The following is a 72,089-nucleotide window of genomic DNA, read 5'->3' on the forward strand; positions in this document are numbered from 1 at the left end:
AACTTCCTGGCTGGAGGCAGTGTATAGGAAATTCAAATCTGAAAATAGGCAGTTTCCTGCTTTATTTGTCCATATTGCGAGGTCGCAAGTTGTATCTCAGTTTTGCAGGAGCTGTCTGGTCTGGAAACAATGTATTTTCAGCCGACGTTGCAATGTTCACGTTTTCAGATGACAAATGTTCTTTTGGTGCAGATGGCAAATGTTCGTTGGGTGTGGATGACAAATGTTCAGGGTTCAAAAGAGCAGTTTCAAGAGGAGAGTCAGAATTTGGTGAATCAGTGATCAGTTCTGCATCGCTGAAAGGTATGAACCTGGGGACTTGTTCCGTTTCAGAGGCACCGATTCCTTTCTTTACCCAGTTGTCGTAAGGAAGTGGCAAAGGCACACGTTTGACATGTGTCGTATGGATCCAGTTCTTCCTTCCGGCCACACGAATAGCAGTTCTCGTTGCTAGTAGGACTTGGAAAGGGCCAATGAATCTGGGCTGAAGATTTTTCGTTCTTGCAAAATTTCTAATGACCACCTGATCACCCGGTTTCAGCTGATGGCCTGGACTCTCCGGTGGCTTTGGCAATGCATCGAAAACCTGTTGGTGAATAAGACTCAATTTAGCAGTCAAGTCGAAAAGGTAATCAATTAACATTGGGTATTCCAGCTGCTTGAATTCTTTTGGTCTAGGTACCCCCCAAACATTTGCAGGACGACCAAAAACTATTTCATAAGGACTAAGCCCTACTCTAGAATGTACAGTTGCTCTTGTTGATAGCAAAGCCAAAGGCAATGCGTCTGGCCAGGACAAACCCGTGGATGCTTGTATCTTAGCAAGTTTCAGTTTAAGGGTGCCATTGTAACCCTCGACTAAACCCGCGGACTGGGGATGATTCGCACTATGAAACTTCTGTCTAATCCCTAGGCCGGCACACACACTCTGCATAACTTTCCCTACAAACTCACTTCCATTATCTGACCATACAATCCGTGGCATTCCGTATCTGGGGAAGTATTCTTTAAGAAGAATTTTGGCAGTGGATAAGGCAGTATTGTCCTTTAGCGGGTATGCTTCGATCCATCTGGAGAAAGCACAAACTACCACTAGGACGTACTTTAGATTATTACAACGATCCATGTGAATGAAGTCTAGCTGGATCACTTCAAAGGGGCAGGAAGGAGGAGCGAAGTGACCTGCAGGTGTGGGGATTCCCTTGCCAGGATTATGCATCAAGCATACCATACAATTTCTCACCACTCTCTCTGCACACTTACTAATCCCATCATTCTTCCAGACCGGAGCCAACATCTTACAAATCCCTTTTGAGCTGATGTGCGCTGTTCCATGTGCCATTGTCACTACTGCAAGCACATACGCATCAGGCAACATCCAACGCTGTTGTTCCGACAAGTCAATCCAACACCCACTCGAGTCCAATTTACCCGTGCTCTCTCTCCATGCAAGTTTTTCCTCCTCAGTCGCCTCTTTCTGAATTTCTTTCACGCTTTCTACTGTGTCTTCACACATTCCAGACTCAGAAATCCATCTTGCAGATGTTGCAACATACATTCTACTCATCATATTTCTAGCTGTCTGTTTTGCAGTCTCATCGGCAAAAGCATTCCCACGACCAACATCATCCGTTATTGCTTTATGAGCACTGCATTTCACAATCGCAACTTCAGTCGGCAAGGTTAGAGATTCCAACAAGTCATTAACTAGCTGGCCATGTTGAATCTTAGTCCCATGGGACGTAATGAAACCTCTCTCTTTCCACAAACGGCCAAAACTATGGGCCACGCCGAACGCGTACTGACTATCTGTGAACACATTCACTCTCTTTCCCTTAGCTAAAACGCACGCTCTTGTTAGCGCGATCAATTCTGCAGCCTGGGCAGAATTCTGACTCACTCTTGCAGTCTCCACAATCGTACTCAAGGTCGTTACTGCATAAGCAGCAGTCACATCACCATTCTCCAATTTGAAGCAAGACCCATCAACATACAGCGTGCCATCTGGATCTGACAACGGAGTGTCTTTTAGATCAATTCGTCCTTTTGTTTCTTCCTCAGTTTTGAAATAACAGTCGTGTGGTTCGGAATCACTCGACTCTTGGCTAGTCGGCAACAATGTTGCTGGATTCAACACATTGCATCTTTTGATCTGAATATGACTAGCTAACAGTGTCAGTTCATAACCTGATAATCTAGCACTGGTAAGGTGTTGCGTCTTGGTTCGGTTCATGAGTGTATCCACCGCATGAGGAACCATAACCACTAGCATGTTGTTCATTACTAAACCAGCAGATTGTCGAATGGAAGCTGCAGCTGCGGCTGTAGCTCTCAAGCAACTAGGCAACGCTCTAGCTACTGGATCTAATGTTGATGAAAAATACGCACAAGGGCGTTGTTTATCACCAAATTTCTGCGTCAACACACTCAATGCACAACCTTCTCTCTCGTGGACATAGAGCGTGAATGGCTTACTGTAGTCGGGTGTACCCAATACAGGTGCTGAACACAGTGCATTTCGCAATTCAGAAAAACTCTGTTGACATTCTGCAGACCATGGTACCGGACTCGGAACACCTTTCCCAGTCAAGGCTACCAATGGTTTTGCTAAAAGAGAAAAATTTGGGATCCATTGCCTACAATATGAGGTAATACCTAAAAAGGCACGTACTTCTCTCTGCGTGCTAGGAACATTCATCTGCGTAATTGCTTTTATTCTTTCTGGGGTCAACTTCCTTCCCTCCTTTGACAAGAGATGACCTAAGTAGGTCACTTCTTGGCAGCAGTATTGCATTTTTGAAGGTGACACCTTGTGATTCAAATTTGACAAATGATGCAATAAAGAAATCGTAGCTGTTTTGCAAGTTTCCTTGTCATCAGCAGCCACTAGAAGATCATCAACATATTGTATTAAAGCAGAACCAGGAGGAAGTACGAAGGAATCTAACTGGCTTTTTAATGCTTGACTGTAAATGGATGGGCTTTCACAATAGCCTTGTGGAGCGCGTTTAAACCTGAAGCTTCGTCCTCCTAGAGAGAAACCGAAGATATCTCTGCTTTCTTCGGCTATCGGAATGCTGAAAAAGGCATTTTTCAAGTCGACAACCGAAAACCATGCTGCTGTGGCAGGAATCAACGTTAACAATGCAGTAATGTCTGGAACCACAGGAAACTGTGGAATCACAATTTTATTAACCTCTCTGAGATCAATTACAAACCTATATACTGGAGGTTTTGTAGGGTCAGTTCGTTTCAAAATAGGCAGTACAGGACTATTACAGACATTACCTCTAGTTTCTTCTATAACGTCTTTCTCAATCAGATCATGCACTATCAGTAGGAGCGCACGCTCACCTTCACTAGAGATTCTGTATTGTGGAATTCGTGGAAGTTTGACATTTGCTTTCAAAGTTACTACATAGGGTGGAATTTCCAACAGACCTACATCATTAGGACCAGTCGCCCAAAGAGTATCAGGGAGTGAACGCAGCTCTGGTGGGAGCGCATCCATCGACAAGTACATCGGAGAGATTATTCTTTTACCCAACGTAAGCTGTACTCCTGCTGGAGAACAGTACAATGTCGCGTACAGGCGTTTTAACAAGTCTAAACCAAGCAGATTTTCGTTACAACCTGTCGTCAAAATCAGGGGTGCTTTCAAGTGGCAGGGTCCAACAGAAATAGACAAAGGACCAGAAACAGGGTTATGAACAGGGGCGCCCGAAAAACCTACTGAAACGTTTGTTGAGCCAGACAAAGGTGCGCCAGGGAGTTTCGCATGTATGATAGAACTTTTTGCTGCACCAGTATCCAACAGAAACGGTTCGACTATACCTGATGTTGCTACTGCGACATAAGGCCCACTCTGATCTACTGGAACTGATACTACTCCCTCTCTTTGTCCATGGCTGTCCTAGTACTCACTTTGCTGAACTTCCTCACTAGCTTCATAATAGTCTTCAACATGATATTGTGGAGACCTATTCTGTTGGGCAGATTGTCCATTTCGCTGGTCGAAATAATTAGAAGGGCGATCACTCGTCTGCGGAGGCATAGCACCTCGTCCTCGACCTCTAGAGTTTTGCATGGAACTACCACGACCTCTCTGAGCTGCCGCAGCATTATTTTGTGCCCGAACTGGACACTCATTTTTGTAATGACCTTCCACTTTGCAATAAGCACATTGATTCCATTGGTATTGTGGTCTTTGAAAATTATATTCCGTTCTTTGATATGACCCTTGCTGCATATTAGTCTGATTAGTGCGAGGCGGATAAGCTTGCTGTAAAAGTACTTTAGTTTTTAAATCTTTCGTCTTTTTATCTGATTTTTCCTTCTCTTCTTTATCCCTATTTTCATAGTACTGGGCAGTCGCAAGTATTTGCGCAGTCGTAGAGATAGCCCACGCACTTTCAGAATTCTTTAATTTACCACTAAGTTCTGGCAACAGATTGTGCACAAATTTATCAACAAATAATCTCTGGCCTTCTTCTGTGCTCATATCCTGACCACTATGATCCACGAAAGTCTCCTCGAATCTTGTGAAAAAGTCGGAGACGCTTTCGTCTTTCTTTTGTTTGCACGCGGACAATTTGTCCCAGTTAACGCGCAATGCTGGCATCAAAGTTTTCATTAAATCGATTATCCTACCAGGCAAATTACCAATTAAGGGTTCAGGTTTAGAACCACCTATTTGTTGACCATCCGCTGCAATTATAGCTGCCCAGTCACCACCTAGGGCAACTGGATGATTCTCTTTACGAATTTTAGCCCAAATTGGTTGCGGTACTACATTACCAAATAGCAGATCTATGTCAGCTAGATTCAATACACAAGCGTCAACTGTTTGAGCCAACTCTTTGTAGTACCCTGCAGGATTTTTACGCGGATCTGGCAAGGCCTGTTTCACTGCTAATACTTCAGCTCGCTTCCATGGAATATGTATCCATACTCTCTGGAATTGGGCTGGAGCGGCTGCAATACCAAGGTTTACATTAGCTTGCACAGCTTCACGCCAAATTGTTGGAACCTCTCTCATTGGGTATTGACGATTTTGTTTCGTACTGCGTTTCTCTAACTCTCTCGGTGAACGAAGGGATGAGTCGGTCCTATAACTTAGAACCAGTTCCATTGCTTCTTTTATATTTTGACCGACTATCATACCTGCAGCAAACTCTTTCTGAACATTAATTAATTCTCCTAGATTTGATTCAGGGTCATCCTCTTCCAATTCCTCACGTAGAAGGAAACACATTTCATCGAACACATATCGTTGTGTCGGTTCATTCCATTGCATAAATGTATCTAATACATCTTGTACATTATATCTTCCAACTTTCGAAACCCATCTAAGAGCAGTGGAATCTAATATTCCTCTTTCTTCAGTACTGGGAAGCTGACTACGCCTCTGTACAGAGTCAGAGGTAGGAGTCTTAATCAGAGTTTTATAGAAGGGAGATAGAATATTGGAGACAGAATCAGTGATTCTCCGACGAACAGAAAGCGGAGTCATAATATTAGCAGAAGCAGTAAATAGAGTAGCAGTTGGAACAGATAGATTAGGAACAGTAGGAGTAGCAGGAAAAATAGCTTGTGAAGTAGCAGGTGTGAGCGACACAGGCATAGGTAAAGAAGCCGGCAACCCTGGAAGAGGGGTTGTCGAAGGAACATTAATATTGACCACAGGAGGTACAGGAACTTGATTCAGGGGAGCGGGAACAGGGACACCGTGTTGTCCAGCAACCGGTAATTGAACATTCGGTATAGGTGGAGCCGTAGCACCCTGTGCATACGGTGGGGGTGATCGTAACAAGTAAGACAACAGGGGATCCTTTTCAGGGTCCTCTACTATCTTAGCCGTACTCGATGGTAAAGCAGGATAGCACTTGTCTATCGCTAAATTACGTTCTCTATTGGCCACCTCCATCGCTTTCTCAGACTCGTTGAGTTGCAGCTGCCTAGCAGACTGTTCTAAAGTCAACTCTTGCTCTTTCTGTTCTTTCTTCAACTTTTTAATTTCTCTCTGTTTAGATTCTTTTCGCCAATAACGGAAAGAATCAAACATTGCCGGCCGGGCTTTCTTCTTAAACAACCTTCTTTCTAGATTATCGAGAACGTCAGGTTCAAAACTACCATGTAGTGGCCAACTAAGGACACCATCTTTCTCTGTGAAGCGGATCCATACCTCGTTATAAGAGATAGGGCCCACACCAAATTTGCAATATAGATCATAAAGGGGAGTTCCAATCGGAGGAACCAAACACGAGTCCTCCAACTGGGAATCACTGTTGCAACTAAAACAAGACAACATACAATTTTTCCGACTTACCATTTTATAATCCGGAACACAAAACAAACAAGACACAAACAGAAAAGATGCGCACTCGAACCAAGAACTTAGGCCTACCAGAACTGATAAACGTATCGATACCTGAACTGAACAGAATAATTATCGTAACCAGAATAACCAGTGATAATCTTACAGAACTGAACTGAACTGAGAACTAAAAGGATTATCCAAACAGGAGCAACCCTCACAAAATACTTAACTGAGGTACTGAAGACGTCACCAAGGAGAAACCCGTCACGTCTCGCCGTACTAAGGACTGCACCTCGGGTCCAAGACAGGGCGACGGTCAAGGCAACGGACCACTGCAGCCGTCTGAACGGGAACCCTCGCGGAAGAGAACGTCGGGGCCACTTTTGCGATATGCCGGGATCGATGAAGTGGGGCGCCTCCCTCTGAAATCTTCACACGAAGCTCCTCGAACTCTTCAGGCTTTTGGACCGGTACCGAATGCAGTCGCCCCACGTGGGGCGCCAATTGGAGTTCTGGACTTTTTGGTTCCGTCCAGAGGTGTCAGGGAAAACACCCGAAGACCCCGGAGTTCAACCTGTCTCGGTGCACAAACAAACAGAAACACGGGCTTCTCGATGGTGGCGTCAAAGACCAAAGGTTTATTACTGCAGGGACACAGAAGTCACAGAAACTGCACACGGGCAGTGTCTAGGAGCCTGTTCAATTTGTACAAAGAGGGTTGTTCCTTATGTACTAAATATTCTGCTCGGGGCAAATTCTTTACATGTTACCACAGTTCTAAACATTCGTGTCTTAAACAATAAATATTTGGCGTTGCACAGGAATCGTCAACAGTATCTGATGTCAAAACATTACGAATGAGGGGTTCCCACTAGTCCATCATAATCCCATGTCAATTCTTCATTCAAGACCCGGACCGCCTCATCGTAAATTTCGTTACCTCCCCCTAATAAAGGCCCAGAAGGAAAGGAGCAGAGCCAGGTGTGGAAGATAGAAAGACAGGATAAGAGATGTTTGTGGGTCGTAAATGGGCACGGTTACCAGCTTCGGCCGCCTAATCATGATCAGGCCAACGAACACAAGAACCAGTATAGCAGGACTGGCCTCAGGCTGGGGAGGCAGCTCTTGCCGAGTCATGCTGCCACAGCGTTGCTGGCCTAAGGTGCACGTGTCACTCGCAAGGTGAATCGCCGGCTGAAGCCTACGTGTCCTTAAATAAAAAGAGGTCATTGCGTGTCCATTGACTATGTGAGGGCAAGGAGTACAAAATGGCTTCCGTGTCTAAGATGGATGCCATGGGTAGAACAGAAATGTGTTTGTAACAGGAGTGCTCTTGCTCGTAGCATAGCGAAAACACCAGGATATACTAAATGGATCATTTGCGGTTCACTGATACCGAAATTATGTATTTACGACAATGTTACAAACACGAGTAAAATCGTCACGGAACCTCAGGGTCCAGGGGGTCGGTAGATAAGGGTTCCTCGGAGGGCAGCGGTGGGGCTGGCCAGTATCTTGAAGTGAAGGTGTTCCATCAGATCTGTGGACTCGTCAGGGAGTGTTCTCAGGCGGAGGCTGGATTTGTGGACGATGGCGATTCCTTCTCCTGGGTGGGTGGGGCGGTCCTTCCTGGAGATCTTGTATCCTTGGGGGATGGCGATGGCGATGTCCGGTCCCGAGGTGGTGTTGGTTCAGGTTTCGGTGAAGAATGCAACATCCGAGGTGGTGCTGTCAAGTAGGTCCCAGATTTCTGTGGCGTGTTTGTGGAGGGATCGGACATTGAGGAGGATGCATTGCAGGGTCTTCGGTTTGGTTGTGTTCTTGTGGGCGGGTTGTGCTGGATCCGTGTTCTTGACGGTGCTGCAGGTGTGCCAGCAGCGGTGACAGCTGAAGGGTCCATGGGTGTCGGCTGGTGATGCTAGCTTGCAGTTGTTGTTGCAGCCTGGGTTGAGTGCGTGGAGTGCTGCTGGGTCGTAGCGTTGGCGGGGCGGAGGTCCAGGGTTCCTGGTGCTGGTCGCGATCGGGCGCAGACGTGCTTGCCTTTGCCGCGTCTTCTGTGCACCAGCGGCGCGCCCGCAGCCCGCGGCCGCAGTAGGGGTCGGGGAGGGCTGGACAGCTGGGAGGCGGGAGCGGGGAGGGGAGCTGGATTGGGCCGGTCGCGCTGGGGGGGAGGGGCCGCGGGGGCAGCAGCGGCGGCGAAAGGTAAAGGGAGGAAAGAAGGGATAAAGAAAAAGGGGAAATAAGCAGAAATAAGGCACAAAAGAGCAGAGATGCAGAAAAGAGCAGAAAGGTGAAAGATAGAAAGGGTAGAAAAACGAGTGAAGGAGCAGAGGGAGAGAAAGGGAAAATGGGCAGAAATAAGGCACAAAAGAGCAGAGGTGCAGAAAGGTGAAAGATAGAAAAGGTAAGAAAAATGAGAGAAAACGAGTGAAGGAGCACAGGGAGAGAAAGGGAAAATGGGCAGAAATAAGGCACAAAAGAGCAGAGATGCAGAAAGGTGCAGAAAGGTGAAAGATAGAAAGAGTAGAAAACCGAGTGAAGGAGCAGAGTGAGAGAAAGGAGACAGAGGTCCACTGGACCACCAGGGATGAGGCGCAGGGAAACCTGCGGGTGGAGGAGGGCCTCGATCACCAACACTCAAGAGTGCAGGGGCAGGGGCACCTCACTTAATGGTGGAGCTGCAAGGGTGGGAGAGCAATTTCACTGACAATGAGTCAGTGGTCTTGCTCGCCTGTCCCCGCAGTGGCCGCCATTAAGTAGGGGTCGGGGAGGGCTGGACAGCTGGGAGGCGGGAGCGGGGAAGGGAGCTGGATTGGGTCGGTCGCGCTGGGGGGGAGGGTCCGCGGGGGCAGCAGCGGCTGGGAAAGGTAAAGGGAGGAAAGAAGGGATAAAGAAAAAGGGAAAATAAGCAGAAATAAGGCACAAAAGAGCAGAGATACAGAAAAGAGCAGAAAGGTGAAAGATAGAAAGGGTAGAAAAACGAGTGAAGGAGCAGAGGGAGAGAAAGGGAAAATGGGCAGAAATAAGGCACAAAAGAGCAGAGGTGCGGAAAGGTGAAAGATAGAAAGGGTAGAAAAATGAGAGAAAACAAGTGAAGGAGCAGAGGGAGAGAAAGGGAAAATGGGCAGAAATAAGGCACAAAAGAGCAGAGATGCAGAAAGGTGCAGAAAGGTGAAAGATAGAAAGAGTAGAAAACCGAGTGAAGGAGCAGAGTGAGGGAAAGGAGACAGAGGTCCACTGGACCACCAGGGATGAGGCGCAGGGAAACCTGCGGGTGGAGGAGGGCCTTGATCACCAACACTCAAGAGTGCAGGGGCAGGGGCACCTCACTTAATGGTGGAGCTGCGAGGGTGGGAGAGCAATTTCACTGACAATGAGTCAGTGGTCTTGCTCGCCTGTCCCCGCAGTGGCCGCCATTAAGTAGGGGTCGGGGAGGGCTGGACAGCTGGGAGGCGGGAGCGGGGAGGGGAGCTGGATTGGGCCCGTCGCGCTGGGGGGGAGGGGCCGCGGGGGCAGCAGCGGCGGGGAAAGGTAAAGGGAGGAAATAAGGGATAAAGAAAAAGGGAAAATAAGCAGAAATAAGGCACAAAAGAGCAGAGATGCAGAAAAGAGCAGAAAGGTGAACGATAGAAAGGGTAGAAAAACAAGTGAAGGAGCAGAGGGAGAGAAAGGGAAAAAGGGCAGAAATAAGGCACAAAAGAGCAGAGGTGCAGAGAGTTGAAAGATAGAAAGGGTAGAAAAACGAGAGAAAACGAGTGAAGGAGCAGAGGGAGAGAAAGGGAAAATGGGCAGAAAGAAGGCACAAACGAGAAGAGATGCAGAAAGGTGCAAAAAGGTGAAAGATAGAAAGAGTAGAAAACCGAGTGAAGGAGCAGAGTGAGAGAAAGGAGACAGAGGTCCACTGGACCACCGGGGATGAGGCGCAGGGAAACCTGCGGGTGGAGAAGGGCCTCGATCACCAACACTCAAGAGTGCAGGGGCAGGGGCACCTCACTTAATGGTGGAGCTGCGAGGGTGGGAGAGCAATTTCACTGACAATGAGTCAGTGGTCTTGCTCGCCTGTCCCCGCAGTGGCCGCCATTAAGTAGGGGTCAGGGAGGGCTGGACAGCTGGGAGGTGGGAGCGGGGAGGGGAGCTGCATTGGGCCGGTCGCGTTGGGGGGAGGGGCAACGGGGGCAGCAGCGGCGGGGAAAGGTAAAGGGAGAAAAGAAGGGATAAAGAAAAAGGGAAAATAAGCAGAAATAAGGCACAAAAGAGCTGAGATGCAGAAAAGAGCAGAAAGGTGAAAGATAGAAAGAGTAGAAAAACGAGTGAAGGAGCAAAGGGAGAGAAAGGGGAAATGGGCAGAAATAAGGCGCAAAAGAGCAGAGGTGCAGAAAGGTGAAAGATAGAAAGAGTAGAAAACCGAGTGAAGGAGCAGAGTGAGAGAAAGGAGACAGAGGTCCACTGGACCACCAGGGATGAGGCGCTGGGAAACCTGCGGGTGGATGAGGGCCTCGTTCACCAACACTCAAGAGTGCAGGGGCAGGGGCACCTCACTTAATGGTGGAGCTGCGAGGGTGGGAGAGCAATTTCACTGACAATGAGTCAGTGGTCTTGCTCGCCTGTCCCCGCAGTGGCCGCCATTAAGTAGGGTCGGGGAGGGCTGGACAACTGGGAGGCGGGAGCGGGGAGGGGAGCTGGATTGGGCCGGTCGTGCTGGGGGGGGAGGGGCCACAGGGGCAGCAGCAGCGGGGAAAGGTAAAGGGAGGAAAGAAGGGATAAAGAAAAAGGGAAAATAAGCAGAAATAAGGCACAAAAGAGCAGAGATGCAGAAAAGAGCAGAAAGGGGAACGATAGAAGGGGTAGAAAAACCAGTGAAGGAGCAGAGGGAGAGAAAGGGAAAATGGGCAGGAATAAGGCACAAAAGAGCAGAGATGCAGAAAAGAGCAGAAAGGTGAAAGATAGAAAGGGTAGAAAAACGAGTGAAGGAGCAAAGGGAGAGAAAGGGGAAATGGGCAGAAATAAGGCACAAAAGAGCAGAGGTGCAGAAAGGTGAAAGATAGAAATGTAGAAAAACGAGAGAAAACGAGTGAAGGAGCAGGGGGAGAGAAAGGGAAAATGGGCAGAAATAAGGCACAAAAGAGCAGAGATGCAGAAAGGTGCAGAAAGGTGAAAGATAGAAAGAGTAGAAAACCGAGTGAAGGAGCAGAGTGAGAGAAAGGAGACAGAGGTCCACTGGACCACCAGGGATGAGGCGCTGGGAAACCTGCGGGTGGAGGAGGGCCTCGTTCACCAACACTCAAGAGTGCAGGGGCAGGGGCACCTCACTTAATGGTGGAGCTGCCAGGGTGGGAGAGCAATTTCACTGACAATGAGTCAGTGGTCTTGCTCGCCTGTCCCCGCAGTGGCCGCCATTAAGTAGGGTCAGGGAGGGCAGGACAGCTGGGAGGCGGGAGCGGGGAGGGGAGCTGGATTGGGCCGGTCGTGCTGGGGGGGAGGGGCCACGGGGGCAGCAGCGGCGGGGAAAGGTAAAGGGAGGAAAGAAGGGATAAAGAAAAAGGGAAAATGAGCAGAAATAAGGCACAAAAGAGCAGCGATACAGAAAAGAGGAGAAAGGTGAAAGATAGAAAGGGTAGAAAAACGAGTGAAGGAGCAGAGGGAGAGAAAGGGAAAATGGGCAGAAATAAGGCACAAAAGAGCAGAGGTGCAGAAAGGTGAAAGATAGAAAGGGTAGAAAAATGAGAGAAAACGAGTGAAGGAGCAGAGGGAGAGAAAGGGAAAATGGGCAGAAAGAAGGCACAAAAGAGAAGAGATGCAGAAAGGTGCAGAAAGGTGAAAGATAGAAAGAGTAGAAAACCGAGTGAAGGAGCAGAGTGAGAGAAAGGAGACAGAGGTCCACTGGACCACCAGGGATGAGGCGCAGGGAAACCTGCGGGTGGAGGAGGGCCTCGATCACCAACACTCAAGAGTGCAGGGGCAGGGGCACCTCACTTAATGGTGGGGCTGCAAGGGTGGGAGAGCAATTTCACTGACAATGAGTCAGTGGTCTTGCTCGCCTGTCCCCGCAGTGGCCGCCATTAAGTAGGGTCGGGGAGGGCTGGACAGCTGGGAGGCGGGAGCGGGGAGGGGGGCTCCATGGGAGTTCGGTGGTGTGGCTGAAGGTGATGGAGTTTCCTGTAGTGAAGAGGGGGTCGAGGGTGTGTCCTGCTGAGTGCGTGGGCTAGGTCACGATCTGGCGGAGTCCAATGTTGTGGAGGTTGTCCAGGAGGCATGTGGTGTTGGGGTCCAGTTGATTGTCAAGGTGGAAGTTGAGGTCTCCCAGCAGGGTGTAGTTGGTGGATGCGATGGCCTGCGGGGAGATAATGTCCGTGATGGAGTTGGCGAAGGGTTCGCGGGGTCCAGGGGGTCGGTAGATGAGGGTTCCTCGGAGGGCATCGGTGGGGCTGGCCAGTATCTTGAAGTGAAGGTGTTCCATCAGATCTGTGGACTCGTCAGGGAGTGTGCTCAGGCGGAGGCTGGATTTGTGGACGATGGCGATTCCTCCTCCTGTGTGGGTGGGGCGGTCCTTCCTGGAGATCTTGTATCCTTGGGGGATGGCGATGGCGATGTCCGGTCCCGAGGTGGTGTTGGTTCAGGTTTCGGTGAAGAATGCAACATCCGAGGTTGTGCTGTCAAGTAGGTCCCAGATTTCTGTGGCGTGTTTGTGGAGGGATCGGACGTTGAGGAGGATGCATTGCAGGGTCTTCGGTTCGGTTGTGTTCTTGTGGGCGGGTTGTGCTGGATCCGTGTTCTTGGCGGTGCTGCAGGTGTGCCAGCAGCGGTGACAGCTGAAGGGTCCATGGGTGTCGGCTGGTGATGCTAGCTTGCAGTTGTTGTTGCAGCCTGGGTTGAGTGCGTGGAGTGCTGCTGGGTCGTAGCGTTGGCGGGGCGGAGGTCCAGGGTTCCTGGTGCTGGTCGCGGACGGGCGCAGACGTGCTTGCCTTTGCCGCGCCTTCTGTGCACCAGCGGCGCGCCCGCAGCCCGCGGCCGCAGTGGCCGCCATTAAGTAGGGGTCGGGGAGGGCTGGACAGCTGGGAGGCGGGAGCGGGGAGGGGAGCTGGATTGGGCCGGTCGTGCTGGGGGGGAGGGGCCGCGGGGGCAGCAGCGGCGGCGAAAGGTAAAGGGAGGAAAGAAGGGATAAAGAAAAAGGGAAAATAAGCAGAAATAAGGCACAAAAGAGCAGAGATGCAGAAAAGAGCAGAAAGGTGAAAGATAGAAAGGGTAGAAAAACGAGTGAAGGAGCAGAGGGAGAGAAAGGGAAAATGGGCAGAAATAAGGCACAAAAGAGCAGAGGTGCAGAAAGGTGAAAGATAGAAAGGGTAGAAAAATGAGAGAAAACGAGTGAAGGAGCAGAGGGAGAGAAAGGGAAAATGGGCAGACATAAGGCACAAAAGAGCAGAGATGCAGAAAGGTGCAGAAAGGCGAAAGATAGAAAGAGTAGAAAACCGAGTGAAGGAGCAGAGTGAGAGAAAGGAGACAGAGGTCCACTGGACCACCAGGGATGAGGCGCAGGGAAACCTGCGAGTGGAGGAGGGCCTCGATCACCAACACTCAAGAGTGCAGGGGCAGGGGCACCTCACTTAATGGTGGAGCTGCGAGGGTGGGAGAGCAATTTCACTGACAATGAGTCAGTGGTCTTGCTCGCCTGTCCCCGCAGTGGCCGCCATTAAGTAGGGGTCGGGGAGGGCTGGACAGCTGGGAGGCGGGAGCGGGGAGGGGAGCTGGATTGGGCCGGTCGCGCTGGGGGGAGGGGCCGCGGGGGTAGCAGCGGCTGGGAAAGGTAAAGGGAGGAAAGAAGGGATAAAGAAAAAGGGAAAATAAGCAGAAATAAGGCACAAAAGAGCAGAGATACAGAAAAGAGCAGAAAGGTGAAAGATAGAAAGGGTAGAAAAACGAGTGAAGGAGCAGAGGGAGAGAAAGGGAAAATGGGCAGAAATAAGGCACAAAAGAGCAGAGGTGCGGAAAGGTGAAAGATAGAAAGGGTAGAAAAATGAGAGAAAACAAGTGAAGGAGCAGAGGGAGAGAAAGGGAAAATGGGCAGGAATAAGGCACAAAAGAGCAGAGATGCAGAAAGGTGCAGAAAGGTGAAAGATAGAAAGAGTAGAAAACCGAGTGAAGGAGCAGAGTGAGAGAAAGGAGACAGAGGTCCACTGGACCACCAGGGATGAGGCGCAGGGAAACCTGCGGGTGGAGAAGGGCCTCGATCACCAACACTCAAGAGTGCAGGGGCAGGGGCACCTCACTTAATGGTGGAGCTGCGAGGGTGGGAGAGCAATTTCACTGACAATGAGTCAGTGGTCTTGCTCGCCTGTCCCCGCAGTGGCCGCCATTAAGTAGGGGTCAGGGAGGGCTGGACAGCTGGGAGGTGGGAGCGGAGAGGGGAGCTGCATTGGGCCGGTCGCGCTGGGGGGGAGGGGCCACGGGGGTAGCAGCGGCAGGGAAAGGTAAAGGGAGGAAAGAAGGGATAAAGAAAAAGGGAAAATAAGCAGAAATAAGGCACAAAAGAGCTGAGATGCAGAAAAGAGCAGAAAGGTGAAAGATAGAAAGGGTAGAAAAACGAGTGAAGGAGCAAAGGGAGAGAAAGGGGAAATGGGCAGAAATAAGGCACAAAAGAGCAGAGGTGCAGAAAGGTGAAAGATAGAAATGTAGAAAAACGAGAGAAAACGAGTGAAGGAGCAGAGGGAGAGAAAGGGAAAATGGGCAGAAATAAGGCACAAAAGAGCAGAGATGCAGAAAGGTGCAGAAAGGTGAAAGATAGAAAGAGTAGAAAACCGAGTGAAGGAGCAGAGTGAGAGAAAGGATACAGAGGTCCACTGGACCACCAGGGATGAGGCGCTGGGAAACCTGCGGGTGGAGGAGGGCCTCGTTCACCAACACTCAAGAGTGCAGGGGCAGGGGCACCTCACTTAATGGTGGAGCTGCGAGGGTTGGAGAGCAATTTCACTGACAATGAGTCAGTGGTCTTGCTCGCCTGTCCCCGCAGTGGCCGCCATTAAGTAGGGTCGGGGAGGGCTGGACAACTGGGAGGCGGGAGCGGGGAGGGGAGCTGGATTGGGCCGGTCGTGCTGGGGGGGAGGGGCCACGGGGGCAGCAGCGGCGGGGAAAGGTAAAGGGAGGAAAGAAGAGATAAAGAAAAAGGGAAAATAAGCAGCAATAAGGCACAAAAGAGCATAGATGCAGAAAAGAGCAGAAAGGGGAAAGATAGAAGAGGTAGAAAAACCACCAGTGAAGGAGCAGAGGGAGAGAAAGGGAAAATGGGCAGAAATAAGGCACAAAAGAGCAGAGATGCAGAAAAGAGCAGAAAGGTGAAAGATAGAAAGGGTAGAAAAACGATTGAAGAAGCAAAGGGAGAGAAAGGGGAAATGGGCAGAAATAAGGCACAAAAGAGCAGAGGTGCAGAAAGGTGAAAGATAGAAATGTAGAAAAACGAGAGAAAACGAGTGAAGGAGCAGAGGGAGAAAAAGGGAAAATGGGCAGAAATAAGGCACAAAAGAGCAGAGATGCAGAAAGGTGCAGAAAGGTGAAAGATAGAAAGAGTAGAAAACCGAGTGAAGGAGCAGAGTGAGAGAAAGGAGACAGAGATCCACTGGACCACCAGGGATGAGGCGCTGGGAAACCTGCGGGTGGAGGAGGGCCTCGTTCACCAACACTCAAGAGTGCAGGGGCAGGGGCACCTCACTTAATGGTGGAGCTGCGAGGGTGGGATAGCAATTTCACTGACAATGAGTCAGTGGTCTTGCTCGCCTGTCCCCGCAGTGGCCGCCATTAAGTAGGGTCAGGGAGGGCTGGACAGCTGGGAGGCGGGAGCGGGGAGGGGAGCTGGATTGGGCCGGTCGTGCTGGGGGAGAGAGGCCATGGGGGCAGCAGCGGCGGGTAAAGGTAAAGGGAGGAAAGAAGGGATAAAGAAAAAGGGAAAATGAGCAGAAATAAGGCACAAAAGAGCAGAGATGCAGAAAAGAGCAAAAGGTGAAAGATAGAAAGGGTAGAAAAACGAGTGAAGGAGCACAGGGAGAGAAAGGGAAAATGGGCAGAAATAAGGCACAAAAGAGCAGAGGTGCAGAAAGGTGAAAGATAGAAAGGGTAGAAAAACGAGAGAAAACGAGTGAAGGAGCAGAGGGAGAGAAAGGGAAAATGGGCAGAAAGAAGGCACAAAAGAGCAGAGATGCAGAAAGGTGCAGAAAGGTGAAAGATAGAAAGAGTAGAAAACCGAGTGAAGGAGCAGAGTGAGAGAAAGGAGACAGAGGTCCACTGGACCACCAGGGATGAGGCGCAGGGAAACCTGCGGGTGGAGGAGGGCCTCGATCACCAACACTCAAGAGTGCACGGGCAGTTGTACTAACTGTAACTTGCGCGCCCGCAATCCACTGCTGACGATGTCACATATTACATCATTCATGACATGGTCAGTGACATCACTGATGACATCACTGATGACATCTCAACTGACATCACTGATGACATCTACCCAGAGTGTTTTAAAGAACAACTAGAGTGCTAACAGTCTTACTTTTGACAAAATGATGGCACACCTGAAGTCATCTTGATTGGAATAAACTGGTAACACTTAAAACATTTAATTTAAAAAGGAACAAAATGAGGGGGTTCATTTTGTCATAGAAATTATGGTTAGTGTTGTAGAAAGAAAAATTAGGGCATGTTTTAAGAGAGAATTCAAATCCTCTTCTATTTAATTTGAAAATTCTGACATGCAGACTGAATATTCACTTTCAATACCAGCAGTAGACTTCCACTTTACTCCCTGGTGAGCACTACCCAAACTCTAAAACACTGCACCAAGCATGACCTCCTACACTACCCAAACACCACTGCACTACCCTAAACCCTAAAACACTACTCCCTACAGTACACAAACACCACTGCTCTTCCCTAAACCCTTAAACACTACCTCAGCACAACCACCTACACTTCCCAAACACCACTGCACTAACCTAAACACTGAAATACTATCCCAGCACGACCCCCTACACTACCCAAACACCTCTGTACTACCCTAAGCCCAAAAACACATCCCCAGCACGACCGCTACACTACCCAAACACCACTGCACTACTCTAAATCCTAAATCTACCTTAAACACGAACCCCTACACTACCCAAAAACCACTGTGCTACCCGAAACACTCCCCTCTACACTGCACAAACTCCACTGCACTATCCTTAACCCTAAAACACTACCCCCAGCACGACCCCCTACACTACACAAACACCACTGTACTACCCTAAACCCTAAAATACTACCTGCTACACTACACAAACACCACTGCACTCCCTTAAACCCTAAAACACTACCCCCAGCATGACCTCCTACACTACACAAAAACCACTGTACTACCCTACCCTAAAACACTTCCCCCAGCACGAACCCGCAAACACAACACAAACACCACTGCACTAGCCTAAACCCTAAACCTACCCCCAGCACGACCCCCTACACTACCCAAACACCACTGCACTACCCTAAACCCTAAATCTACCCCAGTACGAACCCCTACACTACCCAAACACCACTGCACTACCCTAAATCCTAAAACACTGCCCCCAGCATGACCCCCTACACTACATAAACACCACCTCACTGCCCGAAACCCTAAAATACTACCCTTTACACTACACAAACACCACTGCACTACCCTAAACCCTAAAACACTACTCCCAGCATGATGCTCTACACTACACAAACACCACTGCACTACCCTAAACCCTAAAACACTACCCCCAGCACTACCCCCTACACTACACAAACACCATTGCACTACGCTAAACCTTAAATCAACCCCCAGCACGACCCCCTACACTACCTAAACAGCACTGCTTACCCTAATTCCTAAAACATTACCCCAGCACTACCCCCTACACTACCCAAGCACCATTGCACTCCTCTAAACCTTAAATCTACCCCAGCACCACCCGTACACTACCCAAACACCACTGCACTACCCTGAAAGCCTACCCCAGCAGGACCCGCTACACTACACAAACACCACTGCACTACCCTGAAATTCTAAATCTACCCCCAGCACGACCACCTACACTAAACAAACACCATTGCACTACCCTAAACCCTAAAGCACACCCCCCAGCATGACCCCTACAGTACACAAACACCACTGCACTACCCTAAACCCTAAAACACTATCCCCAGCACTACCCCCTACATTACACAAACACCATTGCACTACACTAAACTTTAAATCAACCCCCAGCACGACCCCCTACACTACCTAAACAGCACTGCACTACCCTAATCCCTAAAACACTACCCCCGGCACAACCCCCTACACTCCCCAAACACCTCTGCGATACCCTAAACCCTAAAACACTACCCCCGGCACGACCCGCTACACTACCCAAACACCACTGCGCTACCCTAAACCCTAAAACACTAACCCCCGGCACGACCCCCTACACTACCCAAACACCACTGCACTACCGTAAACCCTATATCTACCCCCGACATGACCCCCTACTCTACACAAACACCACTGCACTACCCTAAACCCTAAATCTGCCGCCAACACAAGCCCCTACACTACACAAACACCACTGCGCTACCCTAAACCCTAAATCTACCCCAACACAACCCCCTACACTACACAGACACCACTATACTACCCTAAACCCTAAAACACTACCGCCAGCACGACCCCTACACTACACAAACACCACTGCACTACCGTAAACCCTAAAACACTACCCCCAGCATGACCCCCTACACTACCCAAATACCACTGCGCTACCCTAATCCCTAAAATACTACCCCAGCACGACCCTCTACACTACACAAATACCACTGCACTGCCCTAAACCCTAAAAGACTACCCCCTACACTACACAAACACCACTGCACTACCCTAAACCCTAAAACATTACACTCAGCATGACGCCCTACACTACACAAACACCACTGCACCACCCTAAACCCTAAAACACTACCCCCAGCACTACCCCCTACACTACACAAACACCATTGCACTACCCTAAACCTTAAATCAACCCCCAGCACGACCCCCTACACTACCTAAATACCACTGCACTACTCTAATCCCTAAAATACTACCCTAGCACACACCCCTACACTATCCAAACACCACTGTGAAACCCCGCACTACCCTAAACCCTAAAACCCTACCCCCAGCACGACCCCATACATTACACAAACACCATTGCACCGCCCTAAACCTTAAATCTACCCCAGCATGACCCCCTACACTACCCAAACACCACTGCAATACCCTAAATCCTAAAACACTACCCCCTACACTACACAAACACCACTGCACTAACCTAAACCCTAAAACACTACCCCCAGCATGGCCCCCTACAATATCCAAATACCACTGCGCTACCCTAATCCCTAAAACACTACCCCAGCATGACCCTCCACACTACACAAATACGACTGCACTACCTAAACCCTAAAACACTACCCGCAGCATGACCCCCTACACTACATAAACACCCCTGCACTGCCACAAACCCTAAAAGACTACCCCCTACACTACAAAAACACCACTGCACTACCATAAACCCTAAAACATTACACCCAGCACGACGCCCTACCCTACACAGACGTCACTGCACTACCCTAAACCCTAAAACACTACTCCCAGCACTACCCCCTACACTACACAAACACCATTGCACTACCCTAAACCTTAAATCAACCCCCAGCACAACCCCCTACACTACCTAAACACCACTGCACTACCCTAATCCCTAAAAACTACCCCCAGCACACCCCCATACACTACCCAAATACCACTGCGATACCCTGCACTACCCTAAACGCTAAAACCCTACCCCCAGCACGACCCCCTACACTACATAAACACCATTGCACCGCCCTAAACCTTAAATCTACCCCAGCATGACCCCCTACACTACCTAAACACCACTGCACTACCCTAAACCCTAAAACACTACCCCTACACTACACAAACACCACTGCACTACCCTAAACCCTAAAACACTACTCCCAGCTCGACCCCCTACACTAACCAAATACCACTGCGCTACCCTAAACCCTAAACCACTACCCCAGCATGACCCCCTACACTACCCAAACACCACTGCGCTTCCCTAAACCCTAAAATACTACCCCAGCCATGACCCCCTACACTACACAAATACCACTGCACTACCCTAAACCCTAAAACACTACCCCAGCACGACCCCCTACATGATGAGGAATGTATTCAGTGCCTTGCTTCGTATCCTCCTTTACAAAGATGTCTGTTTGCAGTTTCACGGTTTCACTTTTAGGATAGATTGTTTCCATGCCTCTAGACTGAGGAAAAGTATTTCACAAACTCATGAAAGTGCCTCAGTCCTTTTTCAAAGGTTTGTCATGGATATTTCTGCAGGCAGTTTGTGCAAATTATTCAGAACATGCTAAGCAGTAGCATAGTTGAACTCTGATAGTCTGTATCCACTTAAACGGTAAGGCAGGTGTAAAAAGGGGTGTGGCCTCGGATCACCTCTCTACCGCAGCTCTGTGGCGCTTACTTGAAGTACCTGGTGGGCTAGTTGGACCCTAGGGAACCTGAAGATTCAAGGGGACTTAATCCCCCAACTTAAATCGCGCCAAGAGTGAAGGAAGGGGGCTGGGCTTGAAGTGACATGTGTACAAACATGCCTTGTGGCGCATTTTAAGTTTGGGAATTCATTCCCCTTCAATCCTGAGGACCCCTGGAGGCCAACTAGCCCACCAGGTACCTTAAGTAAGCGCCAGAGGCCTGCGTTGCAGAGAGGTAGTCCAGGCCATACCCCTTTTTACACCTCTCTGCAACGTAGCTCTGTGACGCCTACTGGAGGTACCTGGTGGGCTAGTTGGATCCCAGGGATCCTCAGGATTGAAAGAGACTTAAAACAGCCACAGGGCGTGTTTGCACACATGTCACCTCAGGCCCCCCTCCTCCCTTCACCACTCCGTGTGGTGTAAGCTGCTTTGGCCTATTGCCAACAGTTTCAACACCACTGTCGAGAGGAACAATTGGCCTAATGACTGCCCTCATGCTGTTCACATTATGCCCCTGAATCCAGCTAGGCCCTCTGCACTTGGGGACCATGGGCCTAAAAGCTCCTTACTACCCGCTCTGCTCCCTTACCACTCCACTCCAGAAACAAGGGACGGAGGAGTGTGTAAGGTGGCGGGGTGCAGTCCCACAGCAGCACAGAAGCACAGAGGCACAAGGAACAGCATCACAATGCTGTAGCATGGTAACAAACACTGTCACTGCAACTGTGGTGTCCGGCCTGGGCATGTCTCATTACTTGGAGATCCTAATTGAAGGCTACTGCCTTCTGTCACTGCAGCAGTTGGTTTGTACACTTAGGCTGAATTCCTTATTCCGGAGCTTTGAGGTTCACAAGAAGGACGTTTTCTCCAACCTCAGCATATTGTACCCCACTTGCATTACCTTGGAATGCACATCTTAGGAATGGTACACCTTAGGATAACCCTTTGACCAACTCCTTAATTATAGAGTAGATTAGGTACCCCTTTGACCCCGGTCCTGAAGAAACGTCATTCATCCATCAGGAGAACATAGGTTTGAAACATGTCAACCTTTTAACCATTTTCACTTCACACCACACATACAGAGCTCAGCAGGTTTAATTTTCCTTGCCAGCCTTGACTCTTGTAGTCTGTTTTTAGCCATAGCATCAGTGTCCACCCATTAAAGTACCTAATGGACACTCATAGCTAATTTTTAACACACCGCCGACACCACTCTACGCACTACATGACTACCCACTGCCACATCACAAAGGGCCTTCTGGTTTACCAACATAGGAGACCTCCTGCAAAGAGCCCCAATGCGGGGCCCGTTGGGCATTGCAGCGCCAACTCAAGGAGGAGCTGCCCTATGATGAAGCATGACACCCCTCAGGGTGTGTGAGGGCCCTTGCTCCTTTTGGAGCTTTCCCCTTCCCTACCCATGTTCCTTCTCAGACTTAATATTCCCTCTTCCCTTCCCCTCATTCAGGAACTGCATACTAGTTTGTTTAAGCTATATGTTGTAGGGCATGTATGCTGGACCTAGATTATACAACCCCTTGTCCCCTGTTGGTATGTAGTCAATGAAAGTGAACCACATGTTGTCACTGTCAGTGAGTTATGTTATTCCTAGTTAACCAGAGAATGAACATTGCAGTGCCTATTTTAAGCTTTCAAAATTCTTTCTGGTTCAGTATGGCATTGGCTTAGTCACCGGTTCATAAAATGTGTAGTCATGGAGAATATGTTTCACGTCTTCACATTTCAGACACACTAGATTCTGAAACTGAGCAGGTGACCACATTCTGTACCACAATTTCAATTTGTGTGGTACTCATTTTACCCATCATTTAATTCAATATTCTTAATTCTGAAATAGACGAAGACTGCATACATTCTGAGCTTTCTGAGAACTTTAGTATCTGAAATTACATTTCAGCTTTTTAGTAAAAATGAAAATATTCTTGTTTTTTTCTGTGGTTGAAGGTTCATGATAATTGGTTTCTGATTTATAAAAAACATTCATGAAACAAATTAATCTAACTATGGATTGTAAAGAGGCAATGCCCCTGAACCCCATTGGGGTCAACCAAAGGCAGAAACATGTTCACCATCTCCATGGATATATTTAATTGAAACCCTGTGTCATCTGATTTTTAACCCTGTCCGAGGAGACCAATGAATAAAGTAGAGCCCACCCTCTGGGGATAGTTTTAACCGCAATATTCTTAGCACTCTGCCCTTCACTGGCCTTGTAATATTGCTCAATTTCAAAACATCTTATCCCACAGCAAGCACCTTGCAATCCAGACGTGAGATGGGAACCCAATGATGAAGTATGTCATCCTCGGGTAAGTGAGGTTTCTCGTCCTTTAAGAAGATCACTTCTGACAGTCAGACATGACACACACTTCACACACATATATAGTTATATACATGGGAATTGCTCATTTTCTTCTTTCTTGCCTCGTTTCCCATTCACCAGAAGTACTTTGTTGTGAGTTTCTAAAAAAAGGATTGTTTTGACAGGTTTGCCTGTGGGTTTAAAGGCTACAAGAGTCATGTTACACAGTTAGGCCTGAAGCCATGTTTTCTGTGTCATCTTAGTTGATGGCACAACATGTGTTGCAGTCCACAGTTGACATTTAACTTTTCCATGCTATTGGTATATTTCCTGCAACATATATTATGATTTTACTGCAGGGTTTAGTAGGTCAATGTGGAGTTTGCCAATTTTATCATGGTTTAGCGGTCAGAGCACATACATTGGTATCTGAAAAGCAGTGCCCCAGTGTGCATAGTTCAAATATCTGCGATTCCAGTCAGCAAAAAACAGGAATGACCACACAAAAGAGGGCACTGTCTCACAATTGGTAAGCACCTTTTCTTGCTCTGAGGAAATTCATCACAACAAAAGATGCGAAATGTTTAGTGCACACTGGATTGTTTCAGATTTTTATTTCCACAAAATATTGTGAGTATCATCTGGATCGAAGAGGTTCCTTGAAATCTTCAAAAGGAAACATGGATAAAGGGAAAGTCTCATGAAACATCCCACTAACTCAGCACATACAATGGATCTGATCTCATGGGAAATTAAGGCACACAACATTAAGCTTTGCTGGTTAAAAAATATTTTTTAGCCAGCATTTCCCATTGACTTTCAATTATGATTTATTTCATATATATGTATGGTCCACCTGTTAAATTTTGGTCTATGCTTTTTTAATGTTCATCGATTAACTTCTATAATACACTCATGTTAAACAAACTGCAATTATAGAAATGCAAATGAGTTGCCAGGATCCAATTTAGTGACACTGATAAACTTGTGTCTGTGATGAGAAGAAAAAAAAGATAAAATGTAGGTTGTTTTACAGAGTGGATTAAGTCATTGAAGGAGTCAAGGCTTAAAAAGATTTTTTCAATAGATGGTGCCAAGCTGAGACACAATATGATTCCACAGGTATCTTGCACTTTGAAACATTTAATCCATAAGACGTGAGGCTTTTCAGTATCAAGAATAACACCTTACAGCAAGGCTCGGGTTCTTCTTCCTAGTTCCTTCATCTCTGTCACAGTTGGGATGCAGGCAACCAGCTGAGTGCGTCGTACACCATAACCCTCTTTCTCACCTCCGGAGGCAGCAGATGATGACAGACGTGGGCCGAGGAGTTGTACAGCCAAGCAGCTGCTGAGGATTTGTTCAAACAGGACCGGGAGCAGGAGCTAGTGAGGCTCATCGAGACATAGATAAGGTTTATTTGTTAACATACCGGAGACATAGGGTACTGATAAAGTACGGGTGCTCCCCGCGGACTGCCCTGTAGAACTCAGCAGATTCAAGCCGAGTAAACAGAACGCAAGCACTTGATCCGCTCAACACGGCTCAATGTGGAGTCTCTGGGGTCTCTGGAGTCACTGGAGTCACTGGAAGTGTCTGCTTGTGGAGGAGCTGCTTTTGTCCCTTCCTGACTCCCCTCCTTGTGCTGTTCTAGATGGAGTCAGAACAATGGTTATCAGGCTGGGAGAAGACAGCTGAATACCCAGCCTTTTTTTTTTCTTTGCAGTTGCACTCGGGTCCACAAGATTTGTTTACCGAGGGGTGTAAGTTCAGGGCTCCTTGTACTACTTGGTTAAGGGTCACTGGGGGAGTCCCATGCTTTAATTGTGGTTAACCTGTTACAGGAATAGCAAAGAATTTATTTGGCAACTTCAATGTGTGAAGTCTTCCTAAAGGCACTGTTGCAGCTCATCCTGACTCCCCAGTACTGGTTCAAAGGGTCAAAATACGTGTTGGTCAAGCAGTAGCTCAGGTGATCTGTGCTGCAGCCCTATGGAAAGATTTGGGAATCCTTCCAGAAAAGGCTGAGATGGCAGCTTTATAGTCTGCCAAGCCAGACCATCCGAGGGGTGCCTCCTGCTGACTTAGATTCAAGTACCAGCTCCATCTCTATGGCTTCTTTTGGGGCAGGCACTTCTACTTCTACCTCTCAAGACCTGTTTGATTTAAAGACAATGATCCCGGTGGTTGAGGCTGGGAAATCCAAGGACTTTAAAAAATATCCTTTCTTTTTCAAAGCTAAGCCCAGACTAACATCTGCTGCAGAGGTGGCAGGGAGTGTTTCGCCTTCAGCTGATCTACCTATGGACAGCAGTAAGGATGGATATTCTAGTGATGGCAGTCACCCTGCTCCTCAACCCCTGGCTTAACTTTTGCCTTCTTCTGGGGGGAGCCCATCTGGACCTTCCGTTTCCATAGAAGTTGGGCTGGCCATTGCAGATAAAAATTGCATCTTTTGTCCCACTGACTTGGCAGTCTGAATTTGGGCCGTAACTGACCCAGGACAACCCCTCTCATGATATTAGACCTTTACTATGCAATGGGATGCCAAGAGTCTCCTCAACTCTGGATGAGATTCGAGAACTTAAAACCTCCCAATCTGCGGAAATTGCTGAAATCCACTCCCACCTCACTAAAATCGAAGAAAACATGGCCCAGGTCCTGGCATGTCTTCTTGAGGCAGAAACTTAGATCTCGCATTTGGAGGATCAAGTTTCAATCATGAATATTAAAGTCAAAAAACAGCAATGGAGTACTAACTACGCGCGCTACATGTTGGCTGGTCGCCCTAGCTGCTAATGCTCTGATTACACTCTGCCATTATTTAGACTTTTAAAAGTGATTTTATAACTATTGCACTGTTGCACTGCTGCTTATTTTGCACGCTTACCTGAACGCTCACCTCCTTCCCTCCTACCCCGGTCCACCACTGGCTTCGCCCGGTTGTTGTGGAGGGTAGGGAGGGCAACCGCGCTACACTTCCTGTCGCGAGGGTGGAGTCAGGGTTAGCGGACCAGACTATTTAATTGCTTGCAGTTTGGGAGACGCAGTGGACGCGCGCTACATGTTGGTTGGTCGCGCTAGCTGCTAATGCTCTGATTACACTCTGCCATTATTTTAGACTTTTAAAAGTGATTTTATAACTATTGCACTGTTGCACTGCTGCTTATTTTACACGCTTACCTGAACGCTCACCTCCTTCCCTCCTACCCCGGTCCACCACGGGCTTCGCCTGATTGTTGTGGAGGGTAGAAAGGGCGACCGCGCTACACTTCCGGTCGCGAGGGTGGAGTCAGGGTTAGCGGACCAGACTATTTATTTCCATGCAGTTTGTGACGCGCAGCTGACGAATGGAGCGGGCGCGCCGCTGGCACGCCGAAGGCCCGCCAAAGGTAAGCCCGTCTGCGCCTATCTGCGCCCGTCCGCGCCTGGCCCGCGACCAGCGCCAGCCACTATGCTGGTTGCCCCTCGACTGCCCAGATATGCTGGTCTAGATCTCAGCTCTTAAATCTGAGACATGGTGCCTGCTCCTCGGCAATACGGTGCTGCCCGTTTAGTTTAGAGGGACAGTCATTTAGCTGTTCACATTGCTCCTTCACCTTAATACCCCCCACGAAATGGACCAACCAGCAAATGAGTCAGGCCAGACAGGCTGGTCACCTTGCAACTTTCAAGGCTGGATTTGTTAATTGTCGATCCCTCCCCCGTCATACCAGTGATATTTGGCTATCACTGTCTATCCATGCCTGGGATATCCTGTTTCTAACAGAGACTTGGATAAAAGATGCATCTAAACCAGACATTTATCTAGCTACCCCCCGGGGCTATCGTTTGGTGGGAATCAACCGAGAGGGCGCTAAAACAGGTGGGGGTTTAGCCGTTATCTTACGGGCTCATTTTAATATGACCACTAGGAAAATCACGAAGTTAGGTCTCATTGAAGCTATGTATTTCACCATCTCAGATACGTCCAGTCATTCTTGCAGGCATTCTGGTGTACAACCCCCCATGTGCTCTATCCACCTCGCTAGCTACACTGCTACACATGACTGCGGGCCTATCACTCAGACACACACACTTCATGGTGCTGGGAGATTTTAATCTCCATATTGATGATATTTCATGCACACGGGCCACCAATTTGCTAGATACTATGCAGGGGCTGAACTTTACTCAACTGGTTCAGGGTCCCACTCACACAGCTGGCCACACCATTGACCTAATCTTTACTAACCTCCCTGGGCTTACTACCCACCCCCCGCTTCCTCTTACATGGTCGGATCATTATCTAATTCCTTTTGAGTTAGCTTTACCTCAATCATCTGGCCCCTCAGTAATAGATAGAGATCTTAGGAGAAAATGGCACAAGGTCACCTGTGCCGCCCTGGATCCTATCCTTTCTAAACATATAGGGCATCCCCCAAACGATGTGAATGCAGACGTACCCAAATTTAACACCTCCCTCTCATCTGCCATTGATCTTATTGCCCCATTGCAATCACTCGCCTCCTCCAGGTTAAGACCGTCGGCACCCTGGCTCTCCTCCGCTCTTCGTGAGGAGAAGAGTCGATGCAAAAAATTGGAACGCATATGGCGACTGGCGTATGACGCTGAGGCAAAAACTACCTACAAAACCGCAATAAAGAATTTCCATAAATTAAAACGGTCCACCATGAGGGATTTCTTTGTGGAACAAATCAAGAGGGCCGATAACTCAGCTAAAACCCTCTTTAATATTATAAAGGATTTTGCTAATCCCCCAGCCTTGGTGTCACAGATTACCCCCAGCCAGGCCTTATGCAACGGCCTGTCTGACTACTTTCATGACAAGATTGCCAAGATAACATCCACATTTACTCAAGATAGGGCTTGGCCCTCGTCTGACTCTAATGTCATGCAGAAGGCGACCCTGACATCTTTTAAAGACCTCACCATTGAGTCTGCCTTGACTCTGTTTGACCAGTGCAAATCTGGGTCCCCTTTGGATCCTGCTCCAGCACAGGTGCTGGGCAAACTTGCTCCCCTGGTGATTAGCCCACTCCTTGCTATCTGGAACACCTCGCTACGCATTGGCCAATTTCCAGCCACATGGAAGCAGGCCATGTTGGTTCCAATTATTAAGAAGGCGGATGCTGACCCATCCCTGTTCAGTAATTACCGTCCGATATCTCTCATTCCTAAACCTGCAAAAATCTTAGAGAAGGTAGTTCAGAAACAATTGGCGGAACATCTTGAAGCTAATCAACTATTGCATGACTCTCAGTCTGGTTTCATACCAGGCTTTAGCACGGAGACGGCACTCCTAGAGGTGTCGGAGTCTATTCGAGAGTGTGTGGATGGGGGCGAGGAGGCCATGTTGGTCCTCCTCGACCTATCCGCAGCTTTCGATACTGTGTCACATGATATACCGTTAGACCGACTGTGCCATATTGGTATTGGGGGTACCCCACTGGCCTGGATTAGATCCTTTCTTACGGGACGTACCCAGAAGGTCCTTCTTCGACCTTTTGAATCAGAAGAAAAACCTCTGCTCTGTGGTGTTCCGCAGGGCTCTGCACTGATCCCACTGTTTTTCAATGTATATCACCGCTGGCAAAAATGGTTAAATCCTGGGGGGTCAGAGTGATCTCTTATGCTGATGATACTCAGCTTGTATTCTCTTTTAGAGATCACTCTGACAACAACTTGGCTAATTTTCGCCACTGCCTCAGCAATATCTCTTCCTGGATGACCTCCAATCATCTTAAACTTAACACTGATAAGACGGAGGTCTTATTTTTTAATCAGAAAACTCCACTGCCAGCCATCCAGTGGTGGCCGACAGAGCTAAATCCCCCTCCGGTCCCAGTCCAAGCAGCCCGAAATTTGGGTTTTCAATTCGATAATTCTCTATCTTGCAAAACCCAAATTAACAATGTAACGGCAGCTTGCTTCAGCAAGCTGCGTATGATTAGGAAAATGTTTCCGTACCTCCCGCTGGACTCCCGCAGGACGATTGTACATGCCCTGATCACCTCACAACTAGATTACTCTAACAGCTTATATGTGGGTGCCCCAGCTTACCAAATCGAGTGCCTGCAGATCGTACAAAATGCGGCGGCTAGACTGATTGGCAATATCCCTTATTGCCACTCGGTGTCATCTTACCTGAGGAAGCTGCATTGGTTGCCAGTAACCTGGCATATCCAGTTTAAGGCATTGACTTTTGCTTTCAGGGCCATCAATGGACTTGGCACAGGCTACTTGAGAAAAAGGCTCAAACTTGTCTATTCCACCAGATCCCTTAGGTCCAACAATCTCCGCCTCCTGGTCACCCCTCGCTTTCGCCGGTCCAGAATGGGGGGTCGAGCGTTTAGGGTTGTAACCGCTAAACTCTGGAACAGCTTTCCAATAGACCTTAGGTTTACTTCTTCGGAATCACTGTTCGGGAGTAGACTGAAAACCTGGCTGTTCGTTAGCCCCTAGTGGCTACCACCCTATAGTTTAGCCTGCTGTCTGCAGCGCCGAGACACCCCCGTCGGGGGTAGCCACGCGCTTTACAAGCTTCAAAATAAATAAATAAACTAGAGGAATTGGAGAATCATTCTAGACGCACCAATCTTTGCATTCTTGGTATTCCGGAAGGCCTTGAGGGCCAGCTAACATTACAATGGGTTGATTCTTTTATTTAAAAAAATGTCCTCCCAGATTACAATGGAGGTTTGACTCTTATGAGAGCCCATCGGGTACCTGCGCATCTTCCTCCCAATGCCAGGTTTCTGCGGACAATCCTGGTTAATTTTGGGGACTTCGGGGTCAAAGAACAAATCCTAGGCAAGGCCATAAAGCAGCGACAGTTCACATCTTCGGAGGTCCCACTTTGTCGTATTTTTCCTAACATGTCTGCCTCCGCAGCCAAAATGCAGAAAGGGTTCATTGTGTTACATCTATTTAAGGAACAGGGGGAATAGGCAATGGTTGCCCAACAGAGCAAATTAAAAGTGCTTGTCAAAGGCAGATACCATGTATTTTGCAATGTCCCAAAGCTCAGGAATTACTACAACACATTTCTTTAAATAAATCCTGATGGCCCCAAGATGGGCTTAGATTTGCAGAATTGTAAATGTCATCAGCTTCTGTTTATTTCCTCCTTGGCTTTTCGCTCTAATGTTTTGTCCTTTTAGATAGTAGATATCTCTTTTAGATAGCCTTTGGGGGCTAACATTGTTCCTTTTTATCCATTCAGTTTTTTTTTCTTTTTCTTTTCACTGAAGGGTAGAGGGGTAGGTAGGCCAGTAGCGTTTGGCACCAAGTCATAGTGCCAGTTAGGGGGGTTGGGCTAGCCTGTCAGGTGTGATCAGGGACAGTGGACTGCTCACCGTGGCTTCAGGGGGAGGGGGTCACAGGTGTAGAAGGGGGAGCATGAGGGTAAAAAGAAATCCATTTGTAAAACTTAGATTTATCCATTTACTATTCATAAATCCATATTTTGTTAGGGCCAGGATGGGGTTGTTGATTGATGCCGTAGTTTTCCAGAACACTTTGGCCTTCTTCGCAATGTTGTTAGGAATATACTTTGATATCTGCTAATGGGTAAAAAGGAAATTTTAAAAATGGTCTTCTTTAATTTTAATGGTCTTAACAATAAAAAGAAAATGCGGGTCATCAAATCGTGGATAAAGACAGAAAATCCAGCTGTCATTTTAAACCAAGAGACTCATATACCGGCGGGGAAACAAGTAGACTTTTTAACATTTAGGTCCTGGGCAGCCTAATGGGGTTTTTTCTCCTTCTCTTCATCTAATCGTTGCACGGCGATCTTCCTGGGTAAAAAACTCCAAGCTGAGGTGGTCAGTTCTGCAAGTGATCAGAGTGGAAGGTGGTACTGGGCTGGGCTACCTGTAATCTGGGTAACAGACTTCTAACTTTTGCCAGCGTCTTTGCCCCAGTAGAGTATAATCCTGTACCATATGAAGAGGTTTTTCAATCTCTAAAACAAATTCCTGGTGAAGTGATTTTAGGGGGAGATTTTAATGTCTTAATGAACCCTAAAATTGATTCCTATGCTATGTCCAAAAAGCTGTTAAAACCAAAAGCTCTTAGAGTCATTCAAAATTATGGAAAGACTCTGGATATATTTGATCCGTGGATGGCAGCATCCCCAACTATGATCGCATATACCTGTTTTTCAGGTACATTTAATACTGCCTCACATATTAATTTCTTCCTCATCTGTGAGATATTGACTTTTAGCCAGCAGAGACTTCTTCCGAACGGATTCTCTGACCGTGCTATGATCATTCTAGAGTTAGAGTCAGATAAATACGTTATGAATTCCAAAAGATGGACTTTAAATAGGCCAGGTAGCAGGCAGCAAGCAATCAGATTAGCACACTGAGATACCCTATAACTGGGCTTCGTTCTGATGATCCAGTTGCCATAGGGTATAGAATGTCACACCATTACAGGAATACCTATGGCAAACAGTCTACTTACAGGAGATCTTTGGAAAAATGTCTCCAGAGATATGAAATGCCGGTACTCTCCGAGGATGATAAAATGAGAATGACGCGTCCTTCCTCTAAAGAGAACTGGGGATTGTGAGAAGTTGGCCTGGTATATGATGCTCACTAGTTCTAGTGATCACCTTGTACCATGCCAAGCAACCCTTATGGTGCAGGTTGTAAAGTCAACCTTATAGACAAGCTATCCTAGGGGTAGCATGGACTAAGCAGTCTTAGGCTAAACTCTGTAAAGGCATGTTAAGCAAGCTGTTTTACCATACACAATCCCTTGAATACCAAATGAAAGGACACCACACAGATATATATTGAAAATATATATAGATTTATTTCTACAAATAACCCTGATACTCTTTATGAGCACAGAAGCAAATGCGTTAAAACAAAACACAGTTTAAATACACAAAAGTTGCACAATTATGGATGAGCCCTAGGGGCCACCTAAACCATATACTAAAATAGTGGTATAAGAACCACCATGGGGAAAGTGAAGTGGCCTAGGGCCTGGGGAATCGCTGGAGCTGTTCGGGACTAGCAGTAAAGAAGTCGGGAAAGGCCCGCGGGACTCGGGTGCGGTGAGGAAAGTGCACACTTTACCAATGCAATGTCAATGGTGCGTAAAAGTTACAAAGTTAGTTATTAAGGAACCTTCCGAGTGACCTAGAAGGATGAAACTTTAGACACAGACACTAGAGGTGTATACCAGTGTGGGAACACCGGTGTTGCTGAGTTACCTCACCCACAGGAAGCGGGTGCACAGGGTCGAAGTAGTGTTGGGTTTCGTCACGCAGGTCGATGGTGCTTGGAGCTGAAGATGCTGCAGGCGGCTCGATGTGAAGAGTTCCGATGGATCCAAGGGTGGATCTGAAGAGGTGAAGACCTGAAAGCAGAGGGGACAATGTTCAAAGTCACTAGCCAGTGACTACCGTGGAACCAGATTGGAACCAGGCGATGTCGGGTGCAAACAGGCGTCAAGGTGTAGCTTCTTTCTGCAGCCACGTGGACACGAGGGGTTGAAGACGTCCAGGAGTCGGTCACGAGCTGTCCCACGCAGGCTTCTCGCTGTTGGCGGTGTCGGCAACTTGATTGGAGCAAACATGCCTTGGCTAATGCAAGCCAAGCAGGAATCGAAAAAGGCTTGTTACTCGGACCAGCAAGGTCAGAGCAGGTGCTCCTCTTTACAGGAGCGAGGGCAAGTCTGGAGCAACCAGACCCGCAGTGTAAGTTGAAGGTTTCGTCGCCAAGATGGCCGCTAGCCATGTGGCAAGTGGCCGGGATGGTGCGTCAAGTGGCACAGTGCAAAAAGGCCCCACGCAGATCGTGGAGATGCTGGGGGGCTGATCTTCAGTGCAAGGGCTGCTCGAGGTTGGGGCTTCTCAAACCCCAAAGCACAGCATCGAGGGTGCCTCTGATGCTGCGCAGTCAGCGTTTCAGGAGTCTTCCAAGAGGTCCGGTCCCACGTCTCTCGGTGCCTCCATGGGTCCCTTCTTTGCAGGGACTGTGGATCAAGCTGTGAGAAGTCTGGGAGTCTGGGTCTTGTCAGGCTCTAGGCTCGGGCTCCGGCGGGAGGCGGCGGCAAAGCAGATGCTGAGTTGCTGGTTGGTGCCTGTATTCACAGGGTGGTCACTCCTTGGCCACAAGGGAGATTCTCTTCCGTCTTCTGTGCAGCAGAATGTCGAAGTCCCGTCTTCTTCTGTATTTCAAGTTGATTCAGGATGATCTGAAGTCTCAGGACACAGCTCCCACTCTTATTCGAATCTGGGGGGCCGGATCACCTATTAGGTCCCTCCTCTGGGTGGAACCAGGAAGGGGGGTGGTTACACCCCCTTTCCTTTGTCCAGTTTCGCGCCAGGACTGGGGCTGGAAGGCCCCAGCACCGGTTTGAACTGGCCTATGCACAGGGACACCTTGTGTGCCCCAGGCATGTCTGATTCTATTCAGCCCTGTCCTACCCAATACGCAAAATCCTGTCTGGAGTGGTGCTAGCACCTCCCCAGGCAGGAAACCCTTTGTCCAAGCTGCCCTCGCTGGAAGGACTCCCAGCAGCAGGAGGTCAGACTTGTGTCTGTGGTGGCAGCATCCATTTTGTGATGCTGAGGCTCTGTTTAACTTTAACCGGGGTTCAGGCTAGGTATATGTTGTGTCCCTCTAGAAGGGTGGAATGCTACCCCCGTCGCCAGAACTGGCGAGGGGGTAGTATTCCAATTCGTATGACACCTTACTCGACATGTTTTGATAAAGCCAAACCCAAGATAGCATTTAACCGCGAGGTTCATAATGCACTTAAGAGTATATGGTATGGCAGTATCATGAAACAGCTAAAGGACATGGTTCCGAAAGCTGCAGACAGGCTCAGCTCATGCCAGAGCACGATCTCACATATTCCCAAGCACTCTGCCTCCAGGATTGATGAGGCCTTCCATAGGAGTGGCTGATAGGGACATATGTGTCCACTTTAGGTTAGGTATAGGCATACTACACCTAAGTAAGGGGTGATTACACCGACTTACCCCAGCTGAGTGATCAGCCAGTTGTGTCAAATATGGTGGCCAGGCCAGGGGTGGCACAATACATGCTGCAGCCCCTGGTAGGCCTTGGAAGCACCTATGCCCTGGGTACCTGGGTACACTGTTACAGGGGCCAATAAGGTGAACCAGTTCCAATGTCGTTATGCACCTAAAGTACATGGGTAACAATTTAGAGAGAGAACAGCAGGCTGTGGGTCTGATTAGCAGGCCCACAGCCACATTAAGTCATAAACCAGTGAAGCAAAAAGCAAAAATTTGGAGTGACCATAGGATAGCAGACCCTACTCTCCTACACAACCCCCCCCAAACGCAGGGACATTAGACTAACCTTGACCAGTTGTGTCTTCATGTTCTAAGTGGAAGTACCTGGAGAGAACATCTGCATTACCATGGTCAGTCCCTGGGCGGTGCTCCACTGTAAAGTCCATCCCCTGTAGGGAAATGGACCACCTGAACAGTTTGGGGTTTTCACCCTTCATCTGATTAAGCCATAAGAGGGGCTTATGGTCGGTCTGAATCTTGAAGTGAGTGCCAAACAAGTATGGTCTCAACTTCTTCAGGGCCCACACCACAGCAAAGGCCTCCCTCTCAATGGCTGACCAACGTTTCTCTCTGGGGGTCAGCCTTCTGCTAATGAAAGCAATGGGCTGGTCTTGACCATCTACATTACGTTGTGAAAGCACAGCTCCCACTCCCAACTCAGAAGCATCTGTTTGGACAATAAACTCTCTTGAGTAGTCAGGACTCTTCAGGATAGGTGCAGAGCACATGGCCTTCTTCAGGTCATCAAACGCCTGTTGACAGTATTCTGTCCACTAGACCTTTTTGGGCATCTTCTTGGATGTCAGATCATTAAGAGGAGTCACAATGGACCCATAGTTCTTAACAAACTTCCTGTAGTACCCAGTCAGGCCCAAGAAAGCTCTGACCTGAGTCTGGGTAGTTGGAGGAGTCCAGTCCTTTATGGTCTGAATCTTACTCTCCAGTGGTTGAACTTGGCCTCCACCCACAAGGTGGCCCAAGTACACAACCTTACTCTGCCCTATCTGGCACTTGGTTGCCTTGATAGAGAGGCCTGCCTTTTGCAGAGCCTCTAGCACTTCCTTCAGGTGGACCAGGTGATCCTCCCAGGTGGAGCTAAAGACAGCAATATCGTCCAGATATGCTGCACAAAAGTCATCCAACCCAGTAAGGACTTGATTCACCAACCTTTGGAAGGTGGCAGGTGCATTTTTCAAACCAAAGGGCATCACCACAAACTGGTAATGCCCACTGGGGGTAGAAAATGCTGTCTTGGCCTTAGACTCCTCAGCTAACCTGATTTGCCAGTAGCCAGCTGTCAAGTCAAATGTGCTCAAATACTTGGCAGAAGCCAATTTGTCTATGAGCTCATCTGCCCTTGGAATTGGGTGTGCATCTGTCCTGGTGACAGCATTGAGTCCTCTGTAATCCACACAGAACCTCATCTCTCTCTTTCCATCTTTGGTGTGAGGTTTGGGGACCAGAACCACTGGGCTAGCCCAGGGGCTCTCTGAGGGCTCAATGACACCTAACTCCAGCATCTTTTGCACCTCAGCCTTGATACAGTCTCTGACATGGTCAGTCTGCCTGTAAATTTTGTTCTTTACAGGAAGACTATCACCAGTGTCCACCACATGGGTACATCAGTTAGTCTGACTGGGTGTCAGAGAGAACATATGTCGATATGACTGCAAAACCTGTCTACAGTCATGTTGCTGATGTTCAGTGAGGCTGCCATCTAAGGCCACACCATCAACTGAGCCATCCTCAGGGTTCTGAGTCAGCAGGTCTGGGAGAGGGTCACTCTCTTCCTCCTGCCCCTCATCTGTAGCCATGAGCAAGCCCATGTCTGCCCTGTCAACATATGCTTTCAGCCTGTTAACATGGAGCACCCTGTGGGGGCTCCTGGGAGTTCCTAGGTCCACCAAGTAGGTAACCTCTCCCTTTTTCTCAATGATTGTATGGGGTCCAGACCATTTGTCTTGGAGTGCTGCTGGGGCCACTGGCTCCAACACCCATACCTTCTGTCCAGGCTGGTACTCAGTCAGGTCAGCCTTTTGGTCATGCCAGGCTTTCTGTAATTCCTGGCTAGCCTCAAGGTTTTTGGATGCCTTCTCCATATACTCACTCAGCCATCCTGGAGCGGAGACCAAGTACATAGTCCACTATGTCTTGCTTGGGCTTTTTGAGAGGTAACTCCCATCCTTCCCTCACCAGACATAGGGGTCCTCTTACAGGATGTCCAAACAACAATTCACAGGGGCTGAAGCCAACACCTTTTTGTGGGACCTCTCTGTAAGCAAACAGAAGGCAGGGCAGAAGGATATCCCATCTTCGCCTGAGCTTCTCAGGTAATCCTTTGATCATGCCCTTTAGGGTCTTGTTGAACCTCTCAACAAGCCCATTGCATTGTGGATGATAGGGAGTGGTGAACTTATAGTTGACACCACATTCCTTCCACATAGCTGTCAAGTATCCTGACATGAAGTTTGCACCTCTATCAGATACTACCTCCTTAGGAAACCCCACTCTGGAGAAAACTCCAAGTAAGGCCCTGGCCACAACAGGAGCTGCTGTGGTCCTAAGTGGAATTGCCTCTGGGTACCTGGTGGCATGGTCCACCACCACCAGTTTGAATCTGTGCCCGGATGCTGTAGGGGGATCCATTGGTCCAACAATGTCAATCCCTACCCTTTCAAAGGGCACCCCCACCACAGGTAATGGTATTAGGGGGGCCTTTGTAGTACCACCTGCTTTGCCACTTGCTTGGCAGGTTACACAGGAGCGACAAAACTCCTTTGTATCTTCTGACATGTGAGGCCAGTGAAAGTGACAGACAAGTCTGTCCCATGTTTTGTTCTGGCCTAGGTGTCCTGCTAAGGGAATATCGTGTGCCAAGGTAAGAAGGAAGCCCCTAAATTGCAGAGGTATGACCAACCTCCTGGTTGTACCAGGCTTAGGGTCTCTACCCTCTGAATAAAGGAACCCATCATCCCAATAAACCTTATGGGTACCTTGAGCATTCCCAGCAGCCTCAGCAGCAGCCTGCTGTCTGAGGGGTTCAAGAGAAGGACAGGATAACTGAGCCTGCCCCAAGTCTGCCCTAGAAGGTCCCCCTGTCCCCAGAAACTCAACCTGATCAGGATCAAGCTCTATAGGGACAGTTCCTTCAGGGGTCTCAGAATCATCTTCCTGTGAAGTCTGATTCTCACTTGTAGGCATTTGGGAAGGCACAGCCTTTACCCTCCTGTTCCTTGACTTGGAAGGTACTTGGTCCATTGTTCCAGGATCCAGGACCTGAGGTTCAGAGAGGTACTTTTTGGCCTGTGACCTGGTCACAGCAAGGACATGTGATGATATCCCTAACATCTCTGCATGAGTCCTGTACTCAACTTCTGACCATAGAGAACTCTCCAGGTCATTGCCCAACAAACATTCTACTGGGAGATCAGCACTAACCACAACTCTTTTTAGGCCAGTTACCCCTCCCCAGGAAAAGTTAACAATTGCCACACTATGTGTAGTAGTGACATTGCTGGCATTGGTCACCAGGTAATTATCACCTGGTATGTACTGTCCAGGGTCCACAAAGCTAGGTGTCACCATAGTGACACTGGCACATGTGTCCCTGTATGCTTGAGCCACTTTTTCATTAATTAAAGGTGTCTGTCTGTACTTGCCCAAATTATTGGGACTGACAGTAGGGGAAAATCAATCTCCCCATCACAAATCAGAACAGCCTGTGTGGGGACTCTGACTAGGTCAGAATCTCCATCAGTTCCCAAGGTGATACCCACTACCCCCTTAGTCTGTGGACCAACACTGCCAACTGTACTAGTGGGTGCAGGTGCCTTAGGGGCTGCAGTGTTGGGGGCTCCACCCTTTTTACAATCACTTGTCCAGTGAGTGGTGTTTTTGCAAAAGCTACACCAGGGTTTTCTTTGACCTTCTTTCTTCTTCTTCTTGGAAGTTTGGGACCCACCCTCAGTATTAGTTTGGGGCCCTGTTGAAGACTTCTGGTCTTTAGCTTTCTGCTCCCCACCCTTCTGGTCTGTTTTCTTTTGGTCACCACCCTGGTTCTGGTTCTTTTGCTTAACTCTGGTTCTAACCCATTTGTCTGCCCTCTTTCCCAATTCTTGGGGAGAGGTTAGATCTGAGTCAACCAAATGTTGATGCAACTGCTCGTTCTGACAGTTATTTAAAATCTGTTCTCTTATAAGCAAATTGTACAATCCTTCATAGTCTGTAACCTTACTTCCCAGCAACCAGCCCTCCAGAGCCTTAGTGGCACATTCAACAAATTCAGACCAGTCTTGAGTCTGTGTCTTCTGGGTGTCTCTGAACATTAACGTGTACTGTTCAGTGGTTAAGCCTAACCCATCAATCAGAGCACTCTTCAGGACCAGGTAGTTTCTAGAATCCCCATCACTAACTGTGAGGAGTCTGTCTCGGCCTCTACCTTCAAAGGAGAGCCACAAGATTGCTGCCCACTGCTCCTGAGGGACCTGCTGTAGTTTGCAAGCTCTCTCAAGTGCAGTCATCCATTTGTGGATATCATCAATTCAATTAAATTCAATTCAGTGATTTATATAGCGCGCTACATACCCAGAGGGTCTCAAGGCGCTTGGAGAAGGGTGGGGGGCTACTTGTCGAATATCCAGGTTTTTTAAGTTGCTTTCTGAAAGCTAGGTGGTTCTGAGTGAGGCGAAGGTGAGTGGGGAGTGAGTTCCATGTTTTAGCCGCCAGGTAGGAGAAGGATCTTCCTCCCATGGTGGTTTTGTTGATGCGAGGTACAGCAGCAAGGGCTAGGTGGGAGGAGCGTAGTTGGCGGGTGGGGGTGTAGAAGGAAAGTCGTGTGTTGAGGCATTCGGGTCCAAGTTCGTAAAGTGCTTTGTGTGCGTGGTTTAAAGGCGGAATGTTATCCTTTTATTGATGGGGAGCCAGTGGAGGTTTTTCAAGTGTCCAGAAATGTGATCTTTACGCGGAATGTCTAGAATGAGTCTGGCTGATGCGTTCTGGATGCGTTGGAGTTTTTTCTGAAGTTTTGCGGTGGTACCGGCGTATAGGGTGTTTCCGTAGTCCAGGCGGCTTGTAACCAGTGCGTGGGTGACCGTTTTTCTAGTTTCAGTGGGGATCCAGCGAAATGTTTTTTTGAGCATGCGAAGAATGTTGAAGCAAGACGATGAAACAGTGTTGACTTGTCTGGTCATCGAGAGTGAAGAGTCCTGAATGATGCCCAGGTTCCGTGCATGGTCTGTTGGGATGGGTGCTTTTCCAAGGGATTCTGGCCACCACGAGTCGTCCCAGGCGGAGGGGGAGGTACCTAAGATAAGGACTTCTGTTTTGTCAGAATTCAGTTTCAGATGGCTGTGCTTAATCCATTCGGCTACTTCTCTCATTCCTTTATGTAGGTTGGTTTTGGCGGCGTTAGGGCCTTTGGTGAGTGAGAGGATCAGTTGAGTGTCATCAGCGTAGGAGATGATGTTGAGGTTGTGTTGGTGTGCGATGGCCGCAAGGGGGCTCATGTATACGTTGAAGAGGGTGGGGCTTAGTGAAGATCCTTGTGGCACGCCGCAAATGACTTCATTGGCTTCTGATATGAATGGTGGGAGGCGGACTCTCTGAGTTCTTCCGGCAAGGAATGAGGTGATCCACTCCAGTGCTTTTCCTTGAATTCCGATGTTACTGAGGCGTTGTAACAGGGTGCTATGACAGACTGTGTCGAAGGCTGCGGAGAGGTCGAGGAGGATGAGGGCGACGGTGTCACCATTGTCCAGTAGAGTTCGAATGTCGTCTGTTGCTGCGATGAGTGCGGTCTCAGTGCTGTGTTTGGCTCGGAAGCCGGACTGTGAGGGGTCAAGGGATTTGTTGGTTTCGAGGAAGGCGGCGAGCTGGTTGTTGACAGCTTTCTCGATGACTTTGGCCGGGAATGGTAGGAGCGATATGGGGCGGTAGTTTTTAAGTTCGGTGGGGTCAGCTGTGGGTTTTTTCAGAAGGGCGCTGAGTTTGGCGTGTTTCCAGCTATCTGGGAAGGTGGCGGAGGTGAGGGAGCAGTTGATGACATCTCGGAGGTGGGGTGCGATGATGGAATCTGCTTTGTTGAAGATGTGGTGAGGGCATGGGTCTGAGGGGGATCCTGAGTGGATGGAGTTCACCAGGCGGATGGTATCATCCGTGGAGATTGGGTTCCAGTTATGAAGGATGTTTAAGGGGGGTGAAGGTGTGGTAGAAGGTTTGGTGGGTTGGTCTCCGGGTTGGTTGTCGAAGTTGTTGTGGATGTCTGCGATTTTGTCGTGGAAGAACGAGGCTAGGGTGTCGCAGAGGTCTTGAGAGGGAGTGATGTCGTTGGAGTTGGCAGTGGGGTTGGTGAATTCTTTGACAATGTTGAATAGTTCCTTGCTGTTGTGGGCGTTTTTGTCAAGTCGGTCTTTGAAAGCGGCTTTCTTGGCAGTTCGGATCAGTTGGTGGTGTATGCGGGTGGCGTTTTTGAAGGCGTCTCTGGTGCTGGTGTTTGGGTCTTTTTTCCAGGTCTTCTCAAGGGAGCGACAGAGTTTTTTGGATTTCTTAAGATCATCGTTGAACCAGGGGGCGTTTTTGTTGCCTTGTTTGCTTTGACGTTTTTTCAGGGGTGCTAGGTTGTCGGCGCTGTTGGTTAGCCATTGAGTGAGGTTGGTGGCTGCCTGGTTGGCGTTCGATGAGTGGGCAGGGGGGTTTTGAAGAAGCGATGAGGAGATCTGGTCGATGGTGATTTTGTTCCAGTTTCTTCGCAGAGTAGGTTGAGGATGGTTGTGGGATGTGGTCTTTTTGTAGGTAAAGTGAACGCAGCTGTGGTCCGTCCAATGGAGAGCTGTGGTGTGACTGAAGGAGATATGTCTGCTGGAGGTGAAGATAGGGTCGAGTGTGTGACCTGCGAGGTGAGTGGGGGTATTAACAAGTTGTTTGAGTCCGAGGTTGGCGAGATTTTCTAGAAGGGCGGTGGTGTTGCTGTCGTTACTTTTTTCCAGATGAAAATTGAGGTCTCCCAATAGGATGTAGTCCTCAGAGGGGAGGGCGTGTGGGGTGATGAAGTCAGTGATGTCTTCACTGAAATGTGCCCGGGGTCCTGGTGGCTTGTAGAGGAGGGTGCCTCTGAGTGTGGTCTTGGGGTCGGTGTGGATCTGGAAGTGAAGGTGTTCGGCGGTAGCGAGGTTGACGTCTGAGCTGGTTGAGATGCGGATGGAATTCTTATGGACGATGGCGATGCCACCTCCTGTTTGCTTGGCGCGGTCTTTCCGGATGATCTTGTAGCCTTTCGGGATGGCAATGGTGATGTCTGAGGCTGAGGAGGCGTTCATCCATGTTTCCGTTAGGAAGGCGACGTCCGGAGAGATGGTGTCAAGAAGATTCCAGAGGTCGATGGCGTGTTTGTGGACCGAGCGGGTGTTGAGCAGGATGTATTTTAGGTGGTTGGTGTCAGGTCTCTGTTTGCTGTTAGCGGATGTGGAGTTGGTCTTGGTGCCGTCAAACTTGCAGGAGTTGCACGTGAAGGGGCCATGGGTGTGTCCGGGGGCGGCTTGAGCGCAGTTGGGGAGTCGGCCGGGGTTGAGGGCTAGGAGGGTGGAGGCGGCGTAAGTAATGCGGGTGGGGTGGGTTGGACGGGAGCAAGGGGGTCTGGCGCTGGGCCCGGTCCAGGCGCGTATGGGCGTAGACGGGCTTACCTTTGGCGCACCTTCGGCGTGGCCGTAGCGCGTGGACGCTGCGCGTTGGGACATCTGCCTTAAATGGTGGATAATGGGCGGAGCGTGGGAGGGGCAGCTGGGAGGCGGTATCGGGGAGGGTAGGCGGGCCAGGGGAGTGCACACCAAATGGAATGGAGGAATGGGAGTGGAACGTGAGATGGGGCAGAGGGCACAGAAGTTCCAGAAACAATAAACAAATAGCGATAATGCAATTGAAAGCAGCAGTAACAAGCAGCATCTTGTGTTCAACAAAAATAACACAAATTAAATTGCAATAACTCGCAGATGCGCAAATCAGAGGGCGAGACTCGGCGCTAGTTATGGTAGAAAGCGCCAGCAATTACAAGCCAAACAATACCACACAGCAGTTCCCAACAGCGCTGGAAGGAGGATCACGCTCGGGGTCTGGAAGCAGGAAGCGTGTAGGAGCGACCGCAATGGACAGGGTCCAGACGGTCCAGACGGTCATCCCCAACTTTGTAGGGGGGCACAATCTTACTCAGGTTTCTATTGTCATAGGACCTGTCTTTATCCTTAGGGATAGTGCTGCCACCAGTGGATTCTAATCCACTCTCTCTAGGCTGCCTTGCTCTAGCAAGTTTCTCTTTGGCCAGGGCAACTTCTAACTCTTGCCTCTGAATCCTAAGTTCAGCCTCTCTCATTTTGGCCTCATGTTCCCTTCTCTGAGGGCTAGTAAACTCCCTTCTGGAGTTGCCATGAGAACCTCTAGAAACATGGGAAGTATTGGATTCACCTGAGTGATTCCTCCTCCTCCTATGCTCTTGGTTAAGTCCATTTGGGGGTCTGAATGGGTTGGACCCACCTTCAGTCCCAAATAAGCTTAAGTTAGCCTGGTTAAGCCTGCTGACTACCACCTGGCTATTTCTACCATCATCAGAATCACTTTCTTCCTCCTCCTCCTCCTCTTCTTCTTCCTCAGGCTGAGTATTCCCAGGGATCTGGTCTTCCTCATCTATCTGGATGACAGGGGCAGGGGCATCAGGGTTATCATCTTCAGTGGGAGAGCCTCCATCTCCAGTCCCTGAGGGGCCTGGTTTGGAGCTTTTTAGAGCTTCAGACTGGTCTAACAGCTCTCTGAGGTGTCCTGCTGTAGGAGTAGGACCTGTTTTGATTCCTCTCATGGAACACAGTTGCCTCAGTTCCTTAAATGGAAAGATAGCAAATTTGGATGGTGCCCTTGGAGGGTCACTCTCAACAGAGGTGGTTCCAGTGGATCCCTCTGCTCCAGACATTGCTCTAGTGTGGTGGATGTGTTGCAATCTACCTACACTTGTGTTTTCCCTCAAAACCTATCTAGTAGTTGTAGTCAGGGTGTGCTACTCCCTATCCTCTACAACAACTAAGTTCAGTAGAACTTAAGTATATCTAGTCTTGTTTTAGTGTACCTATCAGGTACCTGTATGATCTTTCAAATGATATTTTCAAAGATTGTAATGGTAAAACAACAGCAAGCTCAAATCCCAATCCGCTGCTCACCAATGTGAGAAGTTGGCCTGGTATATGATGCTCACTAGTTCTAGTGATCACCTTGTACCATGCCAAGCAACCCTTATGGTGCAGGTTGTAAAGTCAACCTTATAGACAAGCTATCCTAGGGGTAGCATGGACTAAGCAGTCTTAGGCTAAACTCTGTAAAGGCATGTGAAGCAAGCTGTTTTACCATACACAATCCCTTGAATACCAAATGAAAGGACACCACACAGATATATATTGAAAATATATATAGATTTATTTCTAAAAATAACCCTGATACTCTTTATGAGCACAGAAGCAAATGCGGTAAAACAAAACACAGTTTAAATACACAAAAGTTGCACAATTATGGATGAGCCCTAGGGGCCGCCTAAACCATATACTAAAATAGTGGTATAAGAACCACTATGGGGAAAGTGAAGTGGCCTAGGGCCTGGGGAATCGCTGGAGCTGTTCGGGACTAGCAGTGAAGAAGTCGGGAAAGGCCCGCGGGACTCGGGTGCGGTGCGGAAAGTGCACGCTTTACCAATGCAATGTCAATGGTGCGTAAAAGTTACAAAGTTAGTTATTAAGGAACCTTCCGAGTGACCTAGAAGGATGAAACTTTAGACACAGACACTAGAGGTGTATACCAGTGTGGGAACACCGGCGTTGCTGAGTTACCTCACCCACAGGAAGCGGGTGCACAGGGTCGAAGTAGTGTCGGGTTTCGCCACGCAGGTCGATGGTGCTTGGAGCTGAAGATGCTGCAGGCGGCTCGATGTGAAGAGTTCCGGTGGATCCAAGGGTGGATCTGAAGAGGTGAAGACCTGAAAGCAGAGGGGACAATGTTCAAAGTCACTAGCCAGTGACTACCGTGGAACCAGATTGGAACCAGGCGATGTCGGGTGCAAACAGGCGTCGAGGTGTAGCTTCTCTCTGCAGCCACGTGGACACGAGGGGACGAAGACGTCCAGGAGTCGGTCACAAGCTGTCCCACGCAGGCTTCTTGCTGTTGGCAGTGTGGTCAACTTGATTGGAGCAAACAGGCCTTGGCTAATGCAAGCCACGCAGGAATCAAAAAAGGCTTGTTACTCGGACCAGCAAGGTCAGAGCAGGTGCTCCTTTTTACAGGAGCGAGGGCAAGTCTGGAGCAACCAGACCCGCAGTGTAAGTTGAAGGTTTTGTCGGCAAGATGGCCGCTAGCCACGTGGCAAGTGGCCGGGATGGTGCGTCAAGTGGCACAGTGCAAAAGGGCCCCACACAGATCGTGGAGATGCTGGGGGGCTGATCTTCGGTGCAAGAGCTGCTCGAGGTTGGGGCTTCTCAAACCCCTAAGCACAGCGTCAAGGGTGCCTTTGATGCTGCGCAGTCAGCGTTTTGGGGGTCTTCCAAGAGGTCCGGTCCCACGTCTCTCGGTGCCTCCACGGGTCCCTTCTTTGCAGGGACTGTGGATCGTGCTGTGAGAAGTCTGTGAGTCTGGGTCTTGTCAGGCTCTGGGCTCCGGCGGGAGGCGGGAGGCGGCGGCAAAGCAGATGTCGAGTTGCTGGTTGGTGCCTGTATTCACAGGGTGGTCACTCCTTGGCCACAAGGGAGATTCTCTTCCGTCTTCTGTGCAGCAGAATGTCGAAGTCCAGTCTTCTTCTGTATTTCAAGTTGATTCAGGATGATCTGAAGTCTCAGGACACAGCTCCCACTCTTATTCGAATCTGGGGGGCCGGATCACCTACTAGGTCCCTCCTCTGGGTGGAACCAGGAAGGGGGGTGGTTACACCCCCTTTCCTTTGTCCAGTTTCGTGCCAGGACTGGGGCTGGAAGGCCCCAGCACCGGTTTGAACTGGCCTATGCACAGGGACACCTTGTGTGCCCCAGGCATGTCTGATTCTATTCAGCCCTGTCCTACCCAATACACAAAATCCTGTCTGGAGTGGTGCTAGCACCTCCCCAGGCAGAAAACCCTTTGTCCAAGCTTCCCTCGCTGGAAGGACTCCCAGCAGCAGGAGGTCAGACTTGTGTCTGTGGTGGCAGCATCCATTTTGTGATGCTGAGGCTCTGTTTAACTTTAACCGGGGTTCAGGCTAGGTACATGTCGTGTCCCTCTAGAAGGGTGGAATGCCACCCCCGTCGCCAGAACTGGCGAGGGGGTAGTATTCCAATTCGTATGACACCTTACTCGACATGTTTTGATAAAGCCAAACCCAAGATAGCATTTAACCGCGAGGTTCATAATGCACTTAAGAGTATATGGTATGGCAGTATCATGAAACAGCTAAAGGACATGGTTCCGAAAGCTGCAGACAGGCTCAGCTCATGCCAGAGCACTATCTCACATATTCCCAAGCACTCTGCCTCCAGGATTGATGAGGCCTTCCATAGGAGTGGCTGATAGGGACATATGTGTCCACTTTAGGTGAGGTATAGGCATACTACACCTAAGTAAGGGGTGATTACACCGACGTACCCCAGCTGAGTGATCAGCCAGTTGTGTCAAATATGGTGGCCAGGCCAGGGGTGGCACAATACATGCTGCAGCCCCTGGTAGGCCTTGGAAGCACCTATGCCCTGGGTACCTGGGTACACTGTTACAGGGGGCAATAAGATGAACCAGTTCCAATGTCGTTATGCACCTAAAGTACATGGGTAACAATTTAGAGAGAGAACAGCAGGCTGTGGGTCTGATTAGCAGGCCCACAGCCACATTAAGTCATAAACCAGTGAAGCAAAAAGCAAAAATTTGGGGTGACCATAGGATAGCAGACCCTACTCTCCTACAGGGATGTTATCAAAAATCTCCCAAATGGCAAAGCTTGTGGCCCGGATGGTCTTCCGGCTGAATTTTCTTTAACCTTTTTGAATGCCTTTCGTGAATTTGTTTTGCTGATCATGAAATCAATTTTAGAGGGCAGTTTAATACTATCTTCAGGTGCAAAAACAACAGTTGATCGACAGAATGTAGAACAATGTCATACATTCACCCCAGTGCCAAGATGTGGCCCTAAATCCATTGTTTATTTGCTCACCATGCCATTCCAGTTTGAAACCAGCCATATGCAAATCAGTCTTGACCCTGTGCCCCATGGGAACAGTCCAGCCTGAACTGCCAGGCCTGGTCCTCCCTGAACTCGACACAAGCATCCTGGGACCGGTTTTGGGCTTTCTGCCCTCATCAGCCAGGATAGCCTGATTCCAGTGGCATGGAGAGCACGGGACTCACGTCTGAGCATACCCGTCCCACTCGGGGTGACAAATGCAAAAACAACAGTTGATGGACAGAATGCAGAACAATGTCATACATTCACCCAAATACAGAGATCTGGGCCATATCCATTCTTTTTTTTCTCACCATGCCATTCCAGTTTGAACCCAGCCATATGCAAATCAGTCTTGACCCTGTGCCCCATGGGAACAGTCCAGCCGAACTGCCAAGTCATGTCTTCCCTGCACCGGAAACAAGCATCCTAGGACCGGTTTCAGGCTTTCAGCCCTCATCAGCCAGGATAGCTTGAATCCAGTGGCGTAGTGAGCACGGGACCCAGGTCTGGGCATACCCTTCCCACATAGGGCGTACAGCAAAACACACAAGATGATGGACGGAAAGTTGCCCATTGGCAAAACATTCACCCCCAGTCGTAGATCTGACAATTGCTCATGGCAATTGTACAATGCCAAGGTGCTCATTTTCCGTGTCCCATGCCTAATGACTTGGGCCTCTGACCATATAGTTGCGAAAGAGTGAAACCCTTCCCAGTGGGGTAATGCAAAATGATGAGAACATCCGTACAATGTGATGAAGGGCCCCTGAGTCTCTCAGATATTACAGATTTTCATTGGTCGTGGGCTCAAGGGGGCTCTGTAGGACTGGGGCCCCCCGGCACCGTAGGGGCTGCAGGGGCCTTAATTACATCCTTCACCCTCCCTACCTTACATTATGAGCATATAAGAAAAAGATTGATAAAACATTTACAGGTGCACTTCAGCACAAATATATAACTAATTAAAGGAACAGAGTTTATCCTAACGTTATTGAGCTATGCAATGTCTTTGGGCTCCTTCCCTTGTGCCAAGGAGGAAGGTACCATTAAAATTGGTAAAACCACGTTCAACAAAGAAACACAAAAAGGGAGGTGCACTTAGGCTAATGGAACCCCTACAGTCTCCAAACAGTATGGTTCTGTCTAAATAACAGTAGAAAGTGTAATTTGGTAACCAAAAAAAATATGGGCAGAGACCCAAAGATTTTCCAATTTTGCCAAACACCAATGCTGCTTAGTCTTGGTTCCACATAAAAACTTGCCCTTACAGCGCCCGCAGTTCCTGTCTCATTATTTCACTCTTAAAGGTTCTTTTACATCCCTGTTTTCACCCTATTTTCTCTTCTTTCTTCTCTCTCCTTTTTTTGCTTTGCCTTTTCTCATAGTGGCTCAAAGTCAGATGGTGAAAATAAGCCCAGGTCCTCTACTATGAGTGCCTGCCGACACAACCTGCGAAACCTGGCAAAAACAAATCACTGTTTATCACCCGTAATTTCTCAGTATGTGGGTACAGATTGTGCCACAGAAATGAATTGATCAATGACTCTTTTTCATCTTTTGGTTGCTAGCTATCCAATTACCAGGAGAAGCACAGACTAACAGTGAAGGTAGGTCACAAGTCAGCCATGAGAGCCAGATAAGTCTAGGTTTCACGTTTGCACGTTTCTCAAAAGTACAAAGTACAAAGACCACCTGACAAGGATTTTGCACATTTACTGCATAGTTCCAATACTGTTTTACAGTTTTATGTGAGGCAAAAGCTTACTTACATACTTATGCCTACTTTCCCTCCTGGGATATAGGCCATCAACTTGATTTCTCCAACCATCTCTCTACTGGGCTTTTCTTTCAATCTGACTCCAGGTGTAACTCATCTACTGGCGGTCAGCCTCAAGGCCTCAACACCAGGTGTTTCTTGGCCTTTCTCTTTTCCTTTTCCCTTGAGGGTTCCAGGTGAGGGCTTGCCTCGTGGTGTTTGGTGCAGGCTTGCGGAGGTTGTGACCTATCCAGCCCTAGCATCTTTTCATAATTTCATCATAAGTCTTGAGTCTGGAAGTCTCCTGCCATAGGTGGTTGTTGCTATTGGTGTTTGGCCAGCAGATTGGGAGGATTTTACTCAGATAGGTGTAGATGAAGGTTTGGACTTTGTTGGTGGTTGTCACTGTGGTACACCAAGTTTCTGCTCCATACAGAAGTAATGTTTACTTTGGTGTTAAAAAGCCTGATCTTGGTTTGCAGAGTTACGTCCTTGGAGCTTCAGATCCTCTCTAGCTGTATGAAGGCATCCTTTGTTTTTTCAGATTTTTGGCTTGACATCAGTGTCTGTGCCACCCTGCATGTCTATGAAATTGTCCAGGTTGGTGAAGGCCACAGCCTCTTACAGTGCATCGCCTGCAAGAGTGACTTCAGTTGTGCTGGCTGTGTTAGCCTTCAGGATCTTGGTTTTTGCCTATGGATATTGGGACCTAGGCATGCTGATGTGGATGCCACAATGTCAGTCTTCTCTTGCATCTGTAGATGGGTATCTGAGAGTAGGGCCATGTCTTCTGCAAAGTCCAGGTCATCGAGCTCCACCCAAGACGTCCACTGGTTTCCATTTCTTCTCCTTGATGTAGATGTCTTCATGATCCAATCGAATGCCAATAGGAAAAGAAAAGGTGAGAACAGACAACCCTGGCACACTGCCATCCTCACTTTAAAGGCTCTATGGGCTATCTTGCAGGCAATTCCCTTGTAAGGGTTCCTGATGATTCTTGCAAGTGTATCTGGCATACCATAGTGGCGGAGGAGTTTCTAAAGGGTCTCTCTGTCCATGCTGTCAAATGCCTTCTCGTAGTCGATGAAGGTGACATAGAGGGGGGAGTTCCATTCCATCAACTGCTCAAGGATGATGCGCAGTGTTGCAATCTGGTATGTGCAGGATCTACCTTTACGGAAGCCAGCTTGCTATCTTTGTGGAAGCCAGCAGTGACTTAACTGAGTGTTGACTGTTCCTTCATTCTGTTCAGGATGACTCTGTTGAACACTTCGCCTGGGATTGATAAAAGAGTTATCTCTCTGTAGTTTGTGCAGTTACTCAGGTCTCCTTTCTTTGGGATCTTGATCAGATATCCCTCCTTCCAGTCTGATGCACCTTTTCCTCTTTCCAGATCCTTCCAATCATAGGGAAGAGCATGCCTACTGATATTTCAAAGTCTGCCTTCAATCCCTCTGCAGGAATGTTGTCAGGTCTTGCTAACTTCCCATTTCCCAAATGTTTGATGGCTAGGCATATTTCTTCCTTGGTGGGTATGCAGCTGTTGATTGGCGAATCCTTTTCAGCTGGCTGTATGTCTGGTAGAGACTGTGGCATGGGCTGGTACAGCAGTTATTCAAAGTTCTCCACCCATCTTCATTCTTGTCTTTCGTTGCCCATTATTGTCTTTTCAGCTTTATCTTTAACATGTCTTTCTTGCTTGCTGTATCTGCTGAAGACTTTCCTTGTTATTTTGCAGAGTTCTTTCAAGTTTTGATGGCTTGCTGCTTTCTGGGCATCTGAGGAAAGACCATTGATGAATCTTCATGTGTCTGCACAATTTGCTGTTAGCAAATTCTCTACCATCAGTAATCAAATCAAAAATGTTGTGAACAAAAACTGGCACATACTTAATCATGGTGAAATGACTAAAATGGAAATACCGCTGTTTGCTTTAAAAAAAAACAATAATCTACGTGACCTTTTGGTTCATACATATAGAGAAGAGAATCAAATGAATCAAAGGACACTAGACAACTCTATAGCAGTAGGAAATTTTAAGTGTGGAACGTGTAATATATGTCCACAATGTCTGCAAACCTTTGAAATATCTCACAATGGTTTTACGGTAAAATCCAAAACTATGAGCAATTGTAGGACCAAGAACGTCGTATACTTCCTACTATGGCCCTGTGGCCTCGGCTACGTCGGGGAAACAGGTAGGGAGGTACGCGTTAGACTCCAAGAACACAGATCTGCAATTAAAAACAAAAAATTAACTGCACCTCTGGTGACGCACTTCCTTGAGGGTAGACACAGTGAAAATGATTTCAGGTAGTTCATATTTGAGAGAGTGAGAATTGGAAAAAGAGGTGGCAATATGGAATCAAAACGCAAAATGCGTGAGCAATTGTATATCTCCCATCTGAATACTGTCAGGAAGGGACTGAATACGAAAGAAGAATGGGAAAGTATGACTAGGTCCTTGCAATAAATTCACTTAGGAAATGTGTTAGTTACTCTTGAAGTTTAGGGTGGTTCCATATATAAGGTGAAAATTCATGAGTACTTTTTAATCAATGAACAATTGGTCAATGTGGAGGGTAGAAATGTTCCATGTATGTAATATTGGTGTATCCTATACTCAATCAAAATCACACTGTTATGAAAAATCTAACATGAAAGACAAGAAACTGTATCTGTCATAACTAGCTTGTGGTGTAACCATTGCATCTGCATATGGAACCGACTTATACATTTGTGTACATATGCATGTAGAGATATGGGCATAACATTAATGCTGTTGTCCTCTAATAAGTACAGATCATAATTTTAGAAATTTAATTAATGAGATAGAAAAGCCTCTTCAGATGCAGATGTTGTGTGAAGGAACATAATGAAAATAATGAAAATTAAAGGCATACAGATTTATTCGCAAGAATTTAGATATAATCTTTTGTACGCTGTATACTCGTGCTGCCCGCTCTCCTGGAGGGATTACAAGGGAGTTTACAGTGGCTAAGAAAGGTTTGTGATGATGATACGTACATTTATCAAAAGCACTATATGCTTGGTCGTTCTTTATTTTCCGACATGAGTGCCTTTGGCTAACATGATTATCCAAAAGACGCCATATAACATTATAAGGGATAGGCACCAGTATTTAAGATAGGCTTATAGTGAGTAAGGAGATGACTACCTAAACGGTTGTATGTGCTGTTTGGCTAATAATACAGAAGCCCTATATGACACTATCAAATTTGTTTAGATGTGTCATAATAATATAGTATTATGAAGTTTTTACATATAGGAGTAGTGCCTTTAAATGATAATATCCATATGTATGGACTATAATGTTTTCTCTATAAGAATGTTTTTAAAAAAAAAAATAAGTAGGACGTTTCATGTATTAGATATATGTATAAATTGTAATTTATTAATAAAAGTTTGGAGCTTTGAGGGTCTATAAAACTATGTGATATTTACCTGATATGTGTTTACAATGTGTATTTTATGAGGATGTATCTTATTGGATGTATTGTCTTTTATTTTCAGATATTTTATAAATGTGGGACTCGTATATTTGATCCTGAAGAAGGTGTTGGCTTCTAAATGATATACTCACCGAAACGCGTCGATGCACTGTCTGAGTAGTGATACACTAAGTCCGTGAAGCAGCGACTCTAACCGAGATAGCAATACTAGGGATAGAGCGAGACTGCATTGCTTGGATTATTGTATCTTCCTCAGTTGTATAGGAACTATGGGCCAGATGTAGGAAAATCGTATTTACCCATTCATAAATACCGAATTTTACCGATTCGGTATTTATGAATCGGTAAAGATGAAGGAGGGAGATTTAGGAAGATTCGGTAATTGAATTACCGAATCTGTAAAAATCGGTATTTACCGAATCGGTAAATACCGAATCGGTATTTACCGATTTGGTAAATACCGATTTCAGCAAGGGTGCAGGGGGTGTCACTTTGACACCCTCTAGCACCCCAAATACAGGCATGTGTGCCATGTGGCACACAGACATGCCCTAAGGGCATGTCTGTCTGTCACATGGCATAGGTGTGCTTGCACACATGTGCACGCACACCTGGATTTGGTATTTTACCACCCAATTGGATTGGGTGGTAAAATGCAGAATCTGTAAGGCCTTTAGGATTCAGAAGAGTCCCACCTACATCAGGAAGTTACCGAATCGGTAAAAATACCGATTCGGTATTTTACCGATTCGGTAATTTTACCGAATCGGTAAAATAGGGCCCCTACATCACAAATACCCATTTACCGGTCGGTAAATGGCCACCTACATCGGGCCCTATATCTTCCTTTCTTTTGTCTCCCACTTGTTTATATTTGCATTTGTATATTAATGTATGATTTTTTAATGCCAATGTATTGATTAATATGTTTTTATGTACATCTGAATAAACTTGCATATTTTTTATATAATCAGGTTTCTATAGGTTTTTATGTTCCCTCTTCTGCTCCTGTTTTAATTGAAGAAGTATTTATGATTGTATATGTTTTGTTCTTTTATTCGGTCCAAAGGAGAATTTCTGTTTTGACATTTGTCGTTTGGTACCCTACTCCTTTGGGTTTTTGGGGTCCCTCTCTTTTACTATAGATTTCTTACTCTAACAGCAGCAAAACCAACTGAAATGGTGGAACCCTCCTGTGCAACGCATGCTGCCATTTGCACTGATTTCCAATGCTGTTTGCGCTACCCGTGCTAAGATGCAGTGCAGGATGCACATCTTCTGCCCATTGGCGGAATTCCATGGAATCTCACTTAGTTTTTCTGTAACTCCCAGAATTCCTTGGAGTAAAACCACCAATCACCAACTACTAATCCAAAACAGTTGGATCAGCTTTGTGGCTTTCAGGAATTTCTGGCTTTCGCCACAAGGTTTCATAGCTCTCCGTGAGGGAGACTTCTCTCTCCCTAAGGTCGGGATTTATTTTAGTCTTTTGGTTGACGTTTCTATGGCTTAGTATTTTTTACATGATAGGGTAACTAGCCCCATATATAACCCTCCTCCTTTCACATCTCGGCCTGGGACTGGCGATGGCAGAGTTGGTGCCTAGTCAGCTCTAAGGTTTCGAGCACTCCACATGAGCGGCAGTTACATTACACAGTCACATGTATTTGAAAATTTGTGGCCCTGAGTGGCTCCATAAGTCTGGAGTAAGGCAGCGCTGCACAAATCTCTGGGTTACTTTACTCTGCCCTGGAAAGACATTCCATGATTGTTGGATGGGTGTTCCCACACAACTCCCATGGTTTTTGATGCATTATCAAAATTACCATAACTGTTAGCCCTGGGAATGCACCAAAAAGGTACGCATTCTCAGGTGCGATGTAACAAATAAAATATCTTTATTTCTCCTTGTTATTTCCTCTTTTCATGTGTGCTGCTTTCTGCATCGGATGTATGTCATCATAACGCATGCTTTTACTACGCATGCCTTTACAACGTAGGTTTTATAACTCAAGTCGTTACAACGACTTGCGTTGGGGGGGCGCTGGATAGTGCAATAGTTTAATTTACTATTCCAACTCCAGTCCCTGTGGATAGTAGGGAAGGTTTTGTATAGTAAATTAAACTATTCCCTATCCTGCAGCACCCCCCAGCGCAATTCGTTGTAATGACTTTCGTTGTAAAACCTGCGTTGTAAAGGTACTGCGTAGTGAAAGTTGCGTCGTAAAGGATGTTTCCCTTCTGCATCACACGTAGAAAGTGGAATATGAGTTTCAGGATTATTTTTGTGTAGGAAGTTGTCCCATCCTGCACACAACAATACTGCATACAACGCAGGCACTCTTGCACAATGGCGCTCCTGCTTTGGTGCTAGGCTGCCATAAGGGGCCAAGCACTGGGGAAAAGGCGCAAATACATCCTATTGCCTTAAATATCTGTCCGTTCCCTGTCACACAGTGCAGCAAGGTGACTTGCTGCACTGCAGGGGTGATATTCTTATAAATAGGCCACTTAATGAACAAAGATACACCTGATTACAAGATTCTCTTAAAGTGGGTTAGCATGTTGGAAAATGTAATTATTTGAAAATAAACGAAAACAAAAAAAAAGTGGCTAGAATTACAGTGTGAAGAAATATTCTGTGAAATGATGGTTTCGATTGTTACTTCTTCAAATGAACTAACTCCTTTGTCCATGAAAAAAAACTGAAGACTTCATTCCCTAAACCTAGACTCACCGAGTTAAAAAATTAAGTTGTAAAGATCAGAAATGTAATCATGGGAGACAAGCTGTGATAGTTTTTCAATCACTGTGGGGCTGCATCAATTTAAAGTCATGTAACATTAAAGAGAAAAACGTCTGGGAGAGAGCCCCAGTTGTCACTTTAGATTAGATTTGTAGTTGTTATCCGGCTGCACATTTTTTTAGCTTTTTTACATTTAAACAATATAGCCTATTGCATCTATGCAGTGTCTACGCACGGAAATGTAGAGTGCTACTGTTTATCATATTGCCGGGAGATCAGGAGACTGTACAAATTAAACTCTAGTCAAAAAATGCACATTTGCTCCCGAAACCTATTAACATATTAACATGAGCTCGCTTCCTTGGTGTAATGTAATGTACAGTGAGTCAGCCCAGCAAATCTACTATTCAGTGCTACTGCACTTAATTTGAGAACGGGACTGAAATCAATTTGTGGTCTATCTCACTTCACCTACTCTACAATGCAATTGGAAAACCTCATTTAATATGACTAGTTTCTAAATCAATAAAGTTTGCCTCCATCATAGTACCAAGGTCTGTTTAGATGAACGCGATGGCAATCTGATGATATGCTCTCCCTTAAGGATAACACTTGCGATGTTACATGTAACCAATTTCTGAAATACATATTGTGTGCTGTCATGCGTGAGAACCAGCTTTACTTCTTGTCTGGGCTCCTTTTCCCACGCGAGTCTTCATCTGGGACGGCCGCCTCGGAAGAACAGCGCAGTGAGCAGTGGCAGTGGGAGGGGGTGTTCTTGAGGTCCATTCCTCAAAGGGCACTTTCTGGGTGACTCTGAGGGACATATTTAGAAGCCCCTTTCTCCACTGGAACGTCACATTTTATGATGTTCCTGTGGCGATAGGGGATTTGCCTTATTTACAAGACAGCGCTAAGGCACTGAACATGGCTTAATGCTGCCTTGTAAATAAGGTCCCCTTATGCTATGCTTAGCATGAAAGGGGAGGGCAATGGGCGTTACTGTGAGTGTTACACCGCAACACCCATTGATTTTGATGATTCCCCATATTTACAAGGGCAGCGTAGATATGGGGCAGCACCAATATTAAGACCAGGGAAAACCTGGTCTTACCCTGGCGGCAACAAGGAGAAATGTTTAATTTCTCCTGGTTTTTGCTGTTTTCGTGTGTGCTGCGTTGTGCAGCACACATGCAAACCGCAAAACACCAATGATTTTCTATATACAGGAAAGTCCCCCTTCCTGCACATAAACAATCATTTAAAAAAAATGCTGTGTTGCAACTTTTGCATTAAGCAGCACACATAAAAGTTAAAACAATGTGTTTTGAGATTAATGGTGTGCAGTCAGTGGACATTCCTGCACATAAACAATCTTCCCCTCAACTCAGACATGGTGCAAGGGTGCCTGCGTTGGCTCTAGACTGCTAAGCTTAGCGCCAACGCTGGGGGAAATGCAGGGCTGCACCATATTCTTGTAAATATGGTGCAGACATGCTTTTCTGAAGTGGCAGAGTGCGGCGTTAAGCCAGGAAGGCTAACGCCTCACTCCGCCACTTCCCTTGTAAATATGCCCCTGAATTTCCTGCAACTGAAATATTTTTTAGTGCAGCGGTGTAAAGAAGTGCCCTACAATCCCTGCGTTGTAGGGGTAGCTGTGGAAAATTAATATGTTTTGGTAAACATTATCTGCGCCATCTTGCCTTTTCCCCGGATGCCACACTTTTGTTGTGCGCACCCGCCATTTTAGGTGCCTCGATTAGAACCACCCTCTGCACGCCACTGGTCCCCAGCATAGCCCTTCACCCTCGCAAAACCCGCACGCTGACACCCCCCCCCCCCGCTCTCGCATGCCTTGGGTCATAAACCCCTCCCAGCGCAGCTCTGCCTCAGAGCCCCATCCTGTTCCCGGCGCGACACCTCCCTTCATTCCTTTCATGGTCCCAGGCCCTTTGATGCAAAACCCCTTTTCCTGTGCCCGTTTGTCTTCCTCGTTCCCAGGCCGACACCTAGCTCTGCCGATACTGCTTTTCGCCCCTCCCCGTACAGTAGAAAGCCTCCCTCATCAAAGGACCCCCGAGTTGATCAAAGCCCCCACCCTATGAGATCCGATCAAACCCCCACATTCCGTGATTCGGCGGAATGTCCAGCTGCGCGATAATCATCACCTATTGTGACCGGGGTGGGGACTTCAACTGTAAATGTGTGTGGGAACGGGCCTGTAGGGGAGATTCAGAGGATGTCCTTTTATACTTCAAAGCATTACAAGACTGTGTTACTTGCAATAAAATTCAGTTAACTGTGTATAAGAGGCCAGGCCTCAGAGATGCGGTTAGAGCACCTCGTGACGATACTTGCTGTCCGAACTGATGTGTTCTCCTCCGGAGAGAATAAACCTTGTTTCCTGCCTTCCCGTCTCCAGCGCCTGCCTCTTCATTGGTTAATGTTCTATGGGTTCAAGTGGCGACACCGCCGGGCAATACTTAAGGATCTCTTGTTCATCAGTTGTCCGTGACCTTTTTAACAATTGGCGCCCAACGTGGGGCCCATCAGCAAATCGTGGATCCAGTGGGAGAGGTCCTGACGACAGAGTGAACGACTGCAACGATCGGGAAGTGCACCTGTCCGATAGACCCTCGTCTGACAGCCGATCATCCGAACTTCACTGGTTCCGAACAGACCTCTCTCGAGTGATCTACGGTCCTGACTGGGAACCATCAGGAGTGCCGCGAGGATTACGAAGAAAAGAGGACGATCGGGGGCTGGATTCGGAAGACAAGAAACTGTCCGTGCGGTCCGGGTAAGGTCGTGTAAACACGACGAATGGCGAAATAATTATTTGAATTGTTTAGAAAATACTAGTATTACTCTTTTTAATTTATTTGGAGATCCACTGTCCGCAAACGGAGAAACAACAGGCTCTCTCTTTGCAAGCAGTGGAGGATAGGTAATGCAACCGCCGCGCCTATCTTCCTCCCCCACTGATTAATTACTTGAAACTGAACTATTGTTCACAGATTGTCTTCTGGAGATTCTCTGTCTACAAACAGGAAAGGGCCTCCCTCCCCTTTTTGCAGATAGTGAAAGGGTAGGTAACGCAGACCTTTGCGGGCCTACTTATTCTCCCCACTGAATTATTTTGACCGAACATTTACTATTTGATATTGGTCCATGAGGTATTCACTGCCTGCAAACAACGTAGAATAGGAATATTCTGTCTAGTCTTTGCACACAGTGATAAGATAGGCAGTGCTGACTTTTTGTCCCCATTGTACTCCGTCATGTCTGTCTTCTCCCCACTGATTGGTAGCCTGTTTAGCCCGGACCGCCTATTAGAGATGAACCATCCGGCTCCACTGGAAGGCACCCCTAATAAGGACATGTTCATGAAGCATGGATTGATCGCTATAGCCTATAACAAACTGTGGCATAAATATACGAAAAAGGACCGAGAAAGTCAGTGGCCACTGATAGGATCCTTTGATGATGACAAAATAAGCGCGCTAGAAGTAGCCCTTGGTAAAAATAAAACAACACCCACTATGCTCGATAGTTTCGGCATGTGGCGCAAAGAAACTGAACAACGTAAAAAGAAAACCGAGAGTAGGTTGGGAAAAGAGCTGCGAAAAGCAGCCCACCTAGCTGCTCAGAAACTAGAAGGAGAGATAAAGGAGAGAGAGAAAGCCAAACAGAAACTAGAAGGGGAAACGTAAAGCCAGTGTCCGGTTAGAACGTCCTCCACGCTCTACCCTGATTTACCCTCGAAACAACGAGCCAATGATGATCTGCTGTTAGGTCCTCCGATCATCTACATGCCCCCTCCATATGCCCCTTCCCAACCCTTAGCACAGCACCCACCACCCCCAAGTACAAACGAGGGCACCGCCACAGCTTCGGCCCCCATGGCCTCTGTACCGGCCGAACCCCTTGTATTAAATACAGGGGCGGTTTCTCCTTGAGGGCGTCGGGGCTCCGCCCCCTTAACTTTAGCTGGCACTCGTCAAACAAGCAAAGTGTTGTGTTTCACTGTTTTGTGTTCGTGACACAGTGAACACACACAGCCTAAAAATGCAGTTTCTTCTTTTTTTTTTCAGGGTCGGGGGTGCGCACACACTACCTGCGATGATTGATTCTGCAGCGAGGGTGACGATCTCAGAGTGGCAATGTCTACAGCTTTTGCCGGCTGATGATCTCACCGCCCTGGGGCTTGTGATGTCATCAGCTCGGCAAAAGCATGGAGTTGCGGACCAGTCTCCACCCCCTGATGCCGTGGGGATGAAATCAGCCCTGGGCGTTTTCAGTGAAGCCCTGTAATCCCGGGGCTTCACGTCAATCAGAGAATGGAGAATTGGTCACACCGCCCATTCCCAACTCGTCACTGTGACGAGTTGGGAAAGGGTGGGGTTAAGGCTGTAAACAGACTGGAAGCTGAGAAATCGAGTCTGCGCAGACTCGAGATGGCTGCTTCCAGTGTGTCACACGTGGGTTTGTTTCAGAGCAGCCAGAAACCAACTTGTGGTCGGACATAGGCAGGCGAGTTTAGTTGTTTCAGGTATTTGTTTTTATTACTGTTTAAAAAAACAAAACGTTTTTTTCATTGTGGCCTCACACGACCTACCCCTTTTCACACTCTCTTCTTCCTCCCACATTCCAGCGCCTGTTGAAAAATGACGAGTCCCCCCCTTTCCCCCCCTTGCTGTTCACTCGCTCCTTTCCTTTCACACCGGCCCTCCTGCACACATTGCCTGCCAGCTACGTGATAATGTGCAGTGTTTTCTGTAATGGCCCGGCTTTAGCACTAATTACATAGTGCTGTGGGTGCCAGAGGGTGTCCTGGCTAACACACCTATATCATGGGCCATGGAACACCATAGCTGCCAAGGTTTCAGGTTGCTATGAGTGACATTTCTATAATTGTAGTGCGATTATGAGTGACATTTCAACAACTATGAGTGACACTGTATCGCGAGTAAAATTAAGCAAAGAAGACGAGGGTAACAAATATCAGAAATTACACCCATCTGAGCAACGAGAAACTACGAAGTTAACCGCTGCTAAGCACCAGAAATGGAAGGGCACTAGCCTAGTGCCCTTGTAAAGTCAGAGGCACAACACTACTGTTAACTGCTTTAACTAGTTAAAATATCTAAAACACTCCTAAAAACGATTAATAAGCAACAGCTCTGTTACCTATGGTTTTTCACCATTATTTTCGCCATGCAAGCCGTGGAGCAAAGCTCTTTCTATGATGTTGACTGAAGGAGCTAAATCTGTTTGCCTATTTCTGAATTACACATGCAGCACAAACGGTGTAATTCATAAGGATTTGTGCTGTGTTTTTTTACACCAATGCTAAATTACTAAAAGAAATCGTCATGACATAGGGGCAAGTTGAAAAACATTTAGTATATGTTAACAATGTGAAGCGCAATCAGACATTGCAAGAGAGAACGTCATATTGTTGTTATATAAGCAATAAATGATATGCCCATATGTGTGCATATTTTATACCATCAGAGCATCCTATTTTTAGCCTCTTGATACCAATGGCTCGTCAATTATTGAATTGACTGGGTTACTGAAGCCCTTGAGTAAGTGGTTCATTAGATGTAAAAAGCACCCGGTTCTCGGCCGCTTACTATCAGATGTACCTTTTCTAAAAGGAACGTGCGGATTTGTGTGCACAGGGTAATATATTAAAAAGGGGGGGCGCACAGTTGCCATTTACCCAGGTGATTTTTCTTCTGTTTATGCGCAGTTCTTAATCGGGTGGCAAAATAATTGTGTGCCAGTGAAAAAATGTGGGTGCCAAGGTAATTTTACAAACTTATTCTAAATGACACAGTTTTCATTCTTGATGTATTAGGTATATAGCGAGGTCAGGGGAAACAAAAAAAATAAGGCAGCTGTCGATGTCGTTGGTGCGAAAGTGACTGTCACACATTCACTGGCTCGGCGGGCGGCATGCAGTCTCTCAGAGGCTGTTGAAGTCAGTCGGTCTCGAGAGGGTCATTCTGTGCTAGAGGCTGCACTGTGCGCAGTCTGGAAAGAGGCCTGCTTTCCCTGGTATTTAAAGAAAAGCACCACCTGCTCCAAAGTACAAGTGTTGCAAGGCGACAGCAACAATCACAGGGGGCCCTGCCGGGCAGGTAGGAAACTGATCCAGGGTCATACTGCCAGGGCCTCGGTCACCTGTTGGTGGATGGGCCGGTATTATAAGGGCACAAATAGAAGGGGAGCTCAAACCAACTGAACACAGGCAGAAACGACCTGCAAGCTTTCACAAGCCTTAGTACGCGCATTGGGCCCGGGCTTGTTTTTCTGGCAATCAATCGATGGCCGCACTCTCTGACCCACGTGGGACCCACGTGGGACCCAGGTTCAGTCTTGAAGGATGGAGGAGGCCCCTACACTGATTTCAGCTGCGTCACCCATCGTAATTATAGGCAGCTGACAGTCTAGGTCATAGCCGACAGGCTGTGGTATTTCAAATACACACTCTTTGACAACTCAAGGAATCAAAATAAAAAAACATTAATTATAGCTTAGCGTCCTAGAGCCCCGTGCTCCAACTGTCCACCCGCTCGCTACCTCAGTTTAGTTGCACCACATATGCTAGTCTTTCAATAACCGATATAGCAGAAGTTTACTTTAAGACAGATTAATGCTGGCTCTATCTTTTTCAGGCACTTACTTCTTGAAGGCAAGCCGGCGCTGCTCATGCTGCAAAAGGGAATGATCATTCGGCTGGACCCCCTGCGGCCGCGGCGGCCGGCCTGCCAGCATGAGAGAGGCTGTGAGCAGCAGGCAGGCAGCCTGCACTTTCAGATCCCCCGCCGCTTTACAAACTTCCTGTTCCTGGGCCGGACGTGACGGCACTCTACCGCCGCACTTCCGGATTAAAATCCTGGCCCCCCTGGTGACACGGTCGGTGATTGGCTGGCTAATAGCGCTCGGCTCTCAGAGCTGAGCACTGCAGTGTAGTCTGGTTAACTGTAGGGACACACAGAAGTAGGCGCACCTCGGAGCAACAGAGAGCCACGGGCACAGTGACAGAGGCGCCGCTGGTGGCTCGCCTGGCAGCAGGTGCAAAATGCGTGACATTGTCTTTCAGTGCGGTGATGCGGATCACCGCACTGAAATGCGTGAGCGTCACACCTGTTGCGTGACGCTTGGCAGGACTTGAACACTCGTGTAAAATCACTGCAGCTCACTAATGGACTACTGACTGTTCGTTAACTCCCTGACATAGTTTCTTAATCTTTGACAAGCAGTAGGTGTAACAGTTCAATCCCTTTGTTTGTTTCTAAATTCAATTGGATGCAATATTAATACTTCCCTAGTGATTTCCTTGGTTTTCTCGCCAATGATGAAATTAGCATTTGAATTTTCTAATTTCTACTCCCCTTATTTAATTGTGTTCATTAACATTGCGTCCACTGTGCACCACAGCGTGCAAACAAAACTTCACCCTCTGTATTTATGTATGCATGTACATTGCATTTCAATAGGCAAAAGCCAATACCCTGACTGGTTTTCATTATTAGAGCTTTCTTTCAATTTAACTGTGAATTTAAACGAATAACCAGTGATATGGCTGCTGTGGAAAGCCTTGAGTGGTGTAGTTGTCGGCAAGGACTTTTTGGAAAACTCTTGGAAGCCCTTGTGTCACTTGTGATATTTTAAGGAGGAGGGGGCCAAGCTTTACTTGCTAGGTAAAGTTTCAGAGGAATAACGTAACCACTAGAGTACAATTTTGTCTATGCCAAAAGTGTTCACTGGCACATTAGATTATTTTTTTTAAATCTACTTTATCGAATACATAAAGCATGTCTACAAGGATACTTACTCTGGTCATTGTGGAAAGCAGTTGTTATTTAATGCTTAGTAATGTATTTTCGGTACCGCTACACAGTCTGAACCTTGACTGAAAGTCACTGCGGAGGTTATTTGTTTCCAAATAATTTGATAATTGTGAGATAACAGCAGTTCTGAGGATTTTAGTGCTAGGTGATAAAGGGACATCGGTCTGTAGTTGGGTAAAGTTTGATTCATGGGCAGTCAGTTTCTGAATAAGCTGGGTAAATATGACATCCAAGCTTTTGAGGGACAATCCCCAGTAACGTGTGTAGATCAGTTTGATAACAGACTAGAACAGTTTGATGTTTTTTCGGCACAGGGATCTGTGGTTGAGGCAACAGTTTGAGATTATTCAAGGTCTTCTTGAGTGCATCTCCAGAAACAGCTGCAGACATATTCATGGTTGGTTACTGATTACCTAAGACCTTACAGGGATTTGTGTGTTAGACCTAGATTAACAACCTGAGCATTGGTGTCTTGCTGCTGAAGATAGGCATCCGGCCAGCATAACTCTTTTGTGGGAGTTGCACATGTGTATAAGTGTGGGTTTTAAACTTTTTTTTAATAAATTTGAAATAGCTGTATAAAAAACATTAACTTTTCACTTCAAATTTGGGAGTATGCCCTTTTAGCTGTATATAACTGATTTGTAGGCATACTCATTGATCTAACATGCAGTTTCAGAGGCAGGGCAGTACAATATTTCCCCGCAACTTCCTCTTTGTTTCAAGACTGAAAAGACTTCTGGGAATCATTTGTTGTGCCGTGCTTGGGCTGCTTTAGGGTTTTAAAACTGTGTGCACAAGCTGGCTGCAAGCTCAGTGATAATGCTGCAAAGAGAGAGACTGTTGCATTTACTATAAGGTGGTCATGCCGGTTACATTTTGGCATGAACTAAAAGTCTGGCGCTTTAATCTCCATGTGCCTATCTGAATCTCCTCTTCTTTCTTGTTTACATGTAAGTAGGTGAAACGGAAAAGGTATACTGTGATTTAATACTAGGTTACTTCAAAGAACGCCATTGATTAATTCCCCAGCACTGTTTTGCTTGGCTTCACTCTTAAAATTCGGATTGTGCTAGTGGCAAAAAAAGCTTTGGGAAAGCCAAAAGGTCTGCCTTTAATGTGATAAATCATACAGCCAGTTCTTCATAGCAGTTTGCATGTATTACTATGTTAATTGAAGAGCTGGTGGCATTGCTCTTCATGTTTGCATGTATGCTTGTGTTGGTACACAAATCTTTCCTTTCTATACTCAGACGTGGGGCTTGTTGTTCTGGTTTACTATTTATTTCGCTCGTATTTTATAGAATATGATTTATTTCCATAACTAAACATATACTCAGAAGTGGCTGCTCATCTCATGGCTCTGGGTTCGGTCGTGAGTCTAGAGTTTTTCTTTCTCTATGCAGGGACTATCCTCTTTCCAAACAGAGCCCCAAAGTGAATGGCACTGATAGTTGGACTTCTCTGGACTAGTGTGGCTGGAAGTCAAAATGTTATCCATTGCTGTATTTTTACTGTGTTTTAACAAAGATTTTTTTAGTAAAGAAACTATTCTGTGTCCCTGTTGGCCTGCATTTTTTACAAAAAATGCGTGCCACTAGTAATTCCGAACATCTAGTGAAGAGTGGGCACACGAGGTTCATACCCAGTATTGTACCTGCCATTGTCTGCATTTGACAGGTAAAAAAAGGCATGGTGCCCGGGGCTGTCATTCTGTTCGCTTTCATAGAACCGCTTAACAGCAGGCCTTCTGGCAAATCACAGCACAAGTATGTGTCTGCTGTCTGTAGTCTACAACCCTCAGGGTGAGGTAATTTTACCAAACCCAGCACGGGCCACGCACACCTTCACGGATCAATTACGATTAAGTTGGACTCATCACCCCACCTTGGACATAACTGTTCAGTCTGGGCTCTGAAAAAAATTAATTGCAAATGTTTTTCTGTTCCTTTAAAAGAAAATTGGTTTTCCCCCTTTTTTTTAAATGACTTGTGCAAAGCAGATTTTATAGAGAGAAATTTGCCAGACAGAGCTGTGTGTTTTTTTCATGATGCTTGTAACGCTGTGTCTGCTCGCTGTTTTGATAATGTATTGCAGTGGTTGCTCGGTTCAGTCCTGCACAGTGCTCTTCCTGCCCCCATGGGACAGATCTCTTTCCAGCCTTCTCCAAGGACTGCAATAACGTGCTGGGACATCCCAGGCTCTTTACGCTAATCAGGTTACAAATAGTGCTCTGTTAGCTCTGAACCTTGCTTACCCCAATCAATCACATGATACATATAGCTTATAAGGGAACAATTTTAAATCTCACAGCTCCTGATACTCTTGCTACATCATTATCATCGCCCTCATACATTCACATGCAGCTCTAAAGGAGCTGGTGCAATAAACCCACGACATCTGGGCCACTGCACTAACCCCAACAGGTAAACCTCAATAGTAGGATCAATAGTGGGATCCGAAAAGTGACGTCTATGTGTGTATTCATGTATGTATTTAATTTTGTCCACATGTAGAGAACTGCCCTCTGTACTAGATGCGTCTTCTACGAGCTGCACTTAATAGCAATGACCAGGCTTTTTGTTGGAGGGGCTAACATTACAGTAATGCCCAAGAGAAAGATTGTAGGCACATCCTGGACAAATAACTTAGCGCATTATGTGGCATCTTTTTTAACTGTTGCCTATGTGGAACCCTAAGAGAATAAACACCAGTGATGATTCCAACTAATAAAAGTCACACCACCCCGGGATTGCAGGGGGCCATGGAGTCTCAATATGGACTTAAATGTGGAGCGCGCTTTCAGAATTTAGAAGCGCACCTTTCCTTGGGGCTCAAGGTGAGCTTACATTGGGCATTTACCATAAGAAGCATCCTTCTTTGGATTTAATTGACTACACGTCCCAGAATACCTTACGTACAGGCTCATAGAAGAACAGATGCATATCAGAGTATGATGAGATTTAAATGAGGAGGTGTGGCCCGTATTGCTTCTTTCGACCGATGTGCCTCTATATATATTTACCGGAGAGAGCCCAGCAGGGATTAGGGCTGGTGAATCCGCCAGGCTTTTGATGTGAAACGCTGGGAAAGGGATAATTCCTGCAATGCGGGAAGCACCAGTCCCCTGGTAATTTGTTAATACACCATAATCACTTTTAGGCGGCATCTGCTTGCACAAGTTCTGACACGTCTAACACTAGAAAACACCATTAGGATTTCAAAGCATTTTTAAAAATTATTATTATTGCTGCATTTTCGCTTCTTTTTAAGGATATATTGTTATAAAAACACATGTAATTTCCCAGTAGGATGCTTTTGAATTAGCTTTTGGGCACATCTAGGTGGGAGCAAATGTCCTGAATACTGTTTAACATTTTTTTTTTTAAGTTGTGGGGTTGCGTGCCTTAAGAACAGCATCAGCGAGAATAAGCAATTTGAACTCCAAGCTATCGGAGCTTCTTGGAGGCTCTTTTGGTTATACACCACATTTCTACCCACATGTGCCTCCGTCATTGTTTTAAAGTGTGCACAACTCTGCAAAATAAGACAGGGGTGGGCTAGCCTGTGGATGGGGTGGTGTCATCTCTAAGAGTAACTCTTATTCTGAAAGTGGCGCGGGCCCTTGGCAGTGTTGGATAGTTAGATGTGACCTGGCTCCACATTTCATCCTTGTGAGGTTTATAATATAAATATAACTGGGTAAGACATATTAAAATGCATGGAGGGTTGCTCTGTGGGTTAATGAATGTGAGGTTAGAAAGTTAGCAAATTCCTGGCTCAAAATCCCATTTTACTGCGTTTGTTGACTAACAATTAACATAAATGTGGGAAATACCGAACTGTGGGGATCTAAAGCATGGCCTAAGAAAGGCCTGTGTGCCTGGGCAGAAGTCGAGGTGATCACGTTTAAAGTATGTATTTTAATCTTGTTTTAAAACAAAACACAGTGCACACCCTCTGGGAGAAACTGGACCAATACATGCTTAATATCTGCCCTGGCCTTGCCCGTGAAAAGCTCCCACTGCTTCTCCTGGGTTGCTTCCAATTTCATTCCCACATTCAACGAGTGTTCCAGAGAGCTAGGCTCACCGTAGAGTATTTATGTGGCCTGTTGGTGTCTCAGAAGGCTTTGCCGTATCTGTCCTCTATCTCGGTGGAGGGGATTGGGGAGGATAGGTAGGGAGGCTATCTCATATGGAGTGATAACAGGCTGAAATCGCCTCGAGGTGCCCCACTGCACTGCCCAGGGATGGGTGTTTCAAGCCATGACGCACTTTCGAATCAGAAAAACACAGTACTAGCCAGCAGCAGCAAATGTTTCCGCTTTTATCATTTACAATGCTTTCTGTGTAATTTAAGGTGCACAGAAAGGAACTGTTTTCTACACTACAAATTCTGATTAATAAAATTTGTTCTGACCAAGACTTCTTAAGGTCTAGTAAACAGTTACTTTTTGGTCCGTGGAATTTTAACGCGCATCAGCGCATCAACTGTATCGCGTAAACACATTTGGATTTGCAATATTTAAATTCGCCTGCAGTGCAAACTGTTATTGTTATTTTTATATGTCAGTAGTAATAATGTGGTCCATTGTTAGGGCAAGGCCACATCCTATAAACCATGTTTTGGTCCACCGTCTCAAGCATTTGAATTTTCCAGCTCTATTACCTGTGGCTTGTAAATAGATTTGGGCAGCCGCTATTCAAATTTGTCAGCCATAACAGCGGATAGCAGCCAGTATTTTCATTGGCATAGCCTGTTATGAAGCTCTGTGGTTATACTGAATAAGCAGCTACCTATGTTATATGACAGCTCTTTAATAATGTAATACCTGCACTTTCACAATTGCTTTATTAACCTTCCTGCTTTCTCAAATTTGCTTGAAAATGCACCATTTTCCCGCTATTTTTTCAAAATTTTCTCGGGGGGAATTCCCCCCGAACCCTCCTTAGGGGGTTCGGGCTCGCTCGCTACGCTCGCTCGCTACGGTGCAGTATGATTAGCAGTTTACGCCCCACCACATTCAAATGTCACCAGCCGCCACTGATTAAATACTACGCAAACGACAACGTTAGACGACCCTGAGACCCGAAGGGCTGGTTCTGCAAGAACAAACAGACTAAGCAAAGATGAGCGAACAGGGATCGACAAGATAGCAAGGACACTGGTAGAAAGGAAGGAAGGTGAAGGGTACATCACGGATATGTTTAAATCGTATACTGGGAGTCACAGACGACATTTTACCGTACGACTGTGTTACCATGTCTTGAACGCATACGAGGACCGATATCGAGACAAAGGTCCCGAGAGCCTTACGACTCTGTACCGGAAGGTCGATATCGGGGATGAGGGCGAGTGTGATGTAACGGACCTCCTTATGCGTACGCTTGAGGTCTCCCGCCACCTCACTGAACGAGAGTCGGGAATTAAACCCACGACCTCCGTAGTGACCGAGCCACAAACTGAGCAATCTAACACCATGATGCCGATACAAGAGGCTGCCCCTTACTGGGTTCCCCCACGAGGTGCAGGGACTAACGATGATACAAACCATCCAGATGCAAAAGGAAGGGTAGTGTACAACTGGGTCTACCAGCCTTGGGACCGGCAAGAGATTCTGACATTCCGGAAATCTCTGCCTGACCTACGTAAAAACCCCACGGCCTTCTACACTGAATTGGGTACAGCCCTAAGTTCCACGATCATGACCCTGGCTGACATCGACTTGTTTTTTGGGTTATGTCTACCAGCTGATGTGTGGAAGCAAATCCGAAAGGTCGACCACCTTGAGCTGTTTGGACATACCTGGTCACAACTCGATACCATCGATACACAACGAGGACCTGGACAGAAGCCTATAAAATCCATTCTAGACCTTCCAGATAAAATAGTGCTGAAATTGAAAACCCTGATCCCAGAAAAGAAAGTGGACTGGTCGATAGTAACGGCCTGTCGCAAGAAACACCAGGAGGATGTATCGGAATACTTCTCCCGGTTTGAAACGGTGTTCTCCGATTACAGCGGCCAAGACATGACCACTGCAACCGGACACCATCTGTTTGTCCAGAATTATGTTAAGGGTCTGTCATCGGAGGTCTCTCAGAAACTGCAGGCTAGCGAGAGTAGTTGGGCAGCCTCCAAACCCACGGCTATCCTCCAGATGGCCCAATATTATGAGCATCAGAAAAACGAAAACGATAGGGCAACAGAGAGAAAGAAGAAGGACTTGAAAGAGAGGGTGATGATGGCCCAACTGCAAGGGGTGACTATAGGACGAGACCAATACCGGGGAAACTACCAGACGAACGCCCCTAAGGCTGCATTTCCCCAGGACCGCACTCTGACTCCCCACACCGGACGTACAGACCTTAGACAGGACCAGTGCGCTTTTTGCAAAGGAACTGGCCATTGGAAATCCCAGTGCCCAGTTCTTCTGGAAATAATCAGAAACAAAGACCCCAAGGACATAGTAAATGGACCAAGAAATAAGGGACAACAGCGAGGGCCTCCAAACGACACAACTAACGATAGATCAGGCAGACCAAATACATTTGATCGACCCAGACAGAACCAATACCAGCAATCTGACTACGATGACGCCCGCGACTTTGCATAGGACTGCCAGGGGCAAGGGAGGGATCCAGTCGAGCTCTATGTTGACCAACAAGGCCCTTACGTCACTGCTAAGGTCCTGGGTACCAAGTCTCCATTTCTGGTAGACACTGGCGCAACACGTAGTGCGTTATCTAAACGACTGATTCCGGGGGCACCCTTGTCTGGCTCACTTATAACATCGACAGGTTTCGATGGAACGCCCTCCACTAACCCTTTGTCTGCCCCGATCCTCTTTGACGTAGAAAATAACACCACTGACACCACGTTTTTGCTCTCCTCAAATAGCCCTGACGCCATTATGGGACTTGATTTATTGAAACACTTCCGAGCGACAATCAGATGTTCTCAAGACGGAGTTCGAGTTTTCCTTTACGACAACCCCGTTCTGCTTAGACATTGCCCTCCACGACGCATGTTTTCCATCACCGATGCCGACACCTCCCTGCTCGACACCCTGCCTCCGTATCTGTGGGCCAAAACGGATTCGGACGTAGGGCGCATGTTGATTGACCCAGTACACATTACTGTCCAACCCGATGCAACACTCCCGAAACTTCCACAATATCGTATATCGCCCGAGGGCGAGAAGGCATTGGTGAAGATTATTCAGTCGCTAATAGATGCAGGAGTGGTAGAGGAAGTGGTAAGCAACGTTTGCAATAGCCCTATCTTGCCCATCATCAAGAAACAGGGAGAGGGAGATGAGAAGGCATACCGTTTTATCATCGACCTTCGAGAGATCAACAAAGTGGTAGTACCCCAGTACCCTGTGGTCTCAGACATCACCACCATCCTGACTTTGATTCCTTCTACTGCCACCACCTTCACTGTCATTGACCTTAAAAACGCATTCTTTTCCATTCCCATCCACCCAGACAGCCGATATCTTTTTGGCTTCACCCTAAAAGCCCGCTCATATAGGTTCTGTCGAGCACCCCAGGGCTACACAGAAAGCCCTAGCATCTACAGCCAGGCCCTCAAGAGACAACTGGATCAAGTCCAGTTACCCGATGGAGTGGTGTTAGTGCAATATGTCGACGACATCCTCTTGGCGGCCGACACCACTCCACTGGCAGTTACAGCCACCATTCAGCTCCTGCGCTTCCTTGCGGAAAATGGCCACAAGGTCTCCAAGAAGAAGTTGCAATTCTGTCAACCCCAGGTCACTTACCTCGGCCACCTTTTGTCCAAAGAGGGAAGGAAACTCACCCCTGATCGAATCCAAACCATTCTCGAAACTCCTGTCCCTAAAACCCAGAAACAGGTCCGCTCCCTACTAGGCCTCACCTCTTTCTGCCGACAGTGGTTACCAAACTTTAGTCTCGTTGTGAAACCGCTGCTTTCTCTGCTAGGTAAAGATGTCCCCTTCCCACTCCCTTGGACCCCTGAGTGTCAAACCTCCTTCATGGAACTACGAGATGCCCTTTGTTCAGCCCCTGTCTTAGGTACCCCCGATTATAAAAAGCCCTTCTCCCTTTACACTCACGAAAGGGAGGGGTGCGCTTTATCTGTCCTGACCCAGGCCATTGGACCAAAGCAACGACCGTGCGCTTACTTCTCTGCCACTCTTGACCCTGTGGCCAGAGCCTTGCCTGCCTGCCTTCGAGCTGTAGCTGCCGCTGCAATCTCTATCCGACAGAGTGAGGGGATCGTGCTCTCGAACTCCCTCACGGTACTGGTGCCCCATGCAGTTGACACCCTCCTGAACCAAACCAAGACACAGCACCTAACGAGTGCACGACTGACTGGATACGAACTGACTTTGCTTGCACCCCACATCACCTTGAAAAGATGCACCACACTGAACCCGGCAACTCTGTTACCCTTGCCAGAGAACGATCCCAATGTGCATCCCGTACATGACTGCGTGACTCTTACGGACGAACAGACTAGAAGTAGGGTTGACCTCAGAGACACAGCTTTCCCTGACCCTGACGGGGAGCTGTGGGTGGACGGTTCTTGCATCAAGCTCCCCGACGGCACCACTTCCGCTGCCTATGCGGTCACCACGGCTCGAACTGTAGTCGAGACAGCCCGCATCATGCAACGATCCGCCCAGGCAGCAGAACTGATCGCCCTGACACGAGCCTGCATTCTGGCAGCAGGAACCACAGCGAACATTTACACCGACAGCCAGTATGCCTTCGGGGTGGTTCATCATTTTGAGCTCCTTTGGAGGGAAAGGGGGTTCCTGACCTCACACGGCACCCCCATTTTGCACGGGGATCTAGTCTCCGCCTTGATCGAAGCTGTCCTCCTCCCCAAGAAGCTTGCCGTCATCAAATGCCAGGCACACAAAAAGGTGACAGACATTATTGGACAGGGAAATGCACTAGCCGACATCACTGCCCGAACGACAGCTGAAAACAGGACGACAACACGTATGTACGTGACCAGGTCACAAGCAGAAAAATGGACTGACGCTAGGGACACTATTAGAGACATCCAAATGGCTAGCACACAGCACAAACTGACTGAATGGGCACGGGTGGGGTTGAAAGATGACGAAGGCTGCTGGCGGACAAGAGACACGAACAAATGGTTGCTACCTGACTCGTACCTGATTCCCATACTGACTATGGCACACTCCCCTGCCCACATAGGATCAGCCCCCATGATTGAACTTGTCTCCAGAGTTTGGCACAATGATAAAATCACAGACTCCGCCAAACGTCTGGTCCAACAGTGCTTGATATGCCTGCAACACAACCCCGGGAAGGGAACTGTAGTACCCCGGGGGGGATTTGGGGTCCCAGATCACCCGTTCGAAGTCCTGCAGATGGACTACATCCAACTAGACAGATGTCAAGGCCTGAAATATGTACTTGTCGTGGTGTGCGCATTTAGCAAATGGGTGGAAGCATATCCAACCCGTGACAACACTGCTATGGCCACTGCAAAAGTACTGTTAAAGGAGTTTTTCCCCCGTTACGGCCTTTGTCGTATTTTATGGAGCGATAATGGCCCCCACTTCGTAGCCGAAGTCATCCAACTCATCTTAAAGGGGTTGGGCATCAAACAGAAGTTCCACGCAGTCTTCCACCCCCAGTCTGCTGGACTTGTTGAACGACACAATGCCACACTGAAGCTTAAACTGGCCAAGATAGTGGCTACCACAGGTCTGAAGTGGCCAGACGCCCTCCCACTGGCGTTG

The sequence above is a fragment of the Lissotriton helveticus genome, chromosome 12 (genome assembly GCF_964261635.1).
Source record: "Lissotriton helveticus chromosome 12, aLisHel1.1, whole genome shotgun sequence".
In the NCBI taxonomy this organism is placed as follows: Eukaryota; Metazoa; Chordata; class Amphibia; order Caudata; family Salamandridae; genus Lissotriton; species Lissotriton helveticus.